Genomic DNA, 60,948 nt, shown 5'->3' with positions numbered 1-60,948 from the left:
ATGGATGGACCTGGAGATCATATTCTAAATGAAATAAGCCAGTCAGAGGAAGACAAATACTATATGATTTCACTCTTATGTGGAAACTAATGAACAAAATAAACTGACGAACAAAATAGAAGCAGAGGCCTGGATACATGGAACAGATTAACAGAGATCAGAGAGGAGGGGAGGTTGGGGGAACTGGATGAAAGAAGGTGAAGAGATTAGTCAGAAAACATACATGCATGGCCCATGGACACAGACAACAGAGTGGTGAAGACCAAGGGAGGAGTGGCAGGGGCTGGATGGAGGTGGGCAAAGAGGGGTGGAGGGGATGAGGACATCTGTAATAGTGTCAAAGTTTTTTTTTAATTAAAAAAAGAAGATAAACAGATGGCAAATAAGCATATGAAAAGATGTTCCACATCATATATCATCAAGGAAATGTAAATTAAAACAACTACACAACTACTAGAATAGTAAATATTTTAAACACTGACACCACCAAATGCTGGCAAAGATGTGGAGCAACGAAACTCTTTATTTATTGCTAATGGGAATGCAAAATGGTAAAGCCACTTTAGAAGACATTTTGGTAGTTTCTTACAAAATTAAACATGCACTTACTATATGATCCAGCAATCACACCGCTTGGTATTTACCCAAAGGAGTTGAAAAGTAATGTCCACACAAAAACACTCCCATGGATGTTTATAGCAGTTTTATTCATAATAGTTAACACCTGGAAGCAGCCAACGTATCCTTCAGTAGGTAAGTGGATAAATGCACTGTGGTAAGTTTAGACAATGGAATAATATTCAGTGCCAAAAAGAAATGAACTATCAAGTCATAAAAATACAGGGATGAAACTTAAGTGCATATTACAAAGGGAAAGGAGCCAATCTGTAAAGGCTACTTCTTGTATGATTCCAACTAAATGACATTCTCAAAAAGGCAACGCTATGGAGACAGTAAAAGGATCAATAGTTGCTAGGGTTTAGAAAGAGTTACATAGGCAGAGGACAGAGGATTTTTAGGGTGGTGAAGCTATTCTGTAGCTTCTCTGTAGATACATATTCTATATAATAAAGAGCTAATATGCAAATGGTTGTCACGCCATAATGCCGTAACTGCTCAGACACTCAACACTGGGGAGAGAGGAATGGGGACCAGCCAGGCACAGATGAGCTCTTGAGAGAGGAATGGGGACCATCCAGGCACAAATGAGCTTGCGAAAGAGGAATGGGGAACAGCCAGGCTGCAGCCCGGGAGAGGGACAAGCCACCCACTCCACGGTCCCGGGCGCCAGCAGCTGGGGCTGTGGCCCAGGAGAGGGACAAGCCACATGCCCCGTGCTCTCAGTTGCCAGCACCTGGGGCTTCAGCCCGGGCCAAGCCACCTGCCCACGGTCCCCTGCAGCTGCAGCCGGCCCGGGCGAAGCTGGCTGGGTCCTGGGTGCCTGTGGCTGGCCAGAGGGAGGGAAGCCTGGGTCCCAGGTGCCTGCGACTGGCCAGAGAAGGGAATCCTGGGTCCTGGGTACAGGGTGATCAGGCCAGCAGGGGAGCAGTTAGGGGCAATCAAGCCAGTAGGGGAGCAGTTAGGGGCAATCAAGCAGGCAGGCAGAGGAGGGTAGGGGCAATCAGGCAGGCAGACAGAGGGGTTAGGAGTGATCAGACAGGCAGGCAGGCGAGTGGTTAGGAGCCAGTGGTCCTGGATTATGAGAGGGATGTCTGACTGCCAGCTTAGGCCAGATCCCCGGGCTGAGGACCACCCCCACCCCAAGTGCATGAATTTCATGCACCGGACCTCTAGTCATTATATATTTGTCAAAACCCATAGAATATACAACACCATGAGTAAGCTGTAAACTACATAGACTTTGGGTGATAATGATGTGTTGATGCAGGTTCATTGACGCTAACAAATGTACCACTCTTGGGGGGGATGTTGATAATGGGTGAGGCTTTGCATATGTGGGGGCCAGGGGAATATGGAAACACTATGTATTAGCTATTCAATTTTTTTGTTAATTTAAAATTTCTCTAAAAAATAAAGTTAATTAAAAACAATTATACATGTATATTTCAAAAATCCATGGATCAAAGAAATAGAAGACTTATAATTAATGTTTTGTTATGTAAGGAGCTTGAAATTGTCACTCCATCCTAAAAAAAGTTTTAAGAAGGTGAAAAGCTGAAAAAACAAAATCAATAGCTTGTCTTAGAGTCATCAGAGAATTGAGATGACAGGGAAATGTGCTGCCTCCATAATTGGAGAGATAGACAGGTGAATACAGAGATTCACCATTTACCAAAGCAGAAACCCGTGAGCCGGAAGCTCCACAGTAACCAGCACTAAGTTAAGAAAACCTAAATCATAATTAATGAATAGCTAGAGGTTTGGTTTGGACAAGTCTGAGAGTTAAAAACTTCAAAGGTGCCCAGTCTCAGGGGGTCACCCACACTTTTGTGAGTTTTGCCTCCAGGAGCTCTACCGAGTTCTCATATTGAAGATTGGAGAACAATTCCCTCATAATTTTATCAGGGGGAGGGGGAAAGAACCATATTAAAATACACCATAGCATTCTGTTTTTCTTAAGATATGCCCTCAAGAGAAATTATTTTATCAGCCTTGCTTGCTGGGGTTTTATCAGAGCCTAACCAACCTGGAAGAAGAGAGATACCAAACTCTAGCCTCCTCTAGCCATCCTTCCCCACCTAAGGGGGTGAAAAATAAAGAGAGAAGCACTTGTGAATGTTACAGTCCAGGACACAGCTCACTGAAAGACTAAGACTTCATCACAGGACTTTATAGAAAGCTTTCCCCTCTCCCCATACACTCCCACCACATCATTAAAGGCCTATTTGCCACATTTTCTTTTAGTACATCATGTATGGCTTTCAACAAAAAAATTACAAGGCAAAAATTAAAAAAAAAAATACATTTAAGGAGAGAGCAAGTACTAGAACCAGACTCAAACATGGCAGGGATTTTGGATTATTGGGCCAGGAATTTAAAATAAAAATTATTAATATGTCAAGGGCTTTAATGAATAAAGTAGAAGGCATACTAGAACAAATGGGCACAGAGATGGAAATTCTAAGAAAAAAAAAAAGACTAGAGGTAAAAACAATAACAAAAATGAATAATGCCTTTGATAGGCTCACTAATAGAATTGTGGAGAAAAATTCTCTGAACTAGAGGATATGTCAACAGAAACTTTCATAATTGAAAAGCTAAGAAAAAAGCCTGGAGAAACATTGAACAGAATATCCAAAGACTGTGGGACAACTATGAAAAGCATACAAAGAGAGAAAGAGAAACAGAAGTAATATTTGAAGCAATAATGACTGATAATTTCTTCTAAATTGATTTCAGAGCACAAACCACACATCAAGGAAGCTCAGAAAACACCAAGCAGAATAAATGCAAAGAAACCCAACCAAACAAAAAACAACCATCTACACCTAGGCATATCATACTCAGACTTAAGAACACTAAACAGCCGAAACCGGTTTGGCTCAGTGGATAGAGCGTCAGTCTGCGGACTGAAAGGTCCCAGGTTAGATTCTGGTCAAGGGCATGTACATTGGTTGCGGGCACATCCCCAGTGGGGGTTGTGCAGAAGGCAGCTGGTTGATGTTTCTCCCTCATCGATGTTTTTATCTCTCTATCCTTCTCCCTTCCTCTCTGTAAAAAATCAATAAAATATATTTAAAAAAAAAAAAGAACACTAAACATACAGAAAAAAATCTTGAAAGAAGCAAGGGGAACAAAACATATCCTATCTAATAAAATGGTAATATGCAAATTAACCATCACTCCATCACAAAGATGGCAGCACCCATAGGCACAAGATGGCGGTGCCCAGTCCCCTCAGCCCCGCCAGAGTCCCCCAGTCCTGGGAGGGCGGCCGCTGAGAGCAGACAGCGTGAGTGGCCTGGTGGAATGCTTGCTTCGTCACCGTGGCGATGAGGCAAGCGTCCCACCCCGGCCACGGAGGGCCTCTGGGCAGCGGGCATGGAGCAGCCAGGCCCTGCAGAGAGCAGAGAACCATTGGGAGTGGGCCTAAGCCATCAGGGCTCCCGGATTGGAGAGGGCTCCCCTGAGGGTTCCCAGATTGGAGAGGGTGCAGGTCAGGCTGAGTGACCCACCCCCCATGCACGAATTTTGTGCACCAGGCCTCTAGTTATCTATAAGGAGTAAAAATAAGGATTATATACAATTTATTCACAGAAACCATGTAAGCATAAAGATAGAGGACTGAAATATTTAAAGTGTTGAAAGAAAAATAATCACTAATATAGAATTCTGTACCCAGCAAAATTATCCTTCAAAGAGAAGAAGAAATAAAGACATTTTCAGAAAAACAGAAAGTGAGGGAATACATTGCCAATATGCCTGCCTTTTAAGAAATATTTAAGAACTTTAACAGGGAGAAATAAAATTATATAGATAAAAAAACTGGGATCTACATAAAGAAAGAGCATTAGAAGAAATAAATGAAGTGAAAAATTTTATTTTTCTTATTCATAATTGATCTAACAGAGCAGTTTGTTCAAAACAGTAACAATATATAACAATTATAGTTTATATATGTAAAATAACTGAGAGTAATGACACAAGGGACTAGAAGGGAGGAATGAGGAATACTTTTTTATTATAAGGTGCTTGCACTACCGATGTAGCAGCCCAATGGCATTCAAAAGTGGACTCTGACAGTGGATTTGTAAAGGTTTATTGCAAACTCTATGGCAACCATTTAGGAAATTTAAAAAAATAATTGATATGCTAAGAAGAAGATAAAACAGAATTATATAAAATGCTCAGTTAAAACCACAAAAGTCAGAAAGAGAATGGAAGACAAATACAGGAACAAAGGCAATGAATAGAAAACAGGAGCAAATATTGTAGATATTAATCCAACTAGATCAATAATCAGTTTAAGTGCCAATGATCTAAATACACCAATTAAAAGGCAGAGACTGTCAGAGAATATCAAAACACAAGGCCAAGTATATACTATCTACAAGAAACCTATTTTAAATATAAAGACAGAAATAGATTAAAAGTAAAGGAATAAAGAAAGACATGCCATGCTAATACCAAGCAAAAGAATGCTGGAGTAGCTATATTGACTTCAGAGAAAAGAAAATTATCAGGGTAAAGAGAGGCATTAAATAATGATAAAGGAGATGATTCTCCAAGAAGATATAACAATCCTTAATGTGATGTGCCTAACAACAGAGCATCAAAATATGACTCAAAAACTAACATAACTGGAGGGGGGAAAAGATGAATCCACTAATATTGTTGGCACCGACCTATTAATAATGGACAGATCTAGCAAGCAGAACAGTAAGGGTATAATTGAACTCAATGGCACCATTAGTCAACTAGATATAATTGATATGTATAGACTACTTTCTTCAATGGCAGCAGATACACATTTTGCTCAACTTCACATAGAACATTTACCAAGGTAGACCATATTTTGGATCATAGAACACACCTTAACATATTTAAAATAATAGAAATCATACAATATATACTCTTAGACCACAATAGAATTAATCTAGAAATCTATAACCAAAAGATAGCTAGAAAATCTCAAAATGCTGTGCAATTAAACAACGCATTTCTAAATAGCACATAGCTCAAAGATGAATAATAAAGAGAAATGTAAGTATTTTGAACTAAATAGAAATACAATTTACCAAATTTGTAAGATGTAGTGAAAGCAGTGCTTAGAGTGAAATTTACATAATTGAAAATGCATATATTAGAAAAAAGGAAAGATCTAAAATTAATTATCTAATGTTCCACCTTGAAAACTAGAAAAAGAAGAGCAAATTAAATCCAAAGTTAGCCAAAGAAAAGAAATAATAAAAATTAGAGGAGAAACCAATGAAATAGAAAATAGCAAATCAACAGAGAAAATCAGCAAAACCAAAATGTCATTTTTTGAAAATCAATAAGCATTTAGCCAGGCTAACTAAGGGGGGGGGGGGGGAGGATATAGAAGACACAAAAAACTAATATCAAAAATGAAAGAAATGACATCAATACAGATCACATAGATATGGACATAAATACTATGAACAACTCTATGCCCACAAATTTGATAGCCTATTTCAAATGAACAAATTCCTTGAAATACAGAACATACCAAAACTCACTCAAGGAGGAAGGGGTAATCTGAATAGGCCATTATCTATTAAGAAATTGAATAAATAATTAATAACCTTCCATAACAGAAAGCATCAGACCCAGATGGGTTCACTGCTAAATTCTACCAAATATTTAAGGAAGAAATTATACCAATTCTCTACAGTCTCTTCCAGAAGATAGAAACAGAGTGAATACTTCCTGGCTCATGCTATGGGGTCAGCATTGCTCTATACCAAAACCAGACAAAGACATTACAAGAAAAGAGAACTACAAACCAAGATCTCTCATGAACATAAATGGAAAAATCCATAACAAAATACTAGGAAATCAATAATGTATAAAAAGAATTATATACTCATGACCAAGTGGGATTTATTCTGGGTATTCAAGGTGGATTCACCATTCAAAATCAATTAATGTAATTCATCACATCAACAGGCTAAAAAATAAAAATCAAATAACTATATCAGTAGACACGGAAAAAGCATTTGGCAAAACTCAACATCCATTTGATAAAAATTCTCTGCAAATTAGGAGTAGAGGGCCAGATGTTTATTGATTTTATTAATATTTTCTTCAACTTTATAAAGTATATCTACACAAAACTATACTTGTTATACTCAACGATGAGAAACTAAAGCTTTTCTACTAAAATCAGGAATAAGGCAAGTATGTCCTTTCCAGCATCATACTGGAAGTCCTAGCTAACGCAATAAAAGAAAGTAAATAGTATACAGATTGGGAAGGAAGTTGTAAAGCTATCTTTGTTTGTAGATGACATGGTTGTGTATGCTAAAAATCTGAAAGAATCAATAAAACTCTTGGCACTAATAAGCAATTTATAGCAAGGTTGTAGCATACAAGGTTAATATATAAAAGTCTATCATTTTCCTATGTACCAGCAATGAAGAATTGGAATTTAAAATTAAAAACACACTGTTTACTTTAGCACTCCAGAAGAAAATGAAACACTTAAGTATCTTACCTTATAATAGACAAATATGCAAATTGACCGCACCTTCGCTACGCCCAAGCCACGCCCACCAACCAAGCCACGCCCACCAACCACGCCCACCAGGAAACCGTTACATGGACGCTGGGGCCGGTGGCTTTTCGGGCGCCTGCTCCTATCGCAGGGACCGGCTGGGGTGCGGTGCGGCGGAGCCCAAGGACCGGAAAGCCGCCCGGGGCTTTCCGGGCCTTGGGCCGATCGGAGCAGGGACCCGGCTGGGGTGCGGTAGGGCCAAGCCCAAGGACCGGAAAGCCGCCCGGGGCTTTCCGGGCCTTGGGCGCCAGCCAGGTGCGTGCTCCGATCGGAGCAGGGACCCGGCTGGGGTGCGGTGCGGCCGAGCCCAAGGACCGGAAAGCCGCCCGGGGCTTTCCGGGCCTTGGGCGCCAGCCGGGTGCGTGCTCCCATCGAAGCAGGGACCCGGCTGGGGTGCGGTGCGGCCGAGCCCAAGGACCGGGCCTTGGGCCGATCGGAGCAGGGACCCGGCTGGGGTGCGGTGCGGCCGAGCCCAAGGACCGGAAAGCCGCCCGGGGCTTTCCGGGCCTTGGGCGCCAGCCGGGTGCGTGCCTGCTCTGATGGCAGGAGCGAGCCGACCTGGGGGTCTGCTTCTGCAATCAGGTCGCAGGGATGCTGGGTGCAGCTGAGCCCAAGGCCACCGCCCAGGGCCAAGCCCGGACCCTGAAAGAAGGTAGAGGTCAGTGGCCACCGCCAAGGCCTGGGTCCCCGGTGCCGGCAGAAAACTGGTGCAGGCAGCCAGGTGAATGAAGGTCTATTGCACGAATCTTCGTGCAAACGGGCTACTAGTAAATTTAATAAAAATGTATAAGAACTATATGAAGAAAACTACAAAACTCGGATGAAAGTAATGAAAGAAGAACCAAATAAATGAAGAGACATTCCATGTTCACAGATAGGAAGACTCAATATTGTCAAGATGTCAGCTATTCACAACTTAATCTATAGATTCAAGGCAGTCCCAATCAAACCCAACCCAGTTATTTTGTGGATTTGACAAACTGATTCTAAAGTTTATATGGAAAAGCAAAAGATCCAGAATAACTAACACAATGTTGAAGAAGAACAAAGTTGGAGGATTAACCCTACCCTATCAAAAGCTAATTTTTAGCTGGGTGGGAGAGCTGAGCTGTCAGGTGTTAGAGCAGCTAATTAAAGCAACAAGGAGTAAAAAATAAAATAGTGAAGCCATGACTCCCTTACTGTGACAGTATAAGCAAGAGACTAAAAACTGGATGAGATGCCAACTCTCCTGTTTCATTTTCCCCGTGAAATGGCAGGCACACTGGTCAAGGGTCAGGTGAATCAGCACAGATGTGGGGGTTGGTTCACTGTTGAGAGAGCCCTTAACAAAAGGTCATGGCTGTTTTATAGACCCTGGGGTGGGGGTGGAGGTGTGAAGGATGAGGAGGAAGGGCCAGAAGCAGAAAATTACTGGTACTGCGTCCAAGTAGGGATAAATGTATTCAACGTTTTCCACTTTTCTCCACCATTAGGAGATTTCAGCCGATACACCCGAGGAAGACCCCTGCCTAATGCCTCAGATAAAGCTACCTAGTAATGAAGGCACTGGGGCCAGGAAGGTAAATACCGTATGTGAAGAGCATGAACAGGCAGAGGGGCACCAATAGTACTTCACTACTCCTCCCTTCGGAGATTATAATACTTGGGCTGTGCACCAGGTCTGGTGTGGGAAGGACAGCTTGCCCCTCTGAGGCCTTTCAGGTTGTCTATGAATTATCTGAAATATTTACAGGCCTTTGTAGTTGTCTATGGTCAGGCCTGAAAAGTCACATTTATGTCATATGATCCCGAAGATCTAATAGTGTTGGAAATATCCATGAGAGATAAATGGAATTTGAGGCAAGCTCCAGTAGGAGTCACAGTATAGGCCCTTATATTCTGGAGCAAGGCTATGCATTTCACCATAGTGAACTACTCTGTTAAAAAAAAATTATTCCTAGCGTACTACTGGGTCTTAGTAAAGACCAAACATCTGACCATTGTACACTAAGGGACTATGCAGGATTATCCAGTCAACCAAGTAATAAAGCTGGGCAAGGGCAGCAAAGTTTCAGCGTATGTAGGAAGTGATAGATGGAGACTCAAGCGAAGTCCAGAAGACCCATGTGAATTCTATGAACAGGTGGCCTAGCCTTCCGTGTTCCTTATCTCTGTTGCACCGGTGATCTCACTGATGACCTCCTGGGGAGTTCCTTATGACCAGCTGACCTATCTATGCCTGGTTCACATGTGGGCTAGTGCAATCTATATTAGAACTAGCCATAAATAGATTGTTGCCACACAATAGCCCCACCTAAGGATTTGCTCTGAATGACACTGGTGAAGGGAAATTTTCCCAGTGCACAGTTATGAGACATACGTTTAATTTTTTAATTCATGTGAAAGGAGAGGTAGTTTGAGTTACAGTTATATACTGACTCATTGGCAGAGCCAAAAGTCTTAATTGGAAGACAAGTGACATTGAGGTCTGGGTGGATATTATATGGATGGACACTTATCGGAGTAGGCACAATACATCAGTTTCTTTATGTCTCACATTAATGCTCACAAGAGAACATGTACCACGTAGCAGGCTCTTGGCAATCAAGTACACAAAAAGATGTTCCTGTGGACTTTAGGCAGTTTATGCTCCACTCCAGTACTTCACATTGAGCATATGAAGAAAATGGTCGTCGTAGCAGGGATGAAGGCTATGTATGGACCTAACAACATGGGCTTTTTCTCACCAGGGTGATCTTACTTAACTGCCTCTGCTGATTGCCCAACTAGCCAGAAACAGAGACCGATGTCTTACTTATTTAGGATTCCTTTCTTTCAGGAATGTTTTGTAGTTTTCAGTATACAAGTTTTGCACTTCCTAGGTTAAATTTATTCTTAAGTATTTTATTCTTTCCGATGCTATTGGCAATGGTATTATTTTTCTTAATCTCATTTTTGGATTGTTTATTAATATAGAAATAAAACTGATTTTTTTTGTATCGACTTTTGTATCCTGTAACTTTGTTGAATTCAATTGCCTCCAATAATTTTTTCTTTAGGATATTCTGTATCATGTAATCTGTGAATATAATTTTACTTCTTCCTTTCCAATTTGGATGATCTTTTCAAGTCTGAAATATTTACAAGTCAGATGGCTCCCACTCATGGTGCTAAGTTCCCTTGTACTCTCTCCCCCCGACCCCCCCGCCTCCCCGTGAGTTCCTGCAGCTTATGGTTGCTCTGATTTGGGACTTTAAATTTTCTGTTTGAGTTTTCTGGGTTACGGCTGCAAATCTTCACAAATACTGAGAGCTGCACATGCTCCTGCCTCTAAGGTTCAAGTCACACAAATTTCGCATTGTATATATTAGGGATAGATTTTTCTTGTTTGACACCACTCTTTGGATGCATTCTGGGGTTTGCTAGGGTCACAAAAGTGAAACTACTGTTCACTTAGTTTTTAAGTGACTTGTTTTCAAGATGTAAGCTGGCTTCTGGTTATAATCTACTTCCTCTTTGGGTTATTGGTTTCAATTTATTTTTGGCTTGACTGTACTCCTATTTTTGACTCCTTTTAAAAAGTTTTTTTGTCCAGCCAGCATGGCTCAGTGGTTGAGTGTCAACTTATGAACCAGGAGGTCACTGTTGATTCCTGGTCAGGGCACATGTCCAGGTTGTGGGCTTGACCCCCCGTGGGGGGGGGGGCATACAGGAGGCAATCAATGATTCTCTCTTATCATTGATGTTTCGATCTCTCTCTTCCCTCCTCTCTGAAATCAATAAAAATATATTTTAAAAAAGTTTTTCCCAGCATGTTTCATTGCCTTTTCACCAGTTCGTCAGGGTAATTATCCATACTGATAGAAATGGAAATGTCCATCTATTTGCTATAATGGTTTTAACTTGTAGTAGAGAGTAAAGAAAGTTCCACTTATTTTTCTATAGCTGGTTGCTACTCTTGGAGTTAAAATAAAGCAAGAAATACGTTTGGTAAAGTCTACCATTAAGCTCATATTCATTATTAAATATTTGACCACTGTAACAATGTGCGAGGTCCTCATCTAGTCACTGAGGGATATAGAACACAGACCAAAACCCTGTTCTTATAGTTTGCCTTCTGGGGTGAAGTTGAAGAGAAACAAACAATAAATATTACATGTAAGGTGGCTAATACAATTAGGAGATAGCCACATATCTAAGGTAAGATCATTCTAGGCAAGGGAAGAACAAGGGCAAACATCTCATGTCTCAGCAGAGGCCTGTGTGACAGCTGAGGGAGTTGGGGAAGTCGTGGAGGCAAGCAGACTAGAAATGAAGTGGTGGGAAGTCAATACAGCCTGTAAATTGCTATTAGTATTTTGGCTATTACTCTGAATGAGATGGGAACCATTAGGTTTGTAGCAAAGGGATGATATGACATCGTTTAAAAGGATTATGCTGGGTGTTGTGTGTAGGACAGACTGCTGCAAAGAAGTTGGGAGACCACCCAGTAAGCTATTGCAATAATCCGAAATTGCGGAGCTTTAGACCATTGTGGCAGCAGTGAACATGGTAAACAGGTAGGTTCTGAATAAAACTTAAAAATAGAACTGACAAGAATGGAGAAATCAAGGTTGATGCCTAGTTTTGGGGCCAGTGCAACTGAATGTCATTTATTGAGGCCAAGAACAGGTATGCATGTGTACATCTGTATGTAGATATCAAGTCAGCTTTAGACATCTTAAAGTACCTTTCAGGTAGCAGTTCAGGAGAGATGGCTGGGAGGTCAGCAAATGACAGTGAACTGTGTTCTTAAATAGAGCATAAAAGTACTCCCATTGTTTGGCCTTATTTGACATTATTTAAATTTGATATGATAAACAAGGAATCGAGATTACACAGAGGCTCAGACAATAAAATGTAAAAATGAAAGTGTTATTTCATAAAACCATTTCCTACAATACACGAAAAAATCAAGAAGGCTCAAAATAAAAAGTTCATCTAGAAATAGTGTACAACTTGGAGATAATTATCAGCACTGTTCTAGAGTCAATTATAAAAAATTCTTCAAAATGAGGCAACAAAGCAAGTACTTATAGGTTAGCACAAGTGGTAATTATTAAAGTCCTAAAGAAAACAAATGTTCAGCCAACTTCAATCTTTTCTAGCCTTTCTAGAAAACTGCAGTTTTGATCTTTTAAGTTTCTCCATCATTTGGGGAAGAGGGGGCAGGGGGCGGGCAGAAGCTGCCATGCTTTTAAATCCCATTTCCAAACACCTTTACCATTTACTTTTCCCATTACATTGAAAGGTTTTACCAGCTGCCTTAAGCTATATTTAATGTTAATTTCAGTAACACTGCAAACAGCCCTAACATGACATCTTTTTCACTAAAAAAAAAAAAAAAAAGCCGAAACCAGTTTGACTCAGTGGATAGAGCGTCTGTCTGCGGACTCAAGGGTCCTAGGTTCTATTCCGGTCAGGGGCATGTACCTTGGTTGCAGGCACATCCCTGGTGGGGGGTGTGCAGGAGGCAGCTGGTCGATGTTTCTAGCTCTCTATCCCTCTCCCTTCCTCTCTGTAAAAAATCAATAAAAATGTATTTTTTTTAAAAAAATTGCCTGACGTAAAAACCACAGAACGAGGCCAGGGTTCAAATGCTTGTTCAGCTATCTAACCAACATTTAGCACTTTTGTACCTGGTTGCTCTTTTTCAATACTATCTAGCCATTGACTGAATTACTTATACTGCCCCCCCCCCCAAGGTCTTAAGTTATGAATTTGAATGCCATGGTGTTACTCAGATTAATCTACCTAATTAAGAGTAACATGCTAATTGACCGTACCTTCCCGATGCCCACCAGCCAATCAGGATTATGCAAATTAACCCAACAAAGATGGCAGGTTAATTTGCATACACAGGCAAGCAGCTGGGATGCTTGCATGTTGCCATTGCGATGATGCAAGGGTTTCACACCACCCCCGTCTCTCCGGGCCTCTGGGCAGTGTGGGAAGGCAGAAAAATCATGCATTGGGCCTCTAGTTGTAGTATATTATCTTAAATGTGTAAATCAGCCTACATTATTTATAATTCAAAGTACAAATTTGTCCATTATATGGAAATGTACTACTTGGGCACACAATCTAAATTCTTGTAGCCATGAAATAGCAGTTGTAAAATAACTCTAGGGCCCAAGGATTACTGATTATAAAGGAGAGAGCTAGGAACAAACTTTAGAATTAATCTGCTTGGCTTAAAACAGGCTACTGGGTGCCACTCCATGGTTTCTCAATCAGTAATAGTCCTACAGTGGTATCTAGTAAATTTCCATTATAAAGAATTTCCCAAATGGTCCTGGCTGGGTGGCTTGGTTAGAGCATTGTCCTGTGCACCAAAAAGTTGCTGGTTTTATCCTGTCAGGGCTCCTGCAGGAGACAACTGACGGATGTTTCTCATATTAATAGAAACATCCTCAGGTGAAGATAAAAAAACACTCCCAGATGATACTGGTATTACTGGTTTTGGGATCACTATCCTAAATTCTTTATAGTTTTAAATTCTACATTCAAAACAGAACTTACAATATTAGGTTAAAGTGTGAATTTCATGTTAGCTGGAATTACTGAGTAAGACCAAAGTGTCTTTAAATAGACTTTAATGGTAACAATTCCTTTAAGCTCAATTAACCTTAGCTATTACAAGTGTTATGCAGATGTTACTAGACAATATTAAGTGACTTGCACTGGGTTCCTCATAAAATAGAAGACAAATTCACCTAAAAGTGTAATCAACAATCATTTTAACAGCTGTTATGCCAACACAAAACATGGCTAATTTGAGTCACCCCCCCAAATCACTAATACAGCGTACGTATCTGAAGCGTATTTCGACTAAGCCATTTAAAAAAAAAGTGAGTGTTCACTACCCCTGAGACCACTAGTTAATCGTGATTCATACTTTAAAAAATTGTGAGTACACCCACACGAGAAAGCAAACTAGAATTTAAAAAATCTGATTATCACATTGCCAACTTGCCCAGGAAAAATGAGTCCACTCACAATATAATTTACTATTAGCAAGTCCACTGGACTGTAATTCTCATACGTTACAGAAACTATTTGAGTTTGTGCATTAAGACATAGGAAATTTACAAGAACCAAAATCATTTTTTTAATCTGCCAATATTCACATGAGTCCTACACATGGCACTAGTAACATAAATGGGGATAAAAGGGGAAATTCTTGGATTCTTTTGAAGGTTTCATTGGAGATGATCTCAAGTCCAGTGTCCATACACCCAAAAATGTTGGTTTCCAGGTATGTACCTTACTGTTCTCTCAAGCCTGGAGAAGCCTTTATGGCTCATTCCTTTAGAAGTGACATAGAAATGTTGTAGAAAGCATCAAGTCAGATACAGAGAACTGGACACATCTAATGTTAAACAATCAATGTGTAAGAAAGTCATCTCTATAAGTACTTAAGAGTTGTTTATGGCTAAAAAGGTCAATTTGAAAGCCAATTAGCGATCCAGCAGCACAGAGGTGTTTGATAGTTGGCTTTCAAATGATATGCCCACTAAACTGTTATTTTGAGACTAGATTCTCAAAAGTAATGATTTTGAAAATAGAGCCAAAGAACAGTGTATCTTAGTTTGTAGAGAGCAGTATGTTAACTTCTCATTTGTAATTTGAATCCAAAAGTTTTAAATGACACCTACCCTGAAGGAGTCAATTTTTAAGGAAAAAAAAAAAATCACTCATTGGAAAATTGTTGTTAGATTGATATTTCTCAATGAAATGCTTATTACAGAATTAAAGCCAGAACATGTTCGGAAGGCATGCATTTCACTTCCAGTTTAGAGAACCTTAAGTCAATAAATCATGTCCAAACTACATATTAAAATGTTTATAAAAATCAAGCTTTAACATTTATTTTTTTATCTAGCTTTCCACATCTGTGCAGACAAGGAATAAGATTGCACATAAGTGTAAGCAGTGCAAAAATGTGGAAGTGAAGAAAAGTCACAGACGTGCTAGAAATCGAATACAGATTTTAAGAAAGCAATGGACAAATCAAAATAACTAGGAAAAGGGTAAAACTATATGGTCAGAATTAGGAAGGGTGAAGAATGGTAATGCCCTTGTTGCTACAGAAGTTAAATTAGTGGCACACATAGCACTTGTCAAACGAAAAATTATCCAATAGCATTGACTTTTATTCATTCATGTTAAGTCACCTGAAATGATATCTGTTGCATTTAAATGCTCATTAATGTAAATGGCTGAACAAACCCATTTCGATGGATACTCAATATCCCACAGTTAAGTCACTTCAACATAGCCTCATGACAACTCCCACACCAAACAGTACTTTATTTTGTAAATTTAAACCCATTATTACTCCCATGTTATGGTTTTTTTTTTTTTTTAGCTGTCAAGTGTACAAGGTGAAGAAAAAATTTAGTTAGATGGGGGTTGCACCTGGAAAATAAATTTCTTCAACTCCATATACATGTTCAAAACTGCTGGGTCCCCAGTCCATCTATGAACTCCAGGGTTGCCAGTTATCATGTGCAGCATACTAAAGCTACACTATCTGAATAGCTTATTAATTCTGCATAAATCAGGTCAATCAATGTGTCAACCTGTAACAGACTGTGCACTTTTAACTGAACATGGCAAAATATTCACTCTTTTGAACTTTACATCATCATTTGATGTCAAACAATGAAGCAAATCCCAACAGTATATACAAAAACAGCTTTGCATTTACAAAAGATTGTTTCCCATACTGATTAATCCAGGCAGCTAACTCATTGGTTTATGCAACTTTATTGAAGAAAAATAAATCAATTACTAGCAGAGCTATTAGTTGATCACTCATCCATTGACAACTTGCATCATTTATTCAGTGCTATATTAAACAGTGTATTGGAAGATAGATTAACTAATAGCTCCAAGCCTCCTAACAATTTAAATGAAAATTACAAAATGTTTGAGACCCTATTTTGGAATACAAAGGGTGTTTGACTTCCAATTTCCATTCTCTGTAGAACAAGAACAGGTCATTCCTTTATTGACATGCATAAAATACATCACATTTTCTGTTCTGCTGATGCTATAAATTCAATACCAATTCTCCAGCCACATCAGTTATGAGCATAAAGTATATCATGTAACCTCAGATCTCTAACAGTGGAAGGCTTAAACAAGAATGGATGCTGCTAGAATAATGCTGTTTCCTTTGATGCGACAACTGAGCCTCCATTTCCCTCCCCCTCAGATGATTTCTTCAGCATGTTAGAGCAGTGAGGAATGGTTTTAGTCTCATAACCAAATTAGAGTGAAGACATTGGCCACATAATACACATGCTCCATTTTTTTTAAAAAAATTCTGAATCTTGGGCAACTGTTCTCTTGTAACTACTTTACAGTTTCTAAAAGCAGTTATTGTCCAAAGCTGGAAGAACTTAAGTCTTCTCAGATGAGCATGTGAATGAATGGAGGGAGGTAAACAAAAAATAAAATTAAAAAAGATGAGGTCTGATAGGGGAGCAGCCGGATAAGAAAATCAAAAAAGGAACAGTAATTTAAAGTTTATTCCAGCTATAATGCAGGTTATTCTGACTTTAAGGTAGCATCACATGGCATACTTCTGAGTCCATTCCCGAGATATTCTGTTGTACCTGTAAATAAAGAATATGTTATTTAAAAAGTTAAAGAATATTTAAAAGGGAAAGACTTCTATTTTACCTCCAGACTCATCATAAAGTCATCTAATAGCTGTGATTGGAATAAAGCCAACAGGGAGAAATAGCACTGTGGAGAAATAGCACAAAAAGAACCTTATGTCTCCAAAACACTAAACGTAGTATTTTAATAAACACAATACAGTGGCACTGAGATTGGGGAAGCTAACAAAAATCAAAGATCTTATATCTGCCCTATCAACTGAGCTAATGTTCTCTTAGAAAAATCTACAATTAGTATCCATTCCAACTAATTTTAACATTTAAAAAATTTTAGTTCATTGTGGAGTTATGTCAGAACAGCCCACACATTCTGTACATCTATAGAAATTTCCATCAAAGCCAAAACATAAGTTAACTAACCCATTTTATCAGAATCCTAGACTTTGACCCTGAGTAATATTAGAAAATCCCTTTAAGACTTAAGCACAGGCAGAAGATTTAAGACATTGGAGAGGATGGTAAAAGAGTAGTTTTCAAGAGGTGGGTGTGCGCGGTATGTGTTCATTAAAAACACCTGGGTTATTTTCAAATAGTGCAAGTGATTGGAAATAACAAGCCCCACTTGAGACCTGATGAATGGGAATCTCTAAGTAATACTGGAAATAACTTCGCTTAAAAAAAATCAACAGGTAATTCACACAAAAGCAAGGTTATTTATGCTGAGGAAGATCACTAATACTGATAAATGCCATCAATTTCTCCATTACACCCATGCCATAGTCTTAAGCAACAAAAAACAGAATAACCGTAAGAAATGAATATATATCAAAGGACACAGAACTGATATTTACAGTTTTGAACTTTATAAAGTATTAACTAAGCTTCATTTCAAACCAAGAACTAAACATAGTTCAAGCACTTTTCTCAACTTTAACATATATAAGTTCTTTATACCAATTCATGGTTACTTTTATTTAAAGATACCCTCTCAAAAAGCCAGCACTTTTAAACAAAGGTTTCACTTAGCATATAGGGAGTCACAAAGTAGAGCTGACACTAATGCATGCATGTCAGTAATGAACATTTAGTTTATAGGCATAGGCTTAATTAAAAGCATAGGCTTAATTAAAAGTCCCCCCCCCCTTACATTATTATCTCAGCAAAATCTAAAAACTACATCATCACATTCCATATAGTGTTGGTATGAAGTTTAACATATACCAATTTTAAAATTTAAACACCATGGAGGTTTGAAAGATTATTATTTAAATTTCCATTTCTTACTAGTGCTATATAACTACTTTGTCATGCAAAAATACTTTCAAGCAATGACTACTGGGTATTCTTTCACGCTAAACAGAGATCAAGCAGTTAAAGAACCGTTTTCAGAAAACTGCCACATTGGTTACCATTTGTTAGTTAATACAGTGCCTTAAAGCATGCAGCACTCAAGTGCTGGCAGTACCATGAATAAGCGCACCATAGAGTGCAGATCCTCTTACCCTACAACATAGCGTATTTCTCTGTCCACTCTCTTGCTAACCTATTGTACCTAATTGAACAAGTATACTTAGCATTAATTATAATACAAAAATTATAATGGTAAAGTTGCACATAAAAATAGTTCAAATATTTGAGAAATTTAGAGCAAAGTTTTAAAATAGTACAATATTATTTTCAAAACATAATTGTGGTGAAGAATTTGCTTTCTTCCCCAAAACTTAATAATTAAAGTGGCAAAGTGTTGAACATGTTAGAAAATAAAACATTTTAGAGGGGCTATTATTCACTGTCACACAAACTAAAACCTACTAATGACTATCATCTTACCAGAAATAAGTGTCAAGTCTTCTTGGCATTGCCACAACTTACAGCAGAGAATAAACCTAACTCATTAAGAAAAATTACAAACTACTACATACTTACTTATCTCTGTCTGTTTTATAGATCCGTGCAATCTCTGGCACTAGGGGGTCATCTGGGTTTGGATCACATAGCAGTGAACAAATGGATAAAAGAACTGCAAGAAAACAAATGTGGTTACCTAGCATCGGAATTTGAATTTTTAAAAGTGCATTTAGAAACATTATTATACCCATTTACATCAATGGATAGATCATCCAGACAGAAAATCAGTAAGAAAACAATGGCCTGAAATGTCACATTTCACCAGATAATCTTAACATATATTTAACAACATTCATCTAAAAACTGCAGAATACACATTCTTTTTAAGTGTACATGGAACATTCTCTAAGACAGGTACACCGTAGGCCATAAAACAAGTTTCAATTAATTCAAGATTGAAATTTTATAAAGCATCTTTTCTGACCACAACAGTCTGAAACTAGAAATCAAAAGCTATTATAAACCTAAATCTTCAAAAAACTTTTATTAGTTTATATCTTCATCTCAATGAGAAAAATATTTACAGATATTTTGCTTCACAGGAGACAAGGCCCTGGTGAAAAATATGCTAAAAATAGAGCTTTGTTGGGTTAAAATTAGTACGAGCTATTAAAATATTGTCAAACTCGAGTTCCAAGATAGTCAAATAATGCCATTGTTATTTTTTAAATAGGTGGCATTAGAATAAGTCACTAGAATTTCTTAGTACTCTGAGGGAGAAAAATAGCTTTAATAAGACTATATTTGAGGAACATCCATACCATACTATTCTTAGCTGTACAGTGTAATAAAAAACAATCCACTCTATCCTGCCCTCCCCTAAGAAGTTATACAAAAACTGCTCCTCTGTTTTCTTCCCTTGAATTTACAAGGTAGAGGCCATATACCCAAAAGTACTGACTAAAGGAAACAACACCATGGTCTATTACTAAATGAGCTTTCAACGCTAACTCTTACCCTTATCCTATTCAACATAGAAGATACCAAGCATCATGGATCTGTCATTTTAAAAATGCCTGGAATGTGCCAGACATTGTGCAAGGTGTTATGAAATTTTCAGATATAAAAACTTGAAGTGGGTATGACAATCTCAAGAGGAAGACAAAGAAAATACCATAAAAAAAAATCAATGTAATATGTTATCACAGAAAATATCTTAAACCCAAGTGCAAGGGAGCAGATATAAAACTCAGCCTGTACTTATAGAAACATAATGTTCAATATAATAGTGCATTCCCAGCAATGGCAAAAAAATTGGAACCTACTATAACCAGGTACCAGGTGCCTGGTGGGTAAAAGTGCCTAACTTGAAAGAAAATGAAAATTCATCTAAAAGGTCTTAAAATTAGGTCACACTTGAAAAAATTATGGCAGCTAATTGTTCTTCTCTCCCCCCAATGTGATTCTAGTCAAAAGTTTGAGAAATGCTGTACTATCCCTTAAGGAGATTCAAATGCATTGTACAAACATATGAAAGAATTTATGATATCCTGTCTTAAACCCTGTTTCAGTTTGCATTTACCATACTCACAACATTGAAAACCTAATTTTGTGTACTTAAGGAATGCTAAGCCAATACCAAAAACTGAAAATTACTTGAAGGCAGACTTCCTTCCCATTAAGTAGTTTTGTGGTAGGTGATTTTTATCTGTGGGGTGAAAGTGAGATAAAAAAAAGGAGATAAAGATGGAGAGATACTCCATATCTCCATCTGGAATATTCATTCAAAGACCAGACAACCTATTAGAGATGTCATATAATAAATTCCTATTAAAGGTAGAAAAGCAGAACTGATCTAGAGATTTCCAAGAAGATTCTCTAATTTTAGACTGTTATTAAGTAGTAACGAACTACCATGTTCACATAACACATACCTTAAATTTTTTTTTCAAAAAAAGAGCTTAATAAAGGTTTATCAAAATATTTTTTAATCTTAAATAATTAACACAGAACAGCAAAATCAAAATTATCTTGTACTGGAAACCTCAAAATTTAAAAGCTCTATTAAATTTAGGTATGCCATTGTAGTTCAAAGACAACAAGTAAGCAAGTGAGATGTACAAGTAGCTTAAGATTGAAAAATACTACAGAAATCAATTAAAATAAACTTTGCTTTTATTATTTGAAAACAATGCCCCAACACCCTAATTTGAATTTTACCTTCTTCCCACAAAATCTCTTTAATCAATAATGCTAAAAGTGCAAAGATGATGTAACTTATTCCTTCCCCATCTCTTACCAAAAAGTCAGAATACTCAGACAAGTAGGTGCAAAACTAAAACTCCTTTAACTATTGGAAAATCAGAGCAGTTCAAGACTATTCCTTTAAAGTAGTTTACCTTTAGAAATAGTTAATGCAGGAGACCACTGTGATCTTAGAATATCGAGACAAATGCTGCCATTACTGTTAATATTTGGATGATAAATTCTTGTTGTAAATGCAACCTAAAATAAATAAAAAACCTTTAGGCATTTCTCCCAAACAAAAACAAGCATCCTAACTTAAGTAGAGAGTAGAAGACTTTTAGCAAGGCTTAAAATATTATCATAGTTTTTTAAAAATCAAATGGCTAAAACCTAATTTATATACATAAAAAGACCAAAAATTACAGAAACTGATCTTTATATTCTGATCAAAAATCCTTTTAAGAGTTCCCTCTTTTCTAATTAAAATGGAAAATATAACTTTGGGGCAAGAGTATTACACTGGAACCTTGTTTCTCGAATTAATTGATTCTGCTAGGGTGTTCGAAAACAGAATTTTTTTCCCATTAGAAATAATGTAAATTGAATTAATATGTCCCAGAGCCTCAAATGATTCCATTTTAACCTTTATTATATATAGTACATGTCTATTGTACTGTTAATCTATAAATAAACACTTTAAAAACAAAAAGGACATGAAATATCAATGAAAATTTAACAAAAAGGAAATGTACAATAAGATGAAAAATTAACAATTATAAGCAAAAGCAAAAAGCACAAAAATATTCACAGTATAAATAATATCCTGAGATCTCAACTCATATTTGAATGCACATTCTCTCCTTTGTCACTTGAGAGATGTGTGAGTAATCATACAGGTATCAGCATGAAAGGGTTATCAGGTTGAGAAGTGAATTGTTCAAGATGGGAGACGTTCAAGAAATGAGGTTCCACTGTATTCTCAACGGTACAGTGAATGTTCTGAAGGTTATCTTTGGTCCTACCATGTCGTAAGTATCAAAGAGTAACTTGAAGGATATTTTTATTTTAACATTCATTAAAAAAATAAAGAAATTGCTGATTGTAAACCAAAATTTATAGACCAGCTAACTTAAGGTATCAAGTTATAAAAGTATAGATTTGACTTTGCATTTCCACTGTACATAAAATATAGTATACACCTTTGAATACCATAGGTGTTTCATCTAAAGTAAATGTGTCATATTGCACCCATAAGATGATGGTGAAGATGGTCATAGTGAAGTGTCAATGTTCTATATGTATATCATCTCCTATATTTACCTGCATAGGTTGAATTTATGTCAACTGCTTTGAAAAGTATATGTTTTTGATACCTGTAAACCAGCCCACCTCAGTCAGTGCACTAAGCAACTTTTTAAGTTTTGATAGTTATTTAGTTATGTATGCAAACTCAATTACCAAAGTAATTATACTCTGCCTAAGCGCCAACACAATGATAGTATAAGTTGCAGCAATATGTGCAAATGGGTTCTGTAACTGAACAGTAGAAACCTACTATTATAAGATAGTAGGGTTAATAATCCAAATCTGTATAAAAGCAATAATAAAGGGGGGGTGGGGGGAAATCCCACATAGCATATTTGAGCCTGACAACATTAAAGATAAGGTATTCCTTACCTCCATTTACAAAATTCAAATCCAGGTCTAGCTGCTGTTTTAACTAAAGATTAAGAGTCAGCATTCTTTATTAATGACTTAATTTTACATATATATATACATATACATATATATGTGTGTGTGTGTGTATATATATATATATATACACACACATATATATATATATATATATATATATATATATATATATATATCCAGCCTCAATTATTCTTATCCATTATATATAACATACATCAATTTTAGCCTGAATTATGAAGAACCCCAATTTCCTTTTTTATTTATTGGGGTGTCAGTGGCTAATAAAATTATATTAAGTTTCAGGTGTATAATTCTATAATACATCTATATATTGTATTGTGTGTTCACCATCTCAAGTCTCTTTCCATCACCATTTATCCCTCCTATACTTTCTTCTACCTCGTCCCACTCACCCTTTCCTCTGGTAATCCGATAATCATCATACTGTTATGTGTCTACAAGATTTTTTTTTTCTCAATTCCTTCACCTTTTTTTCACCCAGCCAGATAACCCTCCTCCCTGCCCCGACAGCTGTCAGTCTGTTCTCTATTATTAAGAACACTCTATTCCTCTGAAATAAAATATAAATCTATACTAAAAGATTTTGGGAGGTGGGGAGGGGATACTTGCCTTAGGTGGTTTGAAGGGGTAGTCTGTAGGAAAATGAATTGTCAAAAAGAATACACCACCTTGATATGGGCTGTCATTCTGTGGGAAAAAAATATGCTTAACTGATACTTAAAATTATTACTGCTAAATAATACAATGTAACACCTTCTATTTTCTAAGCATTTCTCTAATAACAAAACAAAATTACCTACTACTTACACTGCAATAAAAGGCTAAATTACATAAAATTCAGTTCATATCAAAGGAAAAACAATCAAAATTACCTATAGAACCATGAACGCTAATTTACTTAAATCCCATTTTACATAAGTCACCAAAGAATTTAAAAAATTATCCAGAAGCACAAGTGTTCTAGATCCTGATTTTCACAAAAGAATATTATACTTAGCAATACTCAATATGCAATATTATTAAACAAACTGTAATTTGAAAATAAATTCTTACATTTGTAGAATGATAGTAATATACACACAAATGGTTTTATATCATCCTGGCCACTGGCAAACCAAAATGTTAGCTATTGCAGGTAACATACAACTACCTTCAATAGAAGAACAGAAACAAATAGGTTGTTTAAAGATAGTTTAATTCCAAATTGGCCCCTTAAACTTCTCACTTAACACCATGCAAGTTTTTTCTTCAAAAGCATATTGAATTCTCCACAGCAAATCAATACACTGAATTACTAGATTTGGAAAACAATGTGGATTTTTTCTTACATTTCAACAGAAAACAAATTTTCAAGTTATAGTGTTAAAGTGTTGTTTTGCTTATTAGAATTTGATTGTAAATAACTCCCTTAGCAAATAAATATTACATACAACATTAGTATGAAGCAACATTTGTGCGAAACTACTTGTTAGGATTTTACATTTAACCAATACTAAGAAAAGATATCATTGCTCCCCATTTTATGGATGAATAAGGAGGGGATTAAAGAAGGAATTTAAAATTGTCAAGTGTACAAATAATATATCACAGAACCAAGATTTAAATGCAGATCTTATGAAAACCACTGATCAACACCAATCAAAGAGTGATGACAGAGTCAGGATTTTAAGATAACAGATAATATGAAATTGCTTAATTGCCCTTGGATAGACAAAGATGTATCTGAAAATTTAGAGTGACTAGAGTATGTACATAGTGTTAAAGTGGGTTTTTCACTATGTCCATTCTGGGTGTTAGGCAAATAAAAACTTTTATAGTTCTGACACTTTAATATAGCTCATTTAACCCCCAGTGCTCTGTAAAGTACTAGTTGAATTAATCTAACTCCTTCTATATAGAAGGTATGTATAAGGGATAGACAGAACAGTTTCTTATCTTGATGGACTTACAGTCTGGTAAAGAGACATGCAATGAGAAATGTTACAGATAGGAAAAATGAACAGGATATACTTGGGGTTTAAAAGAGATCAATTTACTGATGAAAAATCAAGTTCAAAGAAACATGCAAATTGGAAATGAAAGAATAATTTTAACTGAGTCTTTTGTACTTTAAACTCCTTCCTTTTCATACTATCTAGTCCCGTGGTTGGCAAACTGTGGCTCTTTGGCCCCTTGAGTGTGGCTCTTCCACAAAATACCACGGCCTGGGCGAGTCTATTTTGAAGAAGTGGCACTAGAAGAAGTTTAAGTTTAAAAAATTTGGCTCTCAAAAGAAATTTCAGTCGTTGTACTGTTGATACTTGGCTCTGTTGACTAATGAGTTTGCTGACTACTGATCTAGTCCATACTGCATACAATTAACAATTTAAAGATAATCCTAAAAAATTCTTATAAAATCCAAGCCCAAAAGGTTTTTAAGCCTTCATTCCAAGTTTCACAGTCAAATGCTATCTATATCTGACTGCTTCTGAAAAGGCAATCTAATAATGAGATTTAGGCAAAGCCAAATTTCATTTCATTTGTTCAAAAAAATACTTGTGAAATGAAAAGGACAATGTAACACTAAAATTATACAAATAGAAGAGGAAAAACTGGTATAACCATAAGATCCAGAGTAATAAGCTATGGCATCTAAAAAAACAAAATTCTCTACCAAATTTACCATAAATTGCCAGGAAACAGAAAATACAACGAAAAACAAAAAGGAATACTTTGATCGTAAACTGACTCAAATCTTAGAAACCCAGAATTTATACTGAATCTCTGCTTTAGACAACACACCTTCTACCCTCGTTTTGCTCCTAACAGTCCAAGTTGCTCCTTCTCAGTGTCTATACTCTTCTACTATGGCAAGTCTGAAATGTTAATATTCACACAGACCCACCCTCTGCTTTTATCTCCTGACCCATACTCTTGAGTCTTTCTCTAATGTTTTTCATTCCAGGACATGTATTCAAATGCCTACAAATATTCCTACTTGGATGTCTCATATGTCCAAAACTCAAATGACAATAGTCAAGTTACAAATCAGGATCTCATCATTGACAGTCTCATCTCCTCTAAGTAGTTACAAATCGTAATGAGTCTTAAAATCTCTTGAATTATCCTACTCTCCTTTTTTATGCCCACTGCCCCTATTACCTTAGCTCAAAATCTTACTACAGTGATCCCTTCCTTTGCTGTGGTTTCATTTCTGCAGTTTCAGTTACCAAGTCAGAAAATATTAAATGAAAAATTCATGAAATAAACAATTCTTGTGTTTTAAATTGCATGTAGTTTTTTTTTAAAATATATATTTTTTATTGATTTCAGAGAGGAAGGGAAAGGAAGAGAGAAACATCAATGATGAGAGAGAACCACTGATTGGCTGCCTCCTGAACGCCCCTTACTGGGGGGATGGAACCCACAACCTGGGCATGTGCCTTTGGCAGAAATCGAACCTGGAACACTTCAGTCCGCAAGCCGATGCTCTAACCACTGAGCCAAACCAGCTAGAGTCGCATGCAGTTCTTAAGATGTGCTGTCCCACTCGATCCCACCCATAACATGAAGCATCCCTCTGTCCAGCATACCTAGGCTATATTTCATGCCCATTAGTCACTTAGTATCAGATACTGTGGTACTTGTGTTCAAGTAGCCTTTGTTTTACTCAAGGCCCCACAGGGCAAAAGTGGTGATACTGGCAATTCGGATAGGACACCAAAGTAAAGCCCAAAGTACTTTTACAGGAAAAGGTAAATACAGTACAATAACATATTTTGAGATAACCCACATAGCATTTTTTCTACACTATCTATAATAATAAAAGCGTAATATGCTAATTAGACTGGACGTCCTTCCGGATGACCTTCCAGATGAAGCCAGGGCTGCGAGGGAAGCCCGGGTTCTGGGTGCCAGAGGGAAGCCAGTGCTGGCAGCCGGGGAAAGGAAGGCCTACACTTGCGGCACAAGCATCGGTACTCTAGTACTGTTATAATTGTTCTTTTAGTACTGTTATTAATCTTTTACTGAGTGTCTAATTTACAAATTACGTTTTATCACAGGGATGTATGCATAGGAAAACACATAGTATATATAGGGTTTGGCACTACCTATGGACTCAGGCATCCTCTGGGGATCTTGGAAAAGGGGGACTATATCTTTTGTCTACCATTAAGGCAATGACTTAGCACAGGTATTCCTGCCTTCACTACAGCTTTGCCCTATTGCTGAAGTGGTCTTTTAAAGATACAAGTTATTCCTCTGCTTGAAATCTAGTACAGCTTTCAAGATAAAGTTCAAATTCCAAACCACCCAAGGTGCTTTATGATCTGGTTCCCACGTCAGCCTCATTTCCCACCAAAATATGCTCATTACTGCACATAAATAAGTATGTTTCATACCTCCTTTACCCCCTACTTGAAATATTCTGACGTGTCCTTATCTTCTTTACCCGCAGGACCATACCTAAATACAGCTTTCCCTTTAGTCCAATCTGCTGGCTGCCCTTCTCTTATACCCCCATCTCTACAGTTACTATGCCCAATATACTTGTAACTTATTTGCTTCCAGTTCCCTCTTCTACTAGACTACAAAGCTTCTTAAAGAGTAAGGAGTGAAGGGAAGAGTTTTTATGTATCAATAGATTTTGCAGGAAATGACATAATATATAAATGGAAAATGGACTAATAAAATACCAATGAACCAATTATTTCAGATGGTTTTCATGGCTGATTTTGCTCAGGCTACATTATTCAGTTATGGTATAGACATACCTTGTTTCACTACACTTCACAGATGTCACTGTTTGTTTTTTCAAACAAATTGAAGCCAAGATCGCTTACCAGCAAAAAGATTATGATTCACTTTATTGTTATATCAGCTTTATTGAGGTGGTCCGGAATCTAACCCATAATACCTCTAAGGTATGCCTGTACTTTCTTCTATGGCTTCATCATAGATTAGGTAGAAGTCAGTGTGGTTTTCCAAATCATTTCAAAATATCTTTCTAACAGCTTCATTTCCAATTAAAGAAAAATCAGGCATGTAAATATCAGAAACAATAGGCAAGTTAATTTTTCTTCAACTCATCAATTCTTAATAGGAATTACCAGCCAAAAAGTTTTAAGAATTGCCTAACTAGCAATGCTCTGTTAATTCTTTCAAAGGTTTACTTTTTATGAGTATTTGTACTTTCAAAATATGTTACCTTCAAAAAGAATACGCTAACGCATGTAATTAGAACCAAACATTTTTGCCTCGTAACTTTTAATGACCAACAGTATTTCCTGACTATAATCCACTAAAATTCAACAGTGACTCTGTACTAAAACTTATTAAGATGTTCTATTCCTTAGAAAGTCAGAAATCTTGAGTTCCGTTTGAGTTCTGTGGCACTGTCATTACTTTAACTAAAAAATACTCCAAGCAAAAATAATTGTTACCATTTGTTCTTCCAGCAGATCTGCAATTATGGGTTGTTACATCACCACTATCCCTGTTCTTTTAGGTCACATCTGTATCACACACAGGGTAGGCATACTAACAAAATAAGGTATATTTAACTAATCAAATTACTATGTTTGGCACAAAGATGATATCAAAAGCCAAAAATATGAGGGTTTTTTAAATCAATGATAATCATTAATTATTTATAAGTCAGCACTTAAACTTCGGTGCTTACTTATAAAGAGGACAAGATTGGTATTTTGGGTAAGTTTTTGTAACCTTTGACTCCTTCCTGAAATTACCCAAATAGTAAGAAATAATCTCTCTAGAAAACAAGTACATTTCAGGAAATAATGCAGCCAAAGCAAAACTGCAGTTGTGGTTTAAATATATTTTTTGTTTTTGTTAATCAGGGAATATTTAAATAGTTCTGAAAATCAAAGTATTGTCCTTTTAAAAGCAGAAAACAGCTAGTCATTAATATTATATTAAAAGGCTGCTGAAGCCAGGGCATGTATCTCAGTTGCAGGTTTGATGCCTGACCTAGTCAGGGCTCGCAGGAGGCAACCAATCAATGTGTTCTCACAAGGATGTTTCTCTACCTCTCTCTCTCCCTCACTTCCCTCACTCCCTTCCACTCTCTAGAAATCAAGGGAAAAAATTTCCTGGGGTGAGGATTAACAAACAAACAGCTGCTGAAAAATAATTTAGCAAGGAATAGCCATAATCTAAAATATATAAAATGGAGATATTTTTTGCAAATAAAAGCAATAAGGTAAAGAGCTTAAAAAATCGTCAGGATAAGCAATTTTCTATCTTTTATTCTCTGAAAAATTTCTAGCATAATCTACTCATTTATGTTTCACTTTAACTTTACTGTTGGTATAAGTGAAATCTTAAGTCAAGCAGAAAAACATTACACTGGTTTTAAGGGTTGGTTTATTATGCACACCAAAAAGCTGGATACCAACTCTTTCAAGTATTAATACTGACAACTAATTTTTATAATGAAATTATCTCAAAGCACCCTCTGGATCAAAGATGAGCTTTATTTGATAGATATGATAATGCATTTTACTGAATTCTTTGCTTTGAAAATTGGGTGTGGGTGACCTAAAATGGGAAAATTCTAGAAGTTGCAATTTCAAGTGCCTACAGATTCTATCTAGCTAGGCAAAATAAAGTGAATCTGGTAGAACTATGACAAACCCTATATTAAAAAGGGAACCAGCTGCCACTCTGTCCCAAGGCATTTTTGCTTGTGGGAATGAGGGCCTAGTCAGAGTTTTGTTTTTTAAATGTGAAGATTGTCAGCTTTTAAAACACTTCATGGACCAGAGTGGATAAAGCCACTAGTTAATTATGTGTATTAAAAAAAAATATAACAATTTTGCTACCAAATCAGACAATCACTTTTAAAGTAAAATAAATTTAAATTTAAAGCAGTAAAAGTTGCTCTTGAGATTGGGAATGAATAATCCTAATTTTTTAGATATTAGTATAACTCACATATATTTCCAAGTTAAACTAAATACAATCCCCCAAGTTTGATGTGATTCTTAATCTCTTTACCTCTAGGGTCATAACATTTCATAATTACTCTAACTCAATTTATTTCTCCTACATTTCTTCTACTTAGCACTTCACGTAATACTTATTTCTCATGTTTTAATTGCCTGCCTCTCCCAGTACATTTTAAATTTCTTAAAGCTTGAGAGGAATTGTGTCTATTGTGTTCATCTGTGTCCTTAAGGGCACACAGGCAGGGGGGCTCGCATTGGCCGAGATTAAAAAAAAGAAAAATTGAAATAATCAAAATCCGAACTGCTGAACAAACATTTGTTGATCCAACCCATCTGCTGGCCAACTTTTCTAAGGGTCCTTTAGAATTATAAACATCTACTTATTGACTATTATCTCCCCTAATACCTTACTGCCATTTATGTTGAGATTAAATCATCAAAAAGGGAAGAAAGCAGAAAATTCAGTTAAGACACACAGAGAATAGAATAGAAATCCGAAAGTGCCTTTCAAGTCAAAAAAGTGTTAAGTATTGTGCAAGATACAGTCTTACCCCAGGATGTTTTACTGCATTCTAATTCTGTGAAATTCTTAGATGGTATCCATAATTCTGAATATTCAATTATCCAGCATATACAGTTTCTTATCTACCCAGGATAGAAAGGAATTTTGCTGTATTCAAAATATCACTTTCTACCTAAAAATATTCAAATTTTGTATAATACCAAAGTTCCAGAAAGAATCAATATCAAAATAATATAGTTAAAGCTAGATTTGGAGAAGTTAACTGAACAGAATAATCTTTTGAGTAAGGCCCTGGTAGAGCCAGTTAATTAATTGGCTGTACAAATAACAGGAAGCTCTGTGACAATGCTTTATACTGCTATGAAAGAAAACTAGATTGATGTGAAGAGATATTTGGTAGGTTAAGAGATGCTATATTCTAGACCACAGGGACACACACATAGTATATATATAACAAATGACTAGTTCATTAAAATTAATCTTTCTTTCAAAAGAAAAGTACAACTATGGCATATTCAAAACAGAATTACAATGTAATAAAAGAAACGTAAAGACTAAATTAAAAATTACAACTAGATAGATGCTGAATTTTAAATTGTTAATACTTACAGGTCCCATAATTGTGGCTTGCCAATGAAACACTAAAATCAAAACAAAAAACTCTTGTTATCTAAACATGTACAAGCTTTTATGAAATTAGCCATAAAAATCAACTTGAAAGTTACTTACTATCATCCCCAACTGGACCTGCAGAACACTGTGCTGGAGGGTCACGGGCCAAATCACTAAGTTCCTACACCAAAGCAGAAAATTACAATAAGCAAAGAGTCAACTGCTTCCAGTTCATTTTCACCTCATTCTTTTAGGAACATACAATCACTATTCACATTAATAATAAATATACTCTATTGGAAGAGGAAAATTAGTTACTTAATGGACACATCCAAGACAACCACGTTGGCTAGGGTTCACAAAAGTATAGACAGCAATATAAAAATTTTTATTACCGGAACAGCTGTCCTTTTACAAACCAAAAAATTGTAATCAGGGATTTTCATAGCTTAAGAACTAGATAAGGCAGTTCTCAAAGATTCATGTCATTTGAATTTTCCAGACCATTTCAGAGGCCCTCATTTTTACTATCTTAAATACTGTTCTTCTGAACCAAACTATACCGACCTCATTGTCCACTTGAAAAACCTCATTTTGGTTTGATCTCCTTGTTCCCTCAACTCAACCTTGTTTTGTTTTTTTTTACTCAATACTGAGTAAAATTACAACTCTAGAAGAACCTACGTCTCTAGGTAGAGTTCTGCTTTAGCAACTAACATGCAATTTCCGTAATTCCATCTGACCTTATATTTACAAAAGATATGCACTTAGCCCTTCCATGACTTGTGCATAACAAATGTGCCTTATCTAGTGAGAGAATAAAGTTGTTCATCTACTAGGTTTAAAAAAAAAATTAAGATGATATAGCTCCATGTACATATACTATATATAAATCCTCATAGAAATTTATAGGCCCACAAGATAACATTGGGCTTTTTAAGATGAATGAGAATTAAAGATAACAAATAATTGCCTTTATCATATGATCAAAATGCACTTCTGCAAATGGTTAACCCTAGCCGGTTTGACTCAGTGGATAGAGGGTTGGACCGCGGACTGAAGGGTCTCAGGTTCCATTCTGGTTAAGGGCACACACCTCAGTTGCAGGCTTGATCACTGGCTCTGGTCAGCCATATGTGGGAGGCAACCAATCAATGTCTCTCATACATCAATGTTTCTCTCCCCCTCCCTCCTTCCACTCTCTCTAAAAAGAATTGGAAAAATATTCTCAGGTGAGGAACAAAAACAAAAGAAAAGAGAAGAAAATGGTGAACTGTTCAGGAATGGTCAGTCTGGATTTACTCCATTAAAAAAAAAATCAGTCAAGAATTGTCCTTGTGGTAATCATTTTAAAATATACATTAACCCAAGTATTATGTGTCCATCAACAAACCAATATTTTATGCTAATTATCTCAATAGAACTTGGAAAAAATGTGTTCTGATAAAACTCTGCTAATCTGCTTCTGAAAGTCATACCACAACTGCTTATAAGGTAATCAAGACAGCCAGAAAGATCCCAGGATTCACAATGCTAGGATGATATATCAGACCACACCCTTATGCTTCCTACATACGTTTACTTTCATGTTTAACATAAATTCATTCCAAACACTTTTGATTCTGATCAGTAGGAGTTACAGGAACTCTTCACAGGGTTAAACAATAGATTAAGAGAAACCATCCATATTTCAGCTTTTAAGAAACAATTTACAAAGTATCAATTTATTCTGAAATAAGTATTAGTTTGGTTTTATTGAGTAAAAAGTGTACTGGCAACTTGAATTAATCAACTATCCATTATTGGGCAAATGACTTTTTCACAGGCTAGATCAGTCTTATATAACAATTACTTACATTCCATGACCAGCCACTTTTATTATAATGGCAATCTACTTTAACACCATCTCAAAATATATGTACTTTATTGTATGTAAGAATCAAGCAGAGTCTTATATGAACACAGAATTTTCCTATGTTTTAAAACTTATACAATCAATTATATTGTGTAACTAGCCCACTAAAAAGAAGAGAAACCAGAAGCTAACTTATGCAGCCTACTTCCCTCTCTGCTTAAGGAACATAAAGATCCAAAAAGTTTAAGGTTAAAACTTAATCTGGTTCCAACCCACTCCTTTCCCCTTTCCCACAAAAGATAAAGGTGTAAATTTTTAAAAATGCTACTAAAACCCCAAAACACTACATATGCAATTCAAATGCTCAAACATACCATCCTGAAATAAGAACATTATGTCCTCCTTGAATACCATATCATTTTGAAGTCTCACTTTTAATCCAATGTAGACCCACTATTTCATCGTCTCTAAAATAGCAATGTCTATTTGTACAGAAGTTTGGAGAAGATGAATGAGTTAAAGCATTTTGGCACACAACCTGGCATATGATGTACTAGGTACTCACCAACGAGCAGACCACTTGCATACCACCCATCCTGAGTAGGCACTCATAATTTGTTTATTAAAAAGCAATATTGAGCCCTAACTGGTTTGGCTCAGTGGATAGAGTGTCGACCTGTGGACTGAAAGGTTCCAGGTTCGACTCCGGTCAAGGGCATGTACCTTGGTTGCGGGCACATCCCCAGTAGGAGGTGTGCAGGAGGCAGCTGATCGATGTTTCTAGCTCTCTATCCCTCTCCCTTCCTCTCTGTAAAAAGTCAAAAAATTTTAAAAAAGCAATATTGCTTCATTAATAGGCTATATATTAAAGCATTAGCCCTTAAATCTTTTGTCTATGTGACGAATCTTTATGATTAGCTGTCTATAGTGCAGTTGTTTAGCCATGACACAAGATCAGCCATTCAAGAAATATTTGTAGATGGGGTTTTAAAGAAACCATGCTATTTGCTCGAGTCGTACAAAATTACTAATATTTGACCATTTTTGAACAACAGAAACTGCAAATTTTTTTATCTGGAAAGGTGGAAATTTATTGGGAAACAAATACAGACTCCCGCGTAGGGTGTGACCCACACTAAGCTCCTTTTTCCTAGAAACTGAAATTTCATGTGGTTCTACCTAAAAATGTCCAGTAAGCATTTGAATTCATTTATTACAAAAAATGAGTTTCTTACATTGATCTATCCCAAATTATGTACTGAATAAATACCTTGTTCTAAGTATAATGAGCTTGTTAAAAAATACCCAAAGAAAAATACCCAGCAGTTATTTTAAAATAAAAACCAATTTAATGATGGTTGTTTTAACAAAACACTCTATGTTAAAACAACTTTTTTACAAACAAAAGTTCAAGAATATATAAAGTTGACCTAGAATACTGTATTAATATACTACTTGAAAGTTACACATTTTAATTAAGATCAAGAAAATATTTCTTACAGTTTTTCTGCACACTGATATTTATGAATCACTAAGCCTTTATATGTTGGCATTATCACTCCTTTAAAGGTCTAATTTCAGCTAGTTAGCACTGAATTTCAACTCTTTACTCCCATTAACTGCAGGTTCTCATTGCTTAGATCAGTGGTCGGCAAACTGCGGCTCGCAAGCCGCGGTTTGCCGCTCTGTTGACTAATGAGTTTGCCGACCACTGACGCAGACTCTCGATTCCAATAATTACAGGCTGTTGTTGTTCCTTGTGATTAAGCCCCTATCCCAGTGGTCGGCAAACTCATTAGTCAATAGAGCCGCAGTTTGCCGACCACTGGCTTAGATAATTTCTAAATGCCTTATTTTGCATGACCAAGACACCTCTGAAGTAATAATCAAAAGACCTAAAATCAGGCCAATTAATTTATGTACTAAAATCTACTTTAAATTGAACATTAAAAAGTTACCTAAATTATTTTAAGGATCAAAACAGGTTTTTAAATTAGGTAACAGAATTTACTTCTAAGTTAACAATTGTCATACATTATTATGCCCATAGCACAAGCAAGTAAGATATAAAAAAAATATCTCAGCAGAGGAGAAAAAAGCATAGTGAAGAGTCTTCTTAGATATTCTTCTATGTAGCAGACATTTTGTCTATTCAATAATCCATCTTATCCTACTTTCATGGAAATACTTTTCCCTTACTCCAAACATGTGATTATAGTGTGGGTGATCTGTCAGCCACCAAAAACAAATTACTTAGGGCTAATCACAGAATTTGTTCCTTCAGCCTCAGTGATTAGCTCAGAGTTGGAAAGTAACCAAAGCCACAACTTGACTTTATCAGTTTGTCCATATCTACCTACCTGCCCAAGATTTTTCAAACTGAAGCTAGAAGTAACACTTCTTCCTTCTCTAACTAGGACCCATAAGAATGTGGCTCAGAACTGTTGGCAAGCATGTGCCCTGAAATTACATGGCGAATCCAAAGAAAAAGAGACCACACTGGATGACAGAAAACAAAAAGCTGATTTGGCATATAGATAGGCAATTTCAGGCTCTGAGGTTATAGCTTGCTTTGGTTCCTATAGCTATCTGTTGCCTTGATTGATAACTACCACCAGTTTTCCTTTGAGTAAATCCAAGAAACAAAAATAGACTCATTTAAGCAGAGTGCTACTAGAACCCATTACCAATTATACAGATTTTATCCCACTAACACATTCAAGTAATGCTCAAGTACTGATGGAAAAACTTAATTAAATTGGAGGGACAGGAAGAAGTTATGTATCTGGTCTAGCAAAAAGTTAACTTTTCAATCTAATCACAGAAACTAGAGATTAATTTAAACCCATTTCTAAAAATGAAAAATGTAACATTAGCTTATTAGCTCAAGTTTCACCATCAAAACATATATTCATTAGTATGAAGACGGCCTTTTTAGTGTAAAGCATGCTAGGTCTGAAAACACCAAGATAAAAAAGCATGAACGCCTCCCCAATAGATTGAGCTAACATAAAAGTAGGCATAATGCAAAAACAAAAAAATTACATTTCAACAACCTAACTTAAAATAAAGGCATTCAAATGCTTTGCCTGGGTCTACAACATGACATTTGAGCTGAGTCCTGATGGAGGGATAAGCATTTTAAATAGAGAAACTCATTCAAAGACAGAGTGTAAAAGAACACAGGTTGTAAAACTTTGATTGTATTTTGGTATATCAGAGACCACAGGGTACATACAGTAAGGGAGCAGCAGATGTGGCCAGAAAAATTAATCAGGGTGGATCTTTTCAGAGCCTTAAATATTGCGTCCAAGATTATCTCAAAGACAATGGGAAGTCATGGATAGTTTTTAAGCAGGAGTAAGACAAATCATGTTTTGTTTTTTTAACATACTAGCAATAGTACACCCAAAATGATTCTTTTAATTTTTTAAATTAAACCATATCCTAAAGTATCCATGTAATTGTGTGTCCAGCTTGATAGTTAAGCAAAGCTTAGCATTTTTACTACTTTGTTCAAATATAAAAAATGGCCCTAGCTGGTTTGGCTCAGTGGATAAGAGCATCAGCCTACAGATAGAAGGGTCAGGTTGGATTCGTCAAGGGCACATGCCCAGGTTGCGAGCTTGGTCCAGATCGATCAATAATTCTCCCTCATCATTGATGTCTCTCTCTCTCACCTTCTCCCTTCTTCTCTGAAATCAATAAAAATATATTTAAAAATCTATCCATCTATCTATATATAAAAGGCTAATATGCAAAGTGTCCCCTCAGGAGTTCGATTGCTCGCTTATGATATGCACTGACCACCAGGGGGCAAGGCAGAAGGAAGCCCTGGCTGCAGCCAGCAGCCAGGGAAGGGAGACCCTGGCCAGCAGCTGGCAAAGGGAGGTCCCAATTGGCCCTGATCACCTGCCAGGCCTAGGGACCCTACCCGTGCACAAATTTCATACACCAGGCCTCTAGTGTGTGTGTGTGTGTGTGTGTGTGTGTGTGTGTGTGTATATATACATATATATATATATGACCCAGATATAATTGAAAATCTCTCATGTACTCCCCAGATTCCTTTGCCTTTCCCCAAGAGGTAGTTAACATCTCAAATTTGGTTTCTGCCATTTCTCCCCATTTTCACACACTACTAGATAGTATCACAGACCCTCCTCTCACCCCCATTCTGTAGGAATATATATATATATACTACTATAATATATAGTAAATATAATAAATGCAAATAACAGATAAATAGATAACCATATTAGAAAGCTAGGAGTTCAGTGAGAGAACATTAACTAAATGAAAATAGTCCTTACTACTACTTTATATTAGAGCCCCTTATTAGGAGAAAGAAAAGACTGAGTTCAAGTGTAGGGCATGCTAAGCTTCAGGTATGAGGCCAAAATAGTGTATCTACTAGATAACTTGAAAAATAGGTCTAGGGATAGGTTCCAAAAAGAATGCTTTCTCAAGTGTCCTTCCATCAAACATGTATTGAAGTATTTAATATAGCATCTGGCAAATTGGAGAAAAAAAATTTCAACCATATCGACATAACTCTCTATTCGACTGAAGAAATAGGTGCTTCAGATTAAACAAGGTAGGGGAAACTGATGTTTTATTAGGATCAGTTCCTCCATAACTATTCAATTTGCACCTATTACACTCAGTGTGAATTTAGTATTACCTATTTTTTAAGTTACATAGCCTTTAAATGAAAGACAAATGAGAACATCTGTTCCACTGTAAGAGGAAACTGTATTTTCTAAATTGGGAGATCAATTTCCAATGAAGCCACTAAAAGGAATTTTCTAAAGGAATTTTGTATTTGTTTTTCACCTTATGAAATGACTTTAGAGCCTAAGTTTCACATGCTTTGAGACAAAAAAAAATGCATAAAATTAGATAAAGAACTAAAATTAACAACTTAGTTTCATAGTAGAGAGGAACAGTCTCAAGGACCTGAAAAAAAAACAGCACACATATAAAACCTGTAAAGTCTTCATACTCTCCTTTAAGGAACACTAAGATGGATCAAGGACATACAATTAGGGTACAATGCTAAAAACTGTACTGCCCATTAAAAAAAACCCATGAAGATTAGGCATCACTTCGCCACGGTGTGCTCTTTCAGGGAAATTTTCTTTTGGGATAACCTTCCTCTGAATTGCTTCTCCTAAAACCTGCATACCTGGCTAGTGAGAATTCATGCCTTCCCCCATTGGAAAATATGCTTCTCCTTTCCCTTTAAAAACCTAAAAAGACACATTGGAAAAGGGGGCACGCAAATCTCTCTAAAAGGCAACCAACAGATACACTTAAGCCAGTAAGTGTTCTCATCTGAAGACACGTGATTAAACAGGAACGAGTCTGCCCATTCTTTTTGGAATGGGGGCCCATAAGAGAAAACCTAGTTTGAGGAAGGTTTTAAGTTCAATTCCCCATCAGGGCACATGCCTGGATTGCAGGCTCGATCCCCGTAGGGCAGTGGTCGGCAAACTCATTAGTCACAGAGCCAAATATCAACAGTACAACGATTGAAATTTCTTTTGAGAGCCAAATTTTTTAAACTTAAACTTCTTCTAATGCCACTTCTTCAAAATACTCGCCCAGGCCATGTTATTTTGTGGAAGAGCCACACTCAAGGGGCCAAAGAGCTGCAGTTTGCCGACCACGGCCATAGGGGGTGTGCAGGAGGAAGCTGATGTATCTCACATTGATGTTTCTCTTTTCCCTCTCCCTATTTCTCTCTCTCTAAAAATCAATTAAAAAATCTTTTAAACAACAAGAAAAACCTTCCACTTGACTTAGACAATAATTGTATGGCCACGTGAATCAGCAGTATAAAGACAGCCCTGGCCTTTTTGCTTACACCTATATTAAGAAACAAAGTACTACCCTTGAGGACTGGAGATGAGGTGGGGAAACAAGAATGCCTCTATAAAAAATTTTAAGACAAGAATCACCCTCAAGGACCCTTAAAACCTAGCAGTATAAGAGTACAGATTTAGACCAACGAGAGGCCAAAATGCAGTACAATTCATTGTCCAATCAGGCAGATATTAACTGCTCTACTTGTTCTTATAAAGATCAGGTTTACTATGAAGTAAACAAAAATTTATTAACTTTAATGTTGTGAAATTTCTACATACCTTATGTAGATACAAATGGCAAGGAAGGAAACAACAAACATCTCAGAAACATATGGTTATCACACATTATTTCAAAAGAATGAAGCTTGGAAAAAGATTTTGGGACCCGAACAATTTCATAAAACTGTAGACTTACGAATGGAAAGAAATAGTTCCTTTAAAAAGTTTTAGTTTGAAATTTATAACTTGTGAGAAATTCCGGAAGTTTATCTTAAAGACTAGGAGGTAGGTGCTACACACCATCTCATTACATCACTGACAAGATATTAACTTCCTGTTTAATTGTAATTATAGATGACACAAGCATGTTTATTCATTAGACGAGATACAAAGAATGGCTTGAATGAATAACACTAACATTTTCTTTCTTTAGGTCACCATTAAAGATAAGCCATTTAAGATTATTCAAAGCTCTTCTTTTGTAAGCATTATCTAAACGGGCAGAGACAGAAAGCCAAATTTAGAATCTAAGCTCTGATCCATGAAAGCAAATAAGGCATTTTATAGATATGGAAAAAAAATTAACAGCAGTCAGGTAGTTGAAAATATTCAATTATACATTAGCCATGTAATTGTAACAAGGCCAGGATTAACATGAAAAAGTATTTCATCCTGAAAATGAACAAGTAACCAAGAAGCAATGAACCACAACTGAGGCCTAAAAGGTCAAACAGGGCAAATTTAACTATTTGGGCAAAGTATAAAATACTTCACTGAATTTCCCCCCTCCTGTGGCAAGGTTGTGGGTTCAATCCCCAGTCAGGACACATACCAGAATCAACCAATGAATGCATAAAATTGGTAGAAAAACAATTTTTTTCTCTCTCTCTCAAAATCAATCAATATTTTTAAAAGGAATTATTTCCCTTCCCACTAATAGGGCCAAGGGTACAGTTGTAACAGATTTTACGTAATGGGGTAAATTGGTTAATAAAATACTTTCTTTGCTTTGATAGCAAAACAAATTAAGAACACAAAATTCCCAGTTAAAAAATGAAAACCATTTGATTTCACTAATTTCAAAACATTTCTTTTGGCAAAGGAGGAATAGTTAGAAAACAAAAACCTTACTATACCAATGACATAATGTAGTATAAGAAAAATACTTAGATAAACCTATAATTTATAGGTAAATCTAATATGTGAATGAAGATACCCCTTACAGTTTCTTTTAATATTTCCCCTATTTGGCTTATAATATTCTTAAAAGGTTAAGTCGTATAAGGTACAAATATCTAATCATGTGTTTAAAATGCTTATTTCCTCCACTCAAAGCAAAGATTCTCATGGGTAATGACAGGCTTCCTTATTTTTTATCCCCTGGGACTAGACTTCCAAGCCAGAATAAAACCTCAGTGAGTATTGACTAAATGATTATCCCCTAGGTCTGTGGTTCTCAACTAGAGGGAGGCTCCAGAAATGCCTTTAGGGAGTATTTTAAAATTATGCCTGTTTCCACAGAAAAATAACTCAGTCTGATAAGACCCTGTCTCTGTCCCTGTATACTTCAAACTCTGCTAAGCATTCTGACATATAAATGTAATTCATATCAAAACCCACATACATAATAACATATATAATAAAATGTAAGAGCCAATCTAGGACTTGAGAATTTAATCTGAAATATTTTTATCTGCGATAAGATAAATATTTTATCTTCTTTAAATAAAAAATACTTTTATTTAAAGAAGAGAAGAACCTACTCTCTTCTTTAATAGAAAAAGATTATAGTAAAATGCTTTGGGAAATTCTCAAGAATTGACAATATCTTAGATAACTAATGGCACCTGAATCCATGAGTTAACACATAAATTAGCAATAGGCATATCTGATATGTTTTTCCCCTAGTGCTAGCAAGAATTTTTAACTATATTTGTACAAATAACAAAACCAGAATTAACACCACAGGTGAGCATGATGAAACCAAAGCACAAGGTGTTAGAGTAAGGCACTCTTTTTCAAATTAAATAAACATGGAGGTCATTATAAGATCAAGCATCCTTCAGTCACACAACTGTCCTACAAATTAAATTAGCTATAGATGTCTTGAGATTCTTAAAAGAAACACATGCAAGACAGTGTATCCACCCTCAAAGCTCACTGGGGACAAGTTCAATATATCCCTAAGTGATCAATTGGGTACATGGTAGTTCTCATAGTCCTTGGAGAGAGAGGCCAAAAAGGTAATCATTGGTACTTTCAAAAACTCATGTTAGCTAAATATTCAATTCACAGTATTTAGAGTTAAATCCCATTTCATTGCTAAATGGAAGAAAAAGAGCCTACTTCAGGTAGCCAAGACTAACATGACACTCATGTAACTATAAAACAGAAAATGATATGGTTCAAAACACCAGTAGAGCATGAAGTTTAAGAGTGTAAATTGATTTGTATCTCAGTTACTTACTAGCTGTGTGACAATAGTAACTTAACATCTCTGCCTGTTCCCTAAGTATAAAATGGAATGGTAAGAGCATCTATCTCAGGGTTGTTGTTAAAGATTAAATTAGTTGATACAATGGGTTTAAGAAACAATGTTGAATACACAGTAGATACTATGACCAAGCTATTATTAGTAGGTTCTAATTCCAACTCTGATATAACCCTGGGAGTTTTTTCTTTAACATGTGTCTCAAGATTTCTAATCTCAAAATGGGGACAATAATTGTACCTGCTTTCTTGAGTTGTTATAAGATTAAATGAGTTAACACAAGTGTTGCAAATAGTTCTAACACACTGAACACACAAAGCATGAAGCTATTCTTGCAGGCTTGATTCACATTATATTTTATGCCAAGTTCTCTCAATATCCCCAAAATACATGCACTGTAGTTATTTTGTTTAACAGTAAAATCACTATTGCTCCCAAATACCACCAATCAACTTGGAGTTTCTACTTTTGATTATTGTTGTTTAATAGCTTCATTAGACCATACTACAGCTCGTCTAAAATAAAGAATACAGCAAAAACCAAACAAGGTTTTCTGATAAGGCTGTTTGGTCTAAGAAATATTCGAACAAAAAGTTATAAAAACACAAGCTTTAGAACAAAATAAATTCAAAGGCTTAATCAAATGAACTACCAAATGGTTAGATAGTCGGACAATAAGCACTTCATTAAAATAATAAGATATATCTTAGTATTTGGAATTGGAGGCTTTCAAAGAATTCAAAATAAATAGGTACATGACACAAGAAATACCATACTAACATCAATGCCTACTTGACCTCATTATTCCTAGAACAAAGGTACCCTCTCTCAATGGTTGTCCACTTCTAAAATTCTGTTTGGAACTGAATTTCTTTTTAAAGTCTCACTGTGTGATTCTGACAGCAACTGCTGAAAACCAAAGCACACGCAAGTCAAAACTTTTCTATAGGTTAAAAAAAAAACAACAGCGATTTTTCCAATTTGTTAGGTGTCATATCAAGATTCTATACTATACACATCTTCAAAATATTTACATGACAAGCAAGTAAAAAGAGTACTTGGCTAAAAAAAGTTCTTTAATAAAAGTTTTGAAGATTAAAGTGATAATAAAACAGCAGTAATAATAATCTGAGTGCCACGTGCCAGTTCAAAGCCACACATTAATCTATTTAATATAGAACTAAAAACAAAACAAAAATAAAATCTAGAAATCTAAAATGTTTTGCTCACTGTTGCATCCCCAGTGTTTAGAACAGTGCCTGCTACATACTAGGCACTCAAGTATCTATTGTTCGTATTAAACAAATATTCATTTTTATAGAAGCACACAGATAACTTGCCCAGTCCTAGAATTCTAACTGGAGCATTTCTGCTCCGAAGTTCACACTCTTAACCATTACAGTGTCTCTCTAGAGCTTTTAAATCATTAAAAGTGGTGTCACAGCAGCTGGTTATCACCTGCAAAAGAAAAAAAATCAATGAGACCCTCCTTTAAAATGTTCTGTTCCACATGTATAAAAAGCTACAGACTTGAAATTATTCCACATCTTAGTGGCCTGAATCCCCAAAGATTAAAAAGGTTTTGATTTGTACTAAATATTGTGTTTTTTGTATTTAACTGTGCTGTAAAATATAACTTTGCTTCTCCAATGTGCTGCTGGCCTTCAAAGGGGTCACAGAAAAGGGTGTTTAAATAATCCTTTAAGCCTTAATTCCTAGTTTTTCTTCTTTTCCATCTTCTCAAATATATAAAGATTTAAATTTATATTTACATAAACCAACAATGTCAATGCAATGATGACCTAAAACAAAATCAAATCATCAATACATGGAGTGAAGATCTAAAACTTCATCGTCAAATATAGCAGTTTTTTCCAATAAACACCAGTGACACGTAAATGTAAAATTAATCAGTATCAGGCCTATTTTAGTAAAGCCACGAACTTGCATTTCCTTCCATGCACAACCCTTTTTAAAAGATTCTAACCCACAACCTCCCGTCTCCTAGTTTTAGTAAGGCTGAATTTATTCCATGACATTTTTTTCAAGTTAGCTGTAAATACTCCACCCTCCTGGATTGTGCAAGAACCAAACACATCACACATACACACAAGTTACAAAAAAGGGAAATACGGTCTGAGAGTTTGAATATAGCTAAGTATAGAGCAGGAGGTCTTAGCGCAGTGTACAACCTAATGTAAAAGTTAACCTTTAACAAAGAATATTGTTTCTTATTATTACAAAAGGAGATGCCGGAAAAAGCCTGAACCAGTTAAAGCAGCCGCCATCTTAAAATGCGGGATAGAAGTTAGAGCAAGAAAATGAGACTAAACCACCGGAGGTGGAGGTTCCGCTCACCCAGAGGCTTGAAATACCTCCCCCCCTTTTTTCGCAACTGAGATCGACAGGTTAATATCAAACATTTCAAGTAGCGAATCAATCTTCCCAGAGGGTGCTCTGAAATGGGCTGAGGCAAAAATAGGTACACCTAACCTTAGCCTACTGCCATCGCACCCCTTCCCCCCCATCCCCCCGCCAAAAGAGAGCAAGCTTCCAGAGGCTGTTACATCAGTTCCCGGTGTGCTTCTGATAAATAGTGTCGGGGGGAAAACCTGAGCCATAGGAAGTGGCAACACTGTGTCAGCGCCTCTCCTCCCAGCACCACTTCTTGTGTAACCAGCCCAGAGTGATGAACAGTGTCTGACTAGACTCCTTCACGGCTCCTCCGGTGTTAAGACAATTCCACCCCCACCCCTGATCAAGTTCAGGACCCGCCGGATTTCTGCGATCTTTTTCCCGCTGAGTTTCCTACCTTTCTTCTCCCTAGAAAGCCTAAAACCTTGATCTTACAATTAAGTTTTCAAGCACCGAGAACAGGAAGCGCCATGACATCTGCGGGAGCGTCTCCCCTCAATTTTGACCCCTAAACCAGAAGAACTCTTCCTTTAGAAAAGCAGAACCAAGGAGCCTGAAATCACTCTTCCCCACCCCAAATTTGCACCAATTTCACTAAAACATACTCAAGATAACACCCCACCTGCCACGAGTGTTCTGATCACTAGCTTTAAACCTCTCTTTCTTCACAAAGTATATCCGCGTTCCCCATCCCCCAAAGGAAGAACGATCCAAGCAGGCTACTTTCAAAATTACACGTCCCCCACCCCCACGCTCCCCCCGGGCCTGGGCCTTCCTTTCCTCCCACGGCCCCGTCGCGTTCAGCTCCGGGGTTACCTTATTAATCCGTTTCAGCGCCATAGTCTGTGCTTTGCGTCTGGCTCCTCACTATCGCGGTGTGTGCTCAAAGGTCCGGCCCAAACTCTTGATTACCCCGGCGGCAGGGAAGGCTTGTCTCTTCGTCTCACACCGGCTCTGCCAGACACAGGCGCCTTTTGCAAAAACGAAGCAGATCAGCACTCGCACAGGCCCCGGAGAGACCCCGATGAATCCAGGTCCCTTAAAACCGCCGGGATCCGGGGAGGGTGGGGTGGCGTGGCAAAGCCACCAACAGCCTCTATGCCGCGCTTCGGGCCGCAGAGGGGGCGAGGGGGACCGGGAGGAGCGGAGGGGAGGCTACAAGTTTTGACTTCCTGGCCTCTCGAAAGGAAGAGGCCGGGTGGGAGAGGAAGAGGCGTAGGAGAAAGGGGTGGGTGCGGGGCAGGGTCCGGAGCCCAGCAGAGGAGGAGCCGGGGCCTAGTCGGCGCTGTGCCGGCGTCACTGGGGCAAAGAAAGGCTAGGGGGAGGGGGAAACGGGAGGCTCCGAGCCGACGCCGGGCTCCTTTCGGTTTCTGCTCCAAGGTGCGGCGGGGAGCGGGAGGGAATAAAGAAGAGAGGCTAGGTGTGTGTTGCTGTCCCCGCAGCTACAGCTATTCTGTGTCGCCCCTGACGCCACCGTACACTCCGCCTTCCAGCGCGCTCCCGCCCAGCCCCCGCCACCACGCGCCCGGGCAGCCCCAGAGGCTCCGGCGGAGGCGCGAGGACGCGCCCATTCCCCCTCCCCCTGAAGCAGGAGCGGCCCCGGCTCCTCCACTCTCCCCACCCTACCCCACCCAACAGGCTGGCCACCCGAGCCGCCCAGGGCCTGCGATCCCCCTTCCCCGGCCGGCCAGTGGGCCGGCCTCCCTTCCCTTCCCCTAGCCGTCCACACCCACGCGTACTGAGGGGCCGGGGCCTCCCTCCGGCTGCGGCCTCGGCCTCCTCCCCGCGCGGAAGCTGGGTGCCTCCCCGGCCCTACGGGGCTCACGCGCACGACACAGCCACAAGATGTCCGCTCTGACGGAACTACTGCCAGCTGCCACGCTCCGCCCCTCCCCCCCGCCTGCCTCTTCACCGCTGCGGATCAGTCCGCCAACGCCGCCTTCGCGAGCACAGGACGCGTCTAAGGGTGCGGGAGTCAGTTCACTTCCCACGTCCAGGGCCGAGTGTCTGCGCTACCCACTTTTCCTTCTTTTCAGAACAGCACCTTCTTACAAAACTGATCGGAGGTTGGACTGGGAGGGCGGGGGCCGGAGGCGGGTCATGGGCTTGGGGGGGGAGGGTAGAGGGGCGGTGGAAACCCTTAGACTCAGAGAAGCATCGAGAACCGGAAGGAGTCCATAGCAGGAAGGTAATGGACACGGCAGCTGCGCCGTAGAACCCCACGCCCCTCCCAGCAGCGTCCCCCAGTTTTCTCACTTGGTTTGGAGGCGGTTCTCGCGATAACCTCGTGGCTGGTTTACCGGAGCTGGAGGTCTGCAATGACTTTAAGGGCAGTTTTGTGCACTCTTCCTGATATGGGCCCGCCCCCAAACCCACAAACTCTCGCGAGATTCAGTAGGCACCGGTTGGAGCTGGGGCGGGCCGTGGCCGGGAAGCACCGCCCCTGAATGCTTCTGCTGGTGGGAGGGAGAGGAAATGGAATTCCCCGGACTGGTAAGAGCGCGCGCCGACACATCCCTCTCACGCGCCCAATCAGGAATGTGCGGTGGGAGGCGCCCTGGACTAATTACTAGATACTTTTAGTCCGGGTTGACCCGGGCTTTTGAAGTTTGTGGTGGAGCAGGTGAGAGATCTTGACTCTCCTGCGGGTCTGGCCGGGTTAACCATTGGGCGGAGGCGAATCCCAGCACGGGAATCGTAATTTAAAATAGGACCTAGCGGACCGCTGACCGGCGCTCCCATCAGCCGAAATCTAATGTATTTCTGACCTGAAAGGATCAATATACTGAGAAGAGCAGACCCATGTAGACCTGTTCCCATAATTTGAGCAGCCTAGGAGTCAAGCTCAACTGTGAATTTAATCGATGGAGAATAGAGAGAGAAAGACGGGCTGTTTGCTGGTCTCTGTAAGCAACCGGCACCATCCGCCAAGGTTTAGGTATGGAATAATAGACTTACTACTCCTTTCCTCCTGTTATGTTTTTACTCCTTGAACCACAGCGTTGCGAAACTCAATCAAGAATTCAAAGTTTTGGATCAGAAAACTCAATACTTAATGAAACACCCAGGGGAAGAAGTATTAGGATAGGATTGGCCTGTTTTAATCTGCTGGGTCTGAAGTATTTTGCTCTCTAGTGTTTCTTTCTGGCAAAGGTTAGTAAGACAATTTTAAAGTCATTTAAAGGTAGCATTGACCTGCTTAAAGTTTTCTAATATTCCTTAATGATCCCACTTAACGAAGTGGCGATCTTTAAGAATTAAGTAGAAAGACAAACTTGTTTTTAAAATACACTTTTAAAAAAGGGAAACAGCAAGTTATTTCCTGTTACAAGAAAGTATTACCTAGTAAAAACTTCATAGGTCTGTTAAGGTAGCTAATACATACTGTTCAAGAGAACATAATACTGTCATTAGGGGAATTAGTGAAACAGTGTTTCTCAAACCAGTCGCTATTGAAATCACCTAGGGATTTTGTTGAAATGCTGATTTTGATTTAGGCCAGGATGAAACCTGCGATTCTACATTTCTAACAAATTCCAGGTGATACAGATTATTCTGGTCAGAGCAACTCATTGTGAGTAGCAAAAGCACTAAAGTGCTCACCTCCTGGCCTACTGGACTCCCCATCCCCCAACCCATAATCTTTTCCTTTGTTCTTTTTAACCAGTCTAATAGAGTAGGAACACAGGGTTAGGCAATTGGAATGGAGGGAGAAATCCAGGTTTGACTTCCGGCTCTGTCGCTTCCCATTTGTGTGCTATTGTGTGGTTACTTAGTTTCTTCAACACTAAACTAGGCACAGTAATAGCTGTTGTCCTTTCTCACAGGGTTATTGTGTCGTTTAGATGTCATAATGTATGTGGAAGGACACTGTAGACTACAGTGGTGTATAAATGTAAGTTATTAAACTAACCAGTGAGACATTAACTGGCCATAGTGTGAAATAAATCTGTAAGCATAATAATAAGGGTAATATTTATGGAACACATTACCAGATACTATGCTTGTTAACCCCCTTTACAAATAAACTGATGCAGAGATTAAATTACTATCTCAAGGTCACACAGCTAATAAATGGCAGAAATAGAATTTGAACCCATGCTGTTGACTTCAGAGTATTTATTGAATGGGATTTCATATTGTCTCTTAATTTAGAAAGTAGGAGAGTAGGATGTTTTATGTTTCTACTTTCAATGCCATCTGAATCTAACTTTATATGACTCATTTCCCCATCTATTTATTTTCTTCTTTCAGAAGCCAGGCTTCAATGGTGGTAGGAAACATTCATACCTTGAAGAAGCCAATTTGTATTACTTCAATTTAAACAATCTTCAGTATGAAAGTATCATGAAACATGTCAATGCTCAGAATTAACAGAGGACCGGGACAGAGTTCTTGCATTTTTTTAGTGCTACAAACCACATTGGCAGTTTGGTGAAGCCATGAACTCTTCTCAGAATAATGTTTTTAAATGTATAAATAAAACTTACAGTATTATAAAAGAAAACATTTCAAAATAGTCACAAAATATTTTTTTTAAAAATTGATATAGGAATAAATGTGCTTTATTAACACATTTGTGATGGGCCTAGAAAGACCAAATTTTTGAAATGACGAACATAAATATTTTCAGAGTTTGCAACAGTTGTGATATAAAGTATCTGTGATTCTATTGGTGACACAGATATAGATTTGTTGCTTATATTCAAAATTGAAGGAAATGTGAATTTTCAGTTAGAGATTAGTAAAAACAAAGTTGTAATTTTTTCACATCCAGGTTCACATCCTGACTTCTATTCATGAACTATATGTTAAAAAAGTCTTAGGTAGAGTCAAGTAGATTTATTCCTGTGATTCATCAAGAAAAAGCTTAATTGCCACCAGTATACTCTCCTCAAGAAGGCATGAGCCCAACTTGCGTGGCCCATCGGTTGAGCATTGACCTATGAACCAGGATGTTGCAGTTCAATTCCTCATCAGGGCACATGCCTGGGTTGTGGGCCCAGTCCCCAGTAGAGGGCTTGCAGGAGGCAGCCATCAATGTTTTTTTTCTCATCATTGATGTTTCTATCTATCCCTCTCCCTTCTCTGAAATCAATAAAAAATATATTTTTTAAAAAGGCATGGAAGTGTATAATAGGTTTAGGAAGTAGTTTTATCCCATTTTTTTTATACCTAAAAGTGCCCTTATGGAAAATTTACCTATCCAGAATGGTTCATTTCCCAAGCATTTTGGATAACTTAGGTTTTACTATCTTATTATTATTCATTATATACCTTCACAAATAAGATGTGGTGGAAGAACACAAACGGAAAATAATAAGGTTGAAAGAAATTAAAATACTGTATATTGAAAAAATTTTAAATAATTATTATTTGAAGTACTGTATGCTAGGTCCTCATTATCTCGTCAAATCCCTGTTAGATGAAACACTCAAGTTCATATAATAACTAGAGGCCTGGTGCACGACATTCGTGCACTGGGGAGGGGTCCCTCAGCTGGGCCGGTGCCCTCTTGCAGTCTGGGACCCCAAGGGGGAAATCCCCCGAGGGGTCCTTAGCGGTGCTGAGATGGAGGGAAAGGCTTCTACCAACACGCCTAGCCAACCATGAGCCCAACTTGTTGCTGAGCGGAGCTCCCCTTGTGGGAGCGCACTGACCACCAGGGGGCAGCTCCTGTGTTGAGTGTCTGCCCCCTGGTGATCAGTGCGCATCATAGCGACCGGTCGTTCAGCTGTTTGATTTGCATATTAGCCTTTTATTATATAGGATTAGTAGAGTTAGGATTTAAACCTGGCCTCAAAGCTTACACTATTTTTAAAGTATATTTTTATTGTTTTTAGAGAGAAAGGGAGAAGGATAGAAACATCAATGATGAGAGAGAATCATTGATCAGCTGCCTCCTGCATGCCCCCTACTGGGGATCGAACCCGCAATCCAGGCATGTGCCCTGACCCAGAATCCAGATTTTATATTTACAACTAGAGGCCCGAAGCACGAAGATTCGTGCAAGAATGGGCCTTCCTTCCCCTGTCTGCTGGCACTGCCTTTGCTCTGGAGCCGCCTTTCTGCCTTCCCACACTGCCCAGAGGCCCGGAGTGGCTGGGGCTGTGTGGAACTCCTGTGTCGTCATCATGGCGACAACGCAAGCATCTTGCCGCGCCCCCAGCCGCTCAGCTGCTGCGTATGCAAATTAACCTGCCATCTTTGTTGGGTTAATTTGCATACTCCTGATTGGCTGGTGGGTGTCGTGAAGGTACAGTCAATTTGCATTCTTACTCTTTTATTAGTGTAGATCAGTGATGGCAAACCTATGACACGCGTGTCAGCAGTGACACGCATAGCCATTTCTGATGACACGCAGCCGCTGAGGCGGCTGCATGCCGAGGATGAAACATTTGCTGCTCCTGAGGATGAAACATTTGTGAAATGTTTTTTCCTCACAGTGACACACTACCCAAGTTATGCTCAGTTTTTTTGGTGAAGTTTGACACGCCAAGCTCAAAAGGTTGCCCATCACTGGTGTAGATGCATGTTTACATACTCTGCTTGGAACTTATTCAGCTAAATGTTACTTCATATTGTTTGCATGAAAATCAAATGTGTTTCTATAGCTTACCTGTCCAGAATCTCATATTTATGATCAAGATAAGTCATGTGGTTTAGGAGACTGTACTTTATTTCATGTTAAGAACATCATTTTGACCTTAAGATGGTTTTTGGCACATAATAGACTATGAACAAATGTTTGAGGTAAAAATAAATCAGAATATTTTCCACATAAAATCTTCATGTATACATGAATGTTCAAGTAGCATTATTCATAATAGCCAAAAGTGGAAACAACCCAAATGTCCATCAGCTGGTAAATATATAAAATATAGTATATCTGTATATAATAGTATTAGTTAATAAGGAACACAATACTGATATATGCCACAACATGTATCTTAAAAAAAATTTTTTTTTAAATTGATTTGTAAGACAGAGAAAAACGTTGATGTGAGAGAGAAATATCAATCAGTTGCCTCAAATATGGACCCTGATCAAGGACTGAACCTGAAACCTGGGCATGTGTCCTGACCCGGAATTGAACCTGATGATGCTCCAGCCAGGGCTACAACATGTATCTTGAAGCTTGAAAATATTCTGCTTAGTGAAAAAAGTCAGACACAAAGGCTATATATTGTAGGCAAATCCATAGAAACAGAAAGTACTAGATTACTGGTTGCCATGGACTAGCAGTGATGGGCAACCTTTTGAGCTTGGTGTGTCAAACTTCACCAAAAAACTGAGCATAACTCGGGTAGTGTGTCACTTTGAGGAAAAAACATTATTTCGCAAATGTTTCATCCTCAGGGCAGCAAATGTTTCATCCTCGGCATGCGGCCCTCAGCGGCCGCGTGTCATCAGAAATGGCTACGCGTGTCAGTGCTGACACGCGTGTCATAGGTTCGCCATCACTGGACTAGGGTCAGGGGGAATGGGAATGACTGCTAATGTGTTTGGGGTCTTTTAGGGAGAGATGATGAAATACTCTAAAATTAGATAATGGTAATGGTTACACAACTCTTAATATACTAAAACCCAATGAATTGTACACTTTAAAAGAGTGAATTTATATGTGAATTATCTCAATGTAAACTTTTAAAAAATTAAAACCAAAATGTGAAATCAGTCTGGAAATATTTTCAATATCTCATAATACTTGTCAGGATACTGGTGATAAATAAGATATGGCATCCTTGTAAAATGTGAAACATTTACAGCCAGCAAGAGGTTTTTCCTTCAGAACAAACAACAATGCTTATTTTAATAAGCATTTGCTGTCAATTAGTCTTAAATTTAGAGGTGTTTTCATTAATATTTTCTTAATGAAATAATGATTAAAAATTAATTTTAAATAGCATTGTATTTGATTGAAAATTAAAGCTCATAATTATGGCCAGAAATAGGACAATACACTGAATTTGGCCTACTTTATAGAATTTTTTTTTAATTTCAAAAGAACTCAAGTAGGTTGAAAATTCTCATTTTAGATAAGGATTTTGAAGGTGAGATACTGACAAAACTAAAACGATTTAGCAACAAGTTTGATGTCCTTTAGTCAAGGGAACACAATCCATGGATTAGGGAGTACAGTACCTCACAATTGGTGGAACACTACTCCCAAGGGATTTGGAGCAGGAGTGAGTTTTATAGAGCATTACAAGCAGCAACCGAGAGGCTGGGTATGTTTCACTAGAAGGTTGGAAATTTTCTTGTAAGGCTAGCAGGTGCTATTTCCTGGGGAAAGGTCAGCTATCTATATTGCTGAATTGGAGAATTGTTTGTGATTGGTGTGGGTTAGGTTTCCTTGACGGGTGTTTCCTGTAAGTGCAGGTTGACTTAGGGTTAGATTTGTGATGTGGCCAGGCCACTGGTGCAGCCACCTTTTTGTGGGTTCCAATGTATAAATTACCTTTATCAGTACTTAACTAAAAACAAGGAATCAAGATTAAAATTACCTCCCACCAATAATTATAACTTTTTATTTCAATAACAATACAAAAAATCTAAAGTAAACACATAGGGTATGATTTAGACCAAAAATTATTTTACCAATATTGTATTTGATTGAATATATCTATGCAAGATTTATTTTTATTTTCTTTTATTGATTAAGGTATTACATATGTGTCCTTATTCCTCCCTTGCTCCGCCCCCCCCCCCCCCTCCGCTCATGCCCTCACCCCCCTGGTGTATGTGTCCATTGGTTATGCTTATATGCATGTATCCAAGTCCTCTGGTTGATCTCTCCCCCTTACCCCCACCCTCCCGCACCTTCCCTCTGAGGTTTGACGGTCCCATCGATGCTTCTCTGTCTCTAGATATGTTTTTGTTCATCAGTTTATGCTGTTCATTATATTCCACAAATGAGTGAGATCATGTGATATTTATCTTTCTCTGACTGGCTTATTTCGCTTAGCATAATGCTCTCCAATTCCAATTTGGATACCTTTTATTTCTTCTTCTTGTCTAATTGTGATGGCTAGCACTTCCAGTACTATGTCGAACAGGAGTGGTGAGAGTGGACATCCCTGTCTTGTTCCTGTTCTTAGGTTCTTGTTCCATGCGGTTGCAAATGGTAAGAATTCCTTCTTTCTTTAACGCAGTGTAGTATTCCATTGTGTAGATGTACCACAGTTTTTTAATCCACTCATCTGTTGATGGGCACTTAAACTGTTTCCAAATCTTAGCTAAGGTAAATTGTGCTGCTATGAACATAGGGGTGCATATGTCCTTTCTGATTGGTGTTTCTAGTTTTTTGGAATATATTTCTAGAAATGGGATCACTGGGTCAAATGGGAGTTCCACTTTTAGTTTTTTGAGGAAATTTCATACTGTTCTCCACAGTGGCTGCACCAGTCTGCATTCCCACCAGCAGTGCAGGAGGGTTCCTTTTTCTTGGAATCCTTGCCAGCACTTGTCATTTGTTGATTTGTTGATGATGGCCATTCTGACAGGTGTGAGATAGTACCTCATTGTCGTTTTGTTTTGCATCTCTCGGATGATTAGTGATTTTGAGCATGTTTTCATATGTCCCTTGGCCTTCTGTATGTCCTCTTTCGAAAAGTGTCTATTTAGGTGCTTTGCCCATTTTTTTTTTATTGGGTTGTTTATCTTCCTTTAAGTTGTATGAGTTCCCTGTAAATGTTGGAGATTAAACTCTTATCAGAAATAACATTGACAAATATGTTCTCCCATGCAGTGGGCTTTCTTGTTGTTTTGTTGATCATTTCTTTTGCTGTTTTGTTTTGTTCAGAAGCTTTTTATTTTGATGTAGTCCCATTTGTTTATTTTCTCTTTAGTTTCCATTGCCCTAGGAGCTATATTGGTGAAGATATTGCTACAGGATATGTCTGCGATTTTGTTGCTTGTGGATTCCTCTAAGATTTTTGTGGGTTTCTATCTTACGTTTAAGTCCTTTATCCATTTTGAGTTTGTTTTTGTGTATAGTGTAAGTTGGTGGTCTAGTTTCATTTTTTTTGCATGTATCTGTCCAATTTTCCCAACACCATTTATTGAAGAGACTGTCTCGACTCCATTGTATGCTCTTGTCTCCTTTGTCAAATATTGATTGAGCATAGTGGTTTGAGTTGATTTCTGGGTTCTCTATTCTGTTCCATTGGTATATATGTCTGTTCTTGTGCCAATATCAGGCAGTTTTGAGAACAGTGGCTTTGTAATACAGCTTGATATCTGGTATTGAGATCCCTCTTACTTTGTCTTCTTTCTCAGGATTGCTGCACACATTCGTGGGTCTTTTTTTATTCCATATGAATTTTTTTAAAATAAATCTTTATTGTTCAGATTATTACAATTGTTTCTCCTTTTTCCGCCCCATATCTCCCCATCACCCGGTTCCCCCCCCCCCGTTGTCCTTATCCATAGGTGTATGATTTTTGTCCAGTCTCTTCCCATACCCCCCACACAGACACCCCTTTCCCCCTGAGAATTATCAATCCACTCCCATTCTATGCCTCTGATTCTATTATGTTCACCAGTTTATTCTGTTCCTCAGATTTTTAATTCACTTGATTTTTAGAATCACTTGTTGATAGATATTTGTTGTTCATAATTTTTATCTTTACTTTTTTCTTCTTTTTCCTCTTTTTAAAGAATACCTTTCAGCATTTCATATAATACTGGTTTGGTGGTGATGAACTCCTTTGCTTTTTCTTATCTGTGAAGCTCTTTATCTGCCCTTCAATTCTGAATGATAACTTTGCTGGGTAGAGTAGTCTTGGTTGTAGGTTCTTGCTAGTCATCACTTTGAATATTTCTTGCCATTCCCATCTGGCCTGCATAGTTTCTGTTGAGAAATCAGCTGACAGTTGAATGGGTGCTCCCTTGTAGGTAATTAACTGTTTTTCTCTTGCTGCTTGTAAGATTCTCTCTTTGTCTTTTGCCCTTGGCATTTTAATTATGATGTGTCTTGGTGTGGTCCTCTTTGGATTCCTCTTGTTTGGAGTTCTGTGCACTTCCTGAACTTGTAAATCCATTTCTTTCACCAGGCGGGGGAAGTTTTCTGTCATTATTTCTTCAAATAGGTTTTCAGTATCTTGCTCTCTCTCTTCTGGCACCCCAAAAATTCGGATATTGGTACACTTAAAGCCATCCTGGAGGCTCCTTATGCTATCCTCACACTTTTGGATTCTTCTTTCTTTCCGCCTCTCTGGTTGGGTGTTTTTTTCTTCCTCATATTCCAGCTCTTTGGTTTGACTCTTCGGGTGCGGTGGTCTACTCTGTATATTCTTTATTTCAGACAGTGTATGCATAATTTCTGACTGGTCCTTTTCCATTTTTTTAGTATTCTCATTAAGGTCCTTGAAGGTCTCTTCAAGTTTCTCAGCGGTTTTTAGAAGATTCTTGAGTAACCTTATAAATATGGTTCTGAACACTGTGTCGTCCATTAGTTTGCTTTCATCTGTTTCTCCTGCTTGTGACATACTTCGATGTCTCCACATTTTGGCTGCCTCTCTGTGTTGATGGACTGGCTTTGTGTGGTCGGTGACCTATAGGGGCCAGTAGCTCAGCTTCCCCAATCACCCTAGGTGGTCGCTCTTGGTACTCCCCTTTGTGGGCTGAGTGGAAAGTATTGGTGTAGTTAAAAGCCCTGATTGCTGTTGGTACATTGGGAGGAATTGACCTCCAGTCCAATTGGCTGTGAGGGCCTGCTGTGTATATAACGGAAGAATTGCTGTGCTGGAGACACAGTAGGGCTTTGGTGCTCACTGAGTCTGCCTCTTGAATGTGTCCCTTATGAGAGTGGTTGAAACCTGGTGTCGTCCACACCGACAGAAAAGTCACTCTCACTCTCCGACCGGCCGAGAGTCCCTCCCGTAGGCGTCTGGGTCCCCCGCGTGTCCCCAGAAACTGGAGTTCAGAGTGGTTGGGATTGTTGGTATCACTGGCGGGAATTGATCTCCAAGCCAGTTAGCTGTGAGGATCAGCAGTGTCTCCGCTGGGAGAGCTTCTGTGCTCAGCTTGGATGGGGCGGAGTCTCAGGGTGGCTCAGACAAGCTTTGGTTTCCCGTCTGCTCCGCCCTAAGAGGGGCGTTTTCTCCATGCCCGAATTAATGGCTGCGCGCCTCTGAGAGAAGGCAGCTTTCGAGCCTCTCCCGCTGCCTAACAGACCAGTTTCTCCCCAGCTGGGGCTTTGTTTTTCTCCCGAACGAGAAATCCAGCCACTGGGAGGGCTGTGCTCAGCTTGGATGGGGCGGAGTCTCAGGGTGGTGCAGACAAACTTGGTTTCCGTCCGTGCCGCCCTAAGAGGGCCGGTTCCTCCGTGCCCGAATTAATGGCCGCGCGCCTCTGAGAGAAGGCCGCTCTCAAGCCTCGTCCGCTGCCAAACAGCCCAGTTTCTCCCCAACTGCAGCTGGACCTCAGTGCAGTCAGGCGGCCCTGCTTTTCTCCCAAACGGGAAAGCTAGCCACGCAGCGTCTGCTGCCCTCCCTCTCCGGGCGCTGCGAGCAAGCCTGCCGCGTATTCAGCCGCCCGCCCTTTCCGCGCTCACGGATCTCCGCACCTCCAAAGCTCCTGAGGCTCTCTGTTTTTCTCTAGTTGTAGGTTTTCCACTCTGCCAGCTTTCCGGTGGTTCTGGACGGTGCGCGCTCTGTTTTCCAGTTGTAGTTTCAAAATTGTTGTGGTAGGCAACAGTTAGGTGTTTACCTTATGCCACCATCTTGGTTTCTCCCCAGTCCGCGAAGCTTTTAGAGCAAATAACACAAGGACCTATACAGTAGGGCCCTGCCCTTTTCATTCCCCAAAGCAAAATCTGCACTTCTTGGAGAAAAATCCATGGTATGAGCGAGAAAAATATTCTTCTGCTTAAAGACTGGGAAGTCTGAAAATACTGTACAGGAAGGAAGGGGAATGCTGAATTTCGCATGTAAGCACTCTGGAGATGTTCTTCTTTCAAGATGAACGGAAGCAGCCAATAGCCTGATGTAATCGATTCATTCGTGTAGCAGCATAAGAGCAAGATTGTTTTGACTCTGCAGTCCCTTCAGCAGGTTGCCTGTGACACTCCTCTCACTCTGATTTAATGCTTGTTCAGTAACATAACTGTTTTCTTACTTTTCCATCTGCCCTCCGAGTCTCCCCTCCTCTGCGGGTTCTCCAGACTCTGGCCTGAGGGAAACCCTCCATATGAATTTTTGGAGAGTCCGTACTAGTTCTTTGAAATATGCCATTGGTATTTTAATGGGGAGTGCACTGAATCTATAGATTGCTTTGGGTAGTCTGGACATTTTAATGATGTTGATTCTACCAATCCATGAACACGGTATGTTCTTCCATCTGTTTATGTCTTCCTCTATCTCTTTTTTCAGTGTCCTGTTGTTTTCGGAGTACAGGTCTTTTACCTTCTTAGTTAACTTTATTCCGAGGTACCTTAGTATTTTTTGGTGCAATGGTAAATGGGATTGTTTTTTTAATCTGTCTTTCTGTAAGTTCACCGTTAGTGTATAAAAACACCATAGATTTCTTGGTGTTATTTTGTATCCTGCTACATTGCCAAATTCATTTATTAAGTCTTAATAATTTTTTGATGGAGTCTTTAGGATTTCTATGTATGGTATCATGTCATCTGTGAATAATGACAGTTTTACGTCTTCTTTTCCAATTTGGATACCTTTTATTTCTTCTTCTTGTCTAATTGCTATGGCTAGCACTTCCAGTACTATGTTGAACAGGTGTGGTGAAAGTGGGCATCCTTGTCTTGTTCCTGTTCTTAGGTGAAATGGTTTTAGTTTTTGCCTATTGAGTATGATGTTGGCTGTAGGTTTGTCGTATAAGGCTTTTATTATGTTGAGGTATGATCCCTCTATTCCCACTTTGCTGAGGGTTTTTATCAAGAAAGGGTGTTGGATTTTGTCAAATGCTTTTTCTGCATCAATTGATTTGACTGATTTTTATCTCTCAATTTGTTTGTGTGTAATGTATCACATTTATTGATTTGCAAATATTGTACCATCCTTGCATCCCTGGGATAAATCCTACTTGGTCATAGTGTATGATCTTTCTGATGTATTGCTGGATCTGACTTGCTAGAATTTTGTTGAGGATTTTAGCATCTATGTTCATGAGGGATATTGGCCTGTAATTCTCTTTCATTGGGTTGTCTTTATCTGGTTTTGGTATTAGGGTAATGCTAGCTTCATAGAATGAGCTTGGAAGTGTGCCTTCCTCTTGATTTTTTTTGGAATAGTCTGAGGAGGATATGTTTTATTTCTTCTTTGAATGTTTGGTAAAACTCCCCTGTGAAGCCGTCTGGCCCCAGGCTTTTGTTTGCTGGAAGCTTTTTGATGACTGCTTCAATTTCCTCCATAGTTATCGGCCTATTGAGATTTTTAGATTGTTCTTGATTGAGTTTTAGAAGGTTGTATTTTTCTAGGAATATGTCCATTGCCTCTAGGTTGTCTAGTTTGAGTGGTTCATAGTATATTTTTTTAAACCATCTTTTGTATTTCTGTAGGGTCTGTCATTTTTTTCCTCTTTCATTTCTGATTTTGTTTATTTGGGTCCTCTCTCTTTGCTTCTTGGTGAGCTTGGCTAGAGGTTCATCAATCTTGTTTATCCTTTCAAAGAACCAGCTCTTGGTTTCATTGTTGTTTTGTATTGTTTCTTTTTTTGGCCTCTGTCATTTATTTCTGCTCTGATCTTTATTATCTCCTTCCTTCTGCTCACTATGGGCTTTTCTTGTTGTTCTCTTTCTAATTCTTCAAGTTGTAGAGTTAGATGATTTATTATCATTTTTTGTTGTTTTTTTGAGGTAGGCCTGTAGACTGCTTTCACTGTGTCCCATAGATTTTGGATTGTTGTGTTTTTATTTTCATTCATTTCCAGGATGTTTTTAATTTCTTCTTTGATCTCTTTGGTAACCCAATCATTGTTTAATACAGTGATGGTGAACCTGTGACATGCGTGTCAGTGCTGACACACGTAGCCATTTCTGATGACACGCGGTCGCTGAGGCGGCCGCATGCCGAGGATGAAACTTTTGCTGCTCCTGAGGATGAAACATTTGCGAAATAATGTTTTTTCCTCAAAGTGACACACTACCCAAGTTATGCTCAGTTTTTTGGCGAAGTTTGACACACCAAGCTCAAAAGGTTGCCCATCACTGGTTTAATAGCATACTATTCAGCTTCCAAGTGTTTGAATTTTTTTGATTGTTTTTATTTTAGTTTATTCCTAATAATATGCCATTGTGGTCTGAGAAGATGCTTGATATGATTTCAATCTTCTTGAATTTGGAGAGACTTTGCTTGTTACCCAATACGTGGTCTATCTTTGAAAATGTCCCATGTGCACTTGAGAAGAACGAATATTCCGTGGCTTTGGAGTGAAATGTTCTGAATATGTCAGTTAAGTCCATCTCATCTAGTGAGTCATTTAGGATTGCTGTTTCTTTGCTGATTTTTTTTCTAGAGGATTTATCCAATGATGTCAGTGGGGTATTAAAGTCCCCTACTATGATTGTATTGTTGTTGATCTCTCCCTTGTATATCTTCCAGAAGTTTTTTTATGTATTTGGGTGCTCCTGCATTGGGTGCATATATGTTTACCAGGGTTATATCCTCTTGTTGTATCGATCCTTTAGTATTATGAAGGCCTTCCTTGTCTCTTGTTATGGCCTTTACTTTGACGTCTATTTTGTCAGATATAAGTATTGCTAACCCAGCTATTTTTTTTTTTTTCCATTTCCATGCCTGGAAGATATTTTTCCATCCCTTTACTTTCAATATGTGTGAGTCCCTTGTTCTGAGGTCGGTCTCTTGTAGACAGCATACATATGGTTCACGTTTTCTTATCCATTCAGCCACTCGATGTCTTTTGATTGGAGCATTTAGTCCGTTTACGTTTAAAGTTATTATTGATAGGTACTTGTTTGTTGCCATTTTTTTTTGTATGTGCCTGTGTTCCTTCTTCCCTTTTTATTTATTCTTTTTACACCAGTCACTTTAGTATTTCTTCCATTGCTGGCTTGGTGGTGATAAACTCCTTTAGCCTTCTTTTGTCTGTGAAGTTCCTTATTTCACCTTCAATTTTGTATGATAGCCTTGCTGGATAGAGTATTCTTGGATTCAGTCCCTTGCTTTGCATCACTTTGTTAACTTTCTTCCATTCCTTTCTGGCCTGATGTGTTTCTGTTGAGAAATCATTTGATCATCTAATGGGAGATCCTTTGTACATAACTTTCTGTCTCACTCTTGCAGCCTTTAAGATTTTCTCTTTGTCCTGAACATTTGCCATCATAATTACAAAGTGTCTTGATATGGGTCTTTCCGGGTTCATCTTGTTTGGGACTCGCTGTGCTTGTGTGACTTTTTTGTTCCACACATCAGGGAAGTTTTCTGACATTATTTCTTCTAACCCTTGTTCCTCTTCTTGTTGTTCTGGCACCCCTATTATTCGTATGTTGCTTCATTTCATGTTGTCCTAAAGCTCCCTTAGGTTCTCCTCCTGTCTTTTAATTTTCTTCTCCAATTGCAGTTCAGTTTGGGTGTGTTTCGCTTCCCTGTCTTCTAATTCGCTAATTCAGTCCTCCGCTTCTCCTAGTCTACTGTTGGAACATTCCATAGTGTTTTTTATTGCAGCTACATCACGCTTTATTTCTTCTTGATTCTTACATAAGTTGTTGATTTTTCTCATCCATCTGGTTTATGAACTGTATGACCCTTATTCTGAATTATTTTTCTGACATGTTGCATGCTTCCATTTCACTTGGCTCCTTTTCTGGCAATTCCTCCTTTTCTTTCCTTTGGGTGTTTCTTTGTCTCCCCATTTTTGCTCTCACCAAAGGATTTAGGTGTCAAGTCATGCAGGGGCTGCTCCTTGGGCAGCAGCGGCTCCTCTGGTGGTGGCTGCTCCTCAGGCAGTCACAACATTGGCTCCTCTGGTGGGAGCTGCTTGTGCGGCTGTTTGCAGCAATGGTGGCTCCTATGGCTGATAGAGGCAGGCTGCTCACATGGCTGCTGCTCCTCGGACACGGGCGGGCTGCTGCTCCTCGAACGGGGGTGGGCTGCTCACGAGTCTGCTGCTCCTCAGACTGTGACAGGCTGCGCGCGGCTGCTGCTCCTTGGAAGGGGGCAGGCTGCTCGCATGACTGCTGCTCCTCGGATGGGGTTGGGCTGTTTATAAGGCTTATGTAAGATTTCTGTAGTAAAGTAGTGATGATAAATTTAAAGTCCTTCTATTAAATTTAGGAATGATTGTGGGAATGTTGTTCATAGTGGTTCTCAATAATCAGATCTATATAGTATCTAAGTGATTTAATGAAACCACTTATGTGAGGCTTTTTA

The 60,948-nt window shown here is 38.3% G+C and overlaps 1 protein-coding gene and 1 long non-coding RNA gene across 10 annotated transcripts; one reads left to right on the top strand and one right to left on the bottom strand.

The window, feature by feature from the left end:
• Positions 1 to 15,972: 15,972 nt before the first annotated feature.
• Positions 15,973 to 45,955, bottom strand: UBE2D3 (ubiquitin conjugating enzyme E2 D3). Of its 9 annotated transcripts, none has more exons than XM_054726918.1 (8): positions 45,854 to 45,955; positions 44,414 to 44,568; positions 30,865 to 30,928; positions 30,745 to 30,797; positions 23,272 to 23,367; positions 21,099 to 21,204; positions 18,778 to 18,871; positions 15,973 to 16,845 (listed from the first exon to the last, which is right to left on the bottom strand). In XM_054726918.1, the coding sequence occupies exons 2-8, from the start codon at positions 44,435 to 44,437 to the stop codon at positions 16,800 to 16,802; spliced, it is 483 nt and encodes a 160-aa protein (XP_054582893.1). In that variant the 5' UTR covers positions 44,438 to 44,568; positions 45,854 to 45,955; the 3' UTR covers positions 15,973 to 16,799. The 9 variants fall into 9 exon arrangements, with proteins under 9 accessions (XP_054582893.1, XP_054582913.1, XP_054582889.1 ...); XM_054726938.1 differs by lacking the exon at positions 45,854 to 45,955 and adding an exon at positions 45,618 to 45,635; XM_054726914.1 differs by lacking the exon at positions 45,854 to 45,955 and adding an exon at positions 45,337 to 45,443.
• On the top strand, positions 45,576 to 48,094 carry LOC129151604 (uncharacterized). The gene is made up of 3 exons (XR_008558242.1): positions 45,576 to 45,663; positions 46,598 to 46,750; positions 47,852 to 48,094. It is a non-coding gene; the product is annotated as an uncharacterized LOC129151604 (long non-coding RNA).
• Positions 48,095 to 60,948: the final 12,854 nt, after the last annotated feature.

Source organism: Eptesicus fuscus, chromosome 2 (genome assembly GCF_027574615.1).
Source record: "Eptesicus fuscus isolate TK198812 chromosome 2, DD_ASM_mEF_20220401, whole genome shotgun sequence".
Lineage (NCBI taxonomy): Eukaryota > Metazoa > Chordata > Mammalia > Chiroptera > Vespertilionidae > Eptesicus > Eptesicus fuscus.
This window is presented reverse-complemented; position numbering and strand designations above follow the sequence as displayed.

What these genes read in the sequence shown, in the direction of transcription:
- UBE2D3 (XM_054726918.1), bottom strand. Translation starts at nt 44,437, where the DNA reads ATGGCGCTGAAACGGATTAATAAG. An exon ending in CGCTGAAACGGATTAATAAG is followed by an intron (nt 30,929 to 44,413) that starts GTAACCCCGGAG and finishes GCTTTGGTGTAG; the next exon opens with GAACTTAGTGATTTGGCCCG. An exon ending in ACCCCTTCAAACCACCTAAG is followed by an intron (nt 21,205 to 23,271) that starts GCAAGTATCCCC and finishes TATTTATTTTAG; the next exon opens with GTTGCATTTACAACAAGAAT.